This window comes from Caretta caretta, chromosome 10 (assembly GCF_965140235.1).
Source record: "Caretta caretta isolate rCarCar2 chromosome 10, rCarCar1.hap1, whole genome shotgun sequence".
In the NCBI taxonomy this organism is placed as follows: Eukaryota; Metazoa; Chordata; order Testudines; family Cheloniidae; genus Caretta; species Caretta caretta.
The window spans coordinates 9,811,405-9,864,438 of NC_134215.1; the positions used below are offsets into that span (position 1 = coordinate 9,811,405).

The 53,034-nt window shown below is 42.4% G+C and overlaps 1 protein-coding gene and 1 long non-coding RNA gene across 2 annotated transcripts; one reads left to right on the forward strand and one right to left on the reverse strand.

Moving 5' to 3' along the window:
- Nucleotides 1-5,734: 5,734 nt before the first annotated feature.
- WIPI2 (WD repeat domain, phosphoinositide interacting 2) lies at nt 5,735-41,553 on the reverse strand. Its single transcript, XM_048866320.2, has 12 exons — nt 41,313-41,553; nt 28,901-28,983; nt 22,604-22,773; nt 21,642-21,738; nt 20,831-20,928; nt 18,765-18,857; nt 17,870-17,940; nt 11,273-11,380; nt 9,969-10,133; nt 8,694-8,801; nt 7,387-7,517; nt 5,735-6,465 (listed from the first exon to the last, which is right to left on the reverse strand). Exons 1-12 carry the CDS (start codon nt 41,384-41,386, stop codon nt 6,353-6,355), a joined length of 1,311 nt encoding a protein of 436 aa, XP_048722277.1. The 5' UTR covers nt 41,387-41,553; the 3' UTR covers nt 5,735-6,352.
- LOC125643548 (uncharacterized) lies at nt 15,022-33,155 on the forward strand. Its single transcript, XR_007358747.2, has 3 exons — nt 15,022-15,773; nt 27,408-27,508; nt 32,711-33,155. It is a non-coding gene; the product is annotated as an uncharacterized LOC125643548 (long non-coding RNA).
- Nucleotides 41,554-53,034: the final 11,481 nt, after the last annotated feature.

Genomic DNA, 53,034 nt, shown 5'->3' on the forward strand with positions numbered 1-53,034 from the left:
CTGCATACTTCCACAGTATGCATCCGATGAAGGGAGCTGTAGCTCACGAAAGCTTATGCTCAAATAAATTGGCTAGCCTCTAAGGTGCCACAAGTCCTCCTTTTCTTTTTGCGGATACAGACTAACACGGCTGCTACTCTGAAACCTAAAAAGGAAGAGCGTTTGTGTATTAAAATGGACAGTATGCACACACATTACTGCAGATTGTTAAAACAAAACAGAAAGCTACTTTTCCCTGGTTTCTGTGTGTGTGTTTGGACAGCGCGCTCTATATAGTCTGTTTCCCACCCTAGACTCATGGATCAACATAGCATCAGCATTCCGAGACTCCTCCAGAAGGCCAAGGGCCCGCTTTTCTCCAGGCTCCGTCTGTTTCGTGTTTAACTGTGCAAGGGAAGCACTGCAGCTCCCGCAGTTTGGCTGGACGCCAGCATGTAACCATTTCTCATTCAGCAAAGGCAGCCAGTTAGGAATTTCTCAAGTTAAATGTGTAGGGTCCAAGGTTGGAATGGAAGAGCAGCCAGAACTGCCTCTTGCCCTTACACACACAAAGGTCCTTGTGTGAAACCAGTGAGGGGGGAGCAGAAAATTGGGTCTGAGGATGTCTCACCATCACAAGCCAGCCATGCCAGATTCTTCTTGCTGAGGGAAGCTGGGGAGAAGAAAAGTGTTCAGAAAACTGCCAGGAGGTGAAAGTTGCCAGGTGTCCTTGCACTGTTTCACAATGATCTTTGCAATGTTTTGTAAGAGGTAAAACTAACACTGACGGTGTCCCTTGACAGCAGAACATGGCACAGAGTTGGCTGTAGCTTTATCAGCTACAGCTCTACCCAAACTAGTGCTCCTCTCTTTTGTACAAAGTCATCTATAGCTAACAGACCCCAGTTTCATGTAGCAAATGAATAAGGCAGACAAAATATATATCACAACACAGGTTTAATTTCTTATGCAATTATAAAATTTGAACAGCAATGGGCTAGCAATAAGAGCTGGACACTTGATAGTGTGGAATGTTATTGGTGAACAGATTTTTCCATTTATTTATACAGACATTGAACAGAAGCATATTAGCACTGCAGGATGCAGCTTCCTCCAGGTAAGGAAGGAAATCTGAAAGGGAAAGATTTGATTGGGTGGAAAGGGTTGAGAAGACTGACTCCATTCAATTCAGGAGCTGGGGATTGGGATTTGATTCCCCACGCTAGTTACTACCAAATTCCCCACCCACCCACCAATGAATCAAATTCTGTACAAAGGAAGTAAGGACTAATGTGCAATTACTGCAACCGTATGAGCAACAGAAGAGTCAAGACACCCACAATGCACATGGAAAAGTTGCAAGCCAGAGTGAAGACCTGTTGTCCGCTATTTTACAGAGATGGATTGTGCCAGTTAAGTATCAAAGATGCATAAATGAAAATTTGCTAAGTGCCTTCAATTGTGAAATTGCAATTTGAAGTGAGTTATTCACACACCAGGAGCCAGACTCTTTTGCCTGTGAGCACTTTCCTGAGCCGCATTAGCATTTTAAGGGTCTAATCGCCTTTCAACATATGGCGTAACTCCCAGAAACATGAAGAATTATGCTTGCTCAGAGAAGACATTTTAGTCTTGACCTCTAGTGCTACTAGGTTAAATCAAAACTTTACTGCACTCCTTACAGTTGGGTTTTAACTGTAAGGGGTAAAACTTTCAAAGCAGGGCAGGGTTTTTGAGTTGTTCAAGTGCAGTGCAGTGAGGAGGACCACAGACAATGCCTTTGGGGGTGGGAGGACATGATTGTTCCCGCAGACAGCAGCAACTGGTCTGCATACGAGAGAAAGCTATGCTGAGCACCTGAGGTGACCCTCTAGGAAAGAAATTCTAAAGCCTTATTACACGTTCTCTTTTGTGCAGATGCCATTATTAGAACGCAGGAAGCAGAGTGTGAGATTCCCAGTAGAAAAAAGTTCTGCTGATCAGAATCGCAATCCTAGGTCTCTGGCTGAATTAAGTGGTGGTAGTTCTCCCATTGGTCTCCCTTTTTAAAAAATTATTAGCTGTAAACAACTTCCTTTCAGCTGGAAACTCCTGTTACTATACTTAAGGAAACAGCTTCAGGTTTGTACTCAACTGATGTTCATTTGCAATCTGAGGCAGTTAAGAAGAAGGCTATAGCTTTTTCCTACTCCTTTATGGAAATTTAGCCCTGGGATATTAGCCCTAAGAAATTCCTCAGCGAAGCCCCAATTCAGCAAGGTGCTTAAGTTTGAGCCTAACTGATTTCATTGGGACTACTCACGTGCTTCAGTGCCTGGCTGAATTGGGACTTTAGGAAAAAAGCAGCAGCTTTTACGAACCTCCTGCCATTTCCTCACATGGTTCCACAATGCTCACTTCCCCTCTCTGCCATGCCCAGTTACCTTTTAAGTGCTAGATTTACCTACTGTTCCTGCAGAAACAATGCTGTGGGGCGAGTCCAAAGCATGCAACATCTCCTGGTTCATAACTCAACAAAAAAAATAAGCAAGAGAAAAATTACAAGAACTGACCGATCTCAAGGCAGCCACAGAACAACCATACTTGCTATCTATGGACACATTAACAGAATGTATCTGAAATGCAGCCCCTCTATCTATGGTACTCAATGGGAACTAGGAACACCAGAACCTAGCAACACCTGAGTTTAGAATTCCGAGTCTACGCACATTTCTCCCCCCCCCCCCACAGCAGGCCATCTTTGGTTATACGTTTTACCCCATACTGACACTTGTCCCCCAGAAAGCTTTATTTTTAAAAATAAGCCTTTGATAAGTGCAGTATTTAAAAAAAATAATAGGTGAAGTTATGGCTAAGAATATATTGCCCACTAGAGTGATAATAGAATATGAACCCTACACACACACACACACACACACACACACTAGGAACTCAGGAAATACACAGTTAAAGGTTTTACCACCTGCACTGTGGAGCACAGGAATTCCAAGAGTACGCTCCTTAGTCATATGAGGATACATGATGGAAGAGTGGGTTGTCACTATAAGGCAGGTCCTTGTCCACCTGGGATTAAGCCCTATGCTGAAGAGAACTCCTAAATTTGTCAGCAGCCAGTTACCAATGGCCAGGTTCCCACTTCTGCTGGTGCACGGTTTAAGATCAAGGCTGAACGGGAGATGGAAGAGGAAATGCAATGAGTGTCTCTCAACACCTGAATTGTTTACATCATGACTGGTGACAGACCTAAGAGATAGGGCCAGGTGGGAGATATGGCAGTCACATCTTACCTGACAGAAAGGAGGTTGCCAAGCAGGGCCTACATGCAAGCCAGCTCCTTTCCATGGGGACAGAAACAGAGGTAAGTCATCCCCATAGTCAGGGGCATTACATATTCTAGGATCTGTGACTAGCTGGTGTGTGGAGTGGTTTGGATAAAGACAGATCTCTTGAAAGTGGCTTCTTTGACCACCAGTGGACAGGTGGGTACAGCAGTGATGGTGAGTGAGGTAGGTTGGGCTCTCTGGCCCATAGGGGTATGCTGGCCAAGAAAGGATAATCTCTGGACTGCACAGGAAAGTCAAGATACTAGAAATTATCGCCTTCAGCCTGGAGCAGAAGGGTGAATTGGGGGAGTATTGAGTCTAGTGGGCAATTCACCTGTCCATATGTAGAATATGGGTGGAGATGGTAGTCTATGGCATTTATGGGAAATATAGTTAGCATGTGTGGGGTCTCAAGCTTATAGGTAGACGACGAGGAGAGAGGCAGAGCTAAGGTTGGTGTTGGAACCATAACTATGAATGTCCTGACAGGTGTGTAGTATTTTGAGAGTGTTGTACACTAGCACTCACTTTTTTTTTTTTTTTTTTTAAAAAGGGAAACAGTCAAGAAATTCCCTTAGTTTACATTGAAACGGAGGAAAGTATTTTTTGGTGCCGTTATAACTCAAAAGTTGTAAAGCTTGTACCTTTAGCAGACCTATGTTACATCAGTGGTGCTCATGACTGTTTATTACAAGCTCTTCTGATGGAGCTTAGAATTTATGCCAAGCCTCCGAATGAGTTATCAAAACGGACGTGACCAGAACTACATTTGAAGTCTTTTGGTAGTTATACAGCTACCAACAAAACCTGCTGAGCTTGTATTTGCTGTAAGCCTTGCATTTCAGGCCTCACTAAAAGTTATAAATTGCACAGCAAAGCCTGCAGCGGTTCACAAATGGTAACAAATTTTATTCATGGGGCTTAGTTTTCTGACAGAGCTTGAAGTTCGGAGACTTAATGAGATTTCAACATGTTTCAGAACACAATACACTCAGAGGAGACCACTGAAGAGGCCCAAACTAGTTGCTCCATTCAACATATCCAGAACAGTAGAGAGCTCAGAAAGTGGGTAGAGGCAAATCTGATGCTTCCCAGATCCTTCTCATGTGGTGAGGGTTTGGGAGAGAATGGTGAAGATTCCCTTCCAGGAAATTGATTTGAACAACAGCGGTTCATTTTATAATGACAGCATGACTATCGGTAAGTTTGTACACAATATGACTCTTTGGCAGGGCCTACCACCATCCTCTGCTCCCTTAAAGGAAACAGAAGCCCAGCTACCTGCATTGAGCTCTGAGGACCAACTGCCATTGCATGCCCCTATTCAACAGCATGCATAGTAGCAAATCCTAAATCTAAGCAGCACCATAGTTTTGTGTGATTGGTAGGAAAGTTAAATTTGTGAGAGCACTCAAGGAAATCCTGGTTCTGTTTTCTCTCAAGACTTATGACTCTTTTGTTCCAATTGGTTTGGGGTTTTTTTTTTGTTTGTTTGTTTTGAAGAGGTGCCAGAATGAGAGATGGGTAATCAGTTTCACTATCTGAAAGTGAAAGGAGGCTTAGAGTCTAAGGAAAGCAACACTCACACCCAAATGCTGTGGTAATCATTTTGCTCACCTAATATATCCAAGATTTAGCAAAAGGCACAAATAGATGGCAGCATTGCCCAACCTTGTTCACTCCTAGCCAGGGTCACAGCAGTTCAAGAACAGTCATTCCAGAGCTGCCAAAAGGACAACCATCCCTTTCAAGTGCATCAGAAGTGCTCCTCAAGCTGGTGGAAATGGAGGCAACACATAGTGTAGTTTAGTTATCCAAGGAACACTTGAGAGAAGATTAATAACTCTCAAAAGCTGGAACTCAAGTGGATAGTCATTTATATTTACATCAGCATTCCATAATTCCTGAACCTTCATTATTGAGGCAGCATGCTCAGATCCAAATTGGATGGAGACAAGGAAAGGAGAGGGGAGCATTGTATCTTCCCAGTGCAAAACCTTAAGGCCATTTACGAAGTAGGGCTGAGTCTCTGAAGCTATCGCCATCCAGTCCTTAGCAGGAAGGATGCTGGCCTTGCTCCAAGGGATTAAAGCAGGTATAAAATGAGAGATTATTGCTGCTCTGCCAGGGACATAACTGATCTAACAGAGGGAGGGAGGAAGAAAGTGCTTTCCAAGTTATTAACCTGAAACACCTCTTCTAAGTCAGCATATTGGCTAACTTGGCTTGAAGACAGACAGCTCCAAAACAGCAAGGATAGATGAACATAAAAAAAACCCACAACAGTAAGTGTCTACCCCTTCCTAGCTTTCCTTCCCCTAAGATTTTTCCTGTACAGGCACTTTCTATATTACATATTCTTGGGGACAGAAGAAATTCCAGTCAGGGAACAGGCCTTCCATCCCAACAAACAGAACACTCCCACAAATAAGCAACATTCAGAAGGAATTTTAATTAACCAAATGGTTCAGGGAAGGGGAGGGGGAAACCCAAGAAACAGGATATTGCATCTTAAAGGTTGCATGTCAGTCATGAGGCATGCCTGCAAGCCAATGCACAGGAAACCATTTGGACCTTTGTCAGTGCAGAACCAGCCTCAGCATCCAGAAACACTTTTCCACTCCTTCCTTATATATGCTAAGTATTATATACATATATAAAAAAATACAAACTTTAGTTTGTTATAAAGTGGCTTCTCTCGCCAATGCTTGCTTGGCACATGAATGCATGCAAAGCTAGTAGGTTGAGGACTGCACAAAGAGCAGGTTTTGGCAACAAAACAAAAACAAAACAAACCCCGCCCAAAAACAAAAGCAAAACCACACACAGCTAAAAATCGATAAGCAAGATTAAAAGCCACTGAATTGAAACCATATATTTTTCCAATGGTATAGAATTAGGACTACAGCTACAATGTTTAAAACTGTTTTTGGAGTCTGTCATCCTCTCTCCCAATTCATGCCAAAGTTCATAGCAGCATAACACGAGATTCCTCAAGAAACATCAGGCCAGTGTTCTCAGCTTTAGGAGTGAGTTCACAGGTCAAAAGTTCAGTCAGTCCGAAGAATCATGGGAGGATGCTCACTGTCTTCGTCCAATCGCAGCGCATTGGTTTCATCTTCCAGGCAAGCTCCACCCACTGCACCCAGATCCTCTGTATAGGCTGCAGAAACAATGATAGTGATTGGGGTTCAGTAGCAAAAATTGGAGCTTGGATGCGAGAAAGCTCCCGATGCAAGTTTATAAGCTGAAGTACAAGACACTACCTGCAACAGCACCATTGCCATTCTCGATTGGCTTTGTCACAAGTCAGTGTTTTTTAAAACCACGATTTGCTGATGAGGTCATCATCAGGCTTCCAAATTTAAGCAGAGCTCACTCCCTTGTTCTGAGCAGGTGGGCTGACAATCTTGACCCCCTCCCCCGACACTGCTGTGATCATCACAGCATTCACCCTGGGACAGTGAAATGTGTCATCTCCATGGCCAAATCTTCTGCCAGTGTGCCACCAACAAAGGAACTGAGGGTACTTATACTGGTTATATTAACTATATACCTGGTCTCCACTCACTTGGGGAACCCTAACATACTCAAATTCTGGACTCCACCAAGCCAGTACAGATTTAATCTGTATGTCAGACTGGTGGGACAGTGGCAAAAGTCACCATGACAGCAACAGAAATATTGGGGTATCTTGTGCAACTCTTACAAAAGGACTGCAGTCCAAATGCTGCACAGAAGCCGATACCAAGAGTCTGTCCAAACACTACGTAAGGTTAACAAAACATCATAACCTAAGGCACATATTACTATGGTGTCCCAGTACAGTTCCATATTCAGTTCTGTCCAGACTGCCCAGAAAGTAGCAAAGACAAACGATCTGTCCCGTGAAGCTTCCAAAGTGGCTCTCAGAGTCACTTAACAGCTACCCTCTGTTTCCACTACGACTAACAGAACAAATGCTTCATAACAGGTTTACAGAGTCATAAAGATAAAGGCCAAAACTTGGAAGAGCACAAGAAGCCATCTTGGATAGAATCATCTTTAGATGAATCTTCTCCCAGTTTTCCAGCATTAGCCTTACCATGTCTTGTGGGTGATGAAGGCACATAAGTACCTTTTGTCACAGCAGCACTATAGGTTTGTGCTACTAGTGGCCGGTCATGTGACGCAGACTCTAAAATTTCATTGGCTGGCTCCATACTGCCATCTAGCCTAGTCGGCAGAGAAAGAGATTAGATGTGCAGAAGTGGTTCAAGGAACAATCACCAATACAACTGCAGTCAATACTCCTGCACACCAATTGTGCAAAACCTCCACATTAGGCATGCAAAAAAAATCATACATCTGTAATATTAATAAAATCTTTAATGCCGTTGATCACTGTAATCAGTTCCTCAATCTTCAATGTCACACATCACTTGCATTGTGACCGAGAGGTGTCAGCCTTCCAGAGAATTGTAGGGAAAGCATTTGGCGGGCTGCATTTCTCATCACAAACACTGAAGACAAATCATCTAAATTATGCCAAAGGCATAACGAGTTAAGTGGCTGGAAGCAGAGGCTAGATACATTCAGACTAGAAATGCATTTTTTTAAACAATGAGGATTACCCAGTAGAACAATTCACACAGTAATGTGGTGGATTACCCATGACTTGAAGTCTTTAAATCAAGATTTCAACTTTTTTGTAGAAGATATGCTCTTGCCCAAAAAGATATTCTAGCCCTGATGCAGGAATTATTAGGTGAAATTCTATGACCTGCATTATACAGGTGGTCAGATTAGGTAATCATAAGGGTGCCCTTCTAGCCTTAAAAACCTATGAATCCTTGCTATGCTATCAACCCTGATCTCTCCTAAACCATTCTACAGACCTGCTACTAAACAGACCATGTGTCCAGCCTACAGACAAGGTAGCTTACAAGTAAGCCTGTCCCATGACATTAGATATTAGTGCAGGAGCCAGTTTCTGTATTTGTAAAATGGGGATGATGCTTCCCCACCTTTGGAAAGTTCTCTCACCCATGGAAGAAGTGTGTTAGGTGTCATGTTTCATATTCTTGTTAAAGTAACTGAACCACCAGCTGCGTGGCAGGAGATAGGAGTATAGACTGACAGCAGATTGATTCTTGACTGCAATCAGACAGCATTAAGTTTCTGCTATGAAAGTGATGCTTAGTGTAACAGTTACTAGGAAGGAAGAAGCAAGGAGATTCTAAAGGTTACTCACCTCCTGCCACTGCTCTTAAAAATATCAATACAAAAATGAGCTCTAAGATTTGAGTTCAGCAGGAGGAAATGAGTTTTGGAACAAAGATTTGTGTCAGTCCAGTTATATTAGAAAACCAAACGTGACAAGTACACAGGTAGGACCGAGTCTGGACTTACTTGTGCTGTTTCATTAGTGTGCACTCTCCTCCTTCCTGTGGGTCCAGGTTGTACATATAGAGGTACCCATCAGAAGCTCCCACCAGTAAACGGGGAATCTTCTGGATTCTAGAAGAGATTAGGAGAGGACACAGAAAACCAAGTTTTAGGAATGGTATATAACCATTATATATATACCAGCAGAAAATTGTGGTTTCTAAGTGATCGCTTTCCCCTCACTACAGCTCATAAGAAATCTGGTTCAATGGCTACATATGCAGGGCTCCCATGACAAAAGTAACATGCAGGGGAATCTGGCACAAAACTACCACTGACATTAAAGGGAGCCATTTGTGTAGGTCTCGTGCATGTTAATTAACTCACATGTGGAGGCAGTGTTGTCTAATGGCTAAAGGAGACAAGGAGTCAAGCCTCTGGTTCGCATACGAGCTCCGCTACTCACTCACTGTGGCACTGCATGGCACTCAGTTTCACCATCTAACATGGTGATATACTTCCCTACCACACAGGCATGAGGTGAGGCTTATTTAATGTCTGCAGAGAGCTCCGAGATCAGATGAAATGTTATTAAATGTAAAATGAAACCTGTAAGTTTGAGTAGATCAGCACAAATTTATTAATTCCCCACAAAACACATTTAATACTGCACAGTTTATTGCTTTGATAGCTGTGCCAAATGCGCCACTTTTGGTTCAGACAGAATGAAGACTAAAATGTGTCTAGTCAGTTAAAAAAAAGACTCAAATACTACACTTTTACCCAAATTTAAGAGCTTGTCTTAGGAATTGCAGACCCCAGATTTGGCACCTTAAAGTCTTCTGAATTGGATAGTCACGACTGTCTAATACAACAACTTAATATCAAAATGCATTAACATTTCATTCAGCACTAATGGGGAATGAATATTCTAGGTTTGAGTCTGTTTTTAAACATTCTTCCTTCACCAGGAAGGATTTCTGGAAGCTCACAAAATCCTCTTTAAAAAGCAATTCATTCCACAATCATCCCTGAAGAAACTTTATGCCTTCTGTTTCAGTCGGGCTCTGAGTAATTAGTTTTCACACACTGTTCCTGAGCAGGACGAAGCTTTGAAATGGTTAACAAATGGCAATCCAATCCCTGATGTGTTCTATACATTAGCCATTTAGCTATAGAGGAGATGTGTGACCTGACAAGCCAGAAAACCTTGGAACATTATCTATTCTGTCAAGGCTTCCTTTGCTTGATACTGGCAGTCCACCAGGTGGTGGGAAAAAACCTCATCTCCTTACTCACGTGGCAAGAGTACAGATGTTTTTGTGTCCACAGAATGGCAGGCGAACTGTAGCAAAGGCTCTGCCCTGGTTAAACATTTCTGTGACTTGAGAGGGCAGATAGCTTGTGGAGGCCATCAGCACTTTTCCGAAGTAACCTGTCCAGGTAGTGGGCTCTTCCTGAGGTCTACAGTTCAGGAGGAAGAAAAGGGAAAGTTGAATTCAATTGTGTACTTTGACATTAAAAACAACCTGCAACAAGAGAAGGATGTCTGGTGGTCTTTTTACTTTATGTATAAAGGCTCTTTTCCTTGTTTGCCCCCTCCCCCTTAGAAATAACACTACTGATAAGTCTGGTATCCCCTATTTTTGTTGGGCTTCTCACTGCAAGTCTCATGTACTATGAGCACTCTTAGCCCTTTAGCGAATGGATAGGCTGTTAAATTGCTAACTTTTTTCCCCTATTTATAAAATTGCATGACAACGTGTTAACAAAAATTTAAGCAACCTGACTATATAAAAGAATCACTTCCATTCTCAATCAAGTTTCACTATTGTTTATCTAGTATCATAATCCAACCATTTTCCAGAGTCTCAGGGCATGTCTACACTTACTTCCGGAGCGATTGATCCAGCGAGGGTCGATTTATTGCGTCTAGCAAAGATGCGATAAATCGACCACCAAGCGCTCTCCCGTCAACTCCGGTACTCCACCAGAGCGAGACGCTAGGGCAGAGTCGACGGGGGAGCGTCAGCAGTCGTCCTACCGCAGTGTAGACCAGGCCTCAGAGACAACCGTAAACAACAACAACTGAAGTTCTAATATAAAGATCATGCAGGAAAACTGAAAAACCTTTCTAGAACACCTTTATGCATCATGAAGCAGCAAACAAGGCAAAAATCCAAATTCCCTTTGCAGGTCACCCTTGAAATGATAATCTAGAGTGTAAATATGCTCCATGCCCTCAACCCACACAAACATAAGTGTTTTTAGTTGCAGCCTTTTATGGCACTCCATGCATGTCAGTACTATGATATATGCAGGTGGGGAGCTTGACTGACTGTGTAGTAAAAGGCACATGTGATTAAAAAAAATTTAAGCGTCTCCATTTTTCTCCTAAGGATGTTCCAACTTATAGAAATAGTTTTTCTATTTACAGAGGGACATGTGTATCTCAGCAGCTGAATTCAGCCAGTTGATCCACAATTGTCTTGCTATGTCCTTAACAGTAAGGGGTTTTCAAAAGAAGGAAGTGTCCAAGCTCCTGAGAATTCATCCAGACTGCCAAACAACAAGTCTGTTTCTTGAGCACTTCTGAAACTTACTTTTCTTTCACAGTCTCAAGTTTGAAGATGTGCACTGTCTCTGTGTTACTGGATGCAGAGAGGAACATGCCATCCATGCTGAAGGCCAACGAGCAGATGCTTACACACCTAGAAGAGAGAGTAACTGCATAAATGTCTACATACTAGTGCTATGCCAAACAGGAAATGGAGAAAAGGTATCATTAAGTCATAGGGAGCTCATGAGGCTCAGTTAAAATGGGAATATTAGTCCCCCACACTAGCATACAGGAGTCTTTGTCACTGAATATTTCCAGCCTCTTCAGTTATTAATCCAGCTCCATTGTGCAGGCCAGGAAAAAATTCTGGAAATGTTGCAGAAAGGTGGAAAGAGACAGCTTTTCTTGTTCAGTCTCGTATCAGAGATTTACAGATCACTCACATTTAAACCAAGATCTCCAAAGGACTTAGAGCCTGTGTGCACTGCCCTCTGTGAATCAGAAAAGGGAAAACATTTCTAGAGAGAACATTCTGAACTGTTTTCGTTGACATTTTTTGTTTCGCTTACAGAGAGACAGAATCTCAGGCTTCTGAGTTTGGACTTCCCGTTATGCACTAGATTTCAACTGAGACACCAGCTAGGGAATCAGCAGGCATCAGAGTCCAAATTCAGCCTACCCATCTCTATACAAAGCCCAGTGCAACTACATGGGTAAGTATCACAGAAACTGTAGTACTATACCAGTGACTTATTGGAATCAAAATGGTTAAAGAGATTTGAAGAAGTGTGAAAACAAGCTATTTACACGTTATTTTTCGGTCATGAAATCTGAGCGTGCCCCAAATGCGAACTTGATGACCTTCGTGAAATGAGTTTGTTAGTCTCAAGAGAGGCCAAGGACTGAATGACTCAGAGAACACACACTTGAATCAGTTCTTTTCAACACCTATTCTCGTGTTTTATACTGTAAATTAGTGCAGCCACACATAGTGCCATAATCATACCAGATACTTTACAGGAGTTGACCTGCGTCAAACAAGTACCTGCACCAATAAATTTCTAATCTAAAAGCAAGAGCAAGTACAATACTGTATGGCAAGTTTTGGAAGAGAAGGCGGCTAGCATACATTCAATTGGAAGTCGTTACAGAAACACTGGATAGTGGGAAAGCAAGAGTGGGTGAAAGATACTGTGATGCTGGCAGACCAGGTGCCAGCTCATGCCAAGGTCCCCATGTCACAACTGAGCAATGATAAATACATAGCTGAAATCACTATGGCTCACCTGTGTGTTAGCCCTGTTAAAATAGGTATTATAAGAATGTGTGCAGCATTTGTTGCTTCTCTCCCACCCAGCCCCAGTGAGGATTCTTACTCCTGAGGGCATTCTGCGCCAAAAAATTTAAAATTCTGCAAATTTTATTTGTCAAATAAACGCGGAGGCTCCAGCATGGCATTGGGGAGCACAAGCCACTGGCTGCCACAGAGATGGGAGATCACTGTGCAGCTCCCCGCTGGGACATGGACTCAGCAGTGAGACTGCACCCAACCCTGACACAGCATAAAGACCTGGCCTGCCCCAAAAGCGCCTCAAGGCCCTGCCCCTCCATGTGGCCAGGCAGGCTTAGCAAGCCAGGATCCAAGTGTGGAGGGGCTTAATGTGGGGTGATCCAGGTGTGGGTCGAGAGAGTTCTGTGTGGGGAAATCTGGGTGTGGGCAGCTCAATGGGGGGCGGGCAATCTGGATGCACAGGGGCTTGTTGGGGGGTTCTGCGTGCAATGGTAATGAGACTCTGCGGGGGGGGGTCAAGGTGAATGTGGTTGGGGCTCAGCAGCGAGGAGGCCTGGGGGTGTGTGTGGGGGGGATAGAGCTTAGGAGGGGGTCTGGGTGTGGGGGTCTCAGTGGTGGTTCAGATGCTGGGGGACTGGGGACAGTGATTTCTCTCTCTGCCAGCTGCCCTGGGCATCTGAAACACATTGCTGGGGCAAGTCGCATGACTGCTCTTGTGACTTCCCTGCCAAAAAATGACTCTCTCACGGGGAAGCAAAAGGAAGCAAAAAAATCTGTGGGGAACACAAATTCTGTGCAATTGCAGTGGCACAGAATTCTCCCAGGAGTAGAAGATGAGTCATGCCAGTGGATTCCTCCCATGAAACTGAGTTTGCACATAGCAGGAGAGGGAGAGAAGCCCCCAAATAAAAGGAACTAGGTCTGCAGCTTGGACTCTGGGAGGCAAGGTTTTTCTTGGCATAGGCAAGAGATCTTCAGCTGCTTAGCTTGGGTTAGCCCTAAAGGACATACAGAGCTTGCTGATTATAGAAGCTTCTATTACCTTTTGAAACTTATTTGTGTGTATATTTTTACCTGCTTTAACCTTGTAAAATAACTCTGGTCTCTTTTTCCTATTTAATAAATCTTCATATAGTTTATTATAGGATTGGCTACAAGTGTTGTCTGGTGTGAGATCTAAAGTGCAACTGACCTGGGGTAAGTGAGTGGTCCTTTGGGACTAGGAGTAACCTGAATATTGAAGTGATTCTTGGTGTAAGGGACCATCTATCACAAAGGTACATTCACCTGGATGATAAGATAGGTTGTAGTACTGAAGGAGACTAGATATGACTCCACATTAAAGCTGTTTTAGTGCCTGAAGAGTTCACACTTGATAATTGGTTGGTGAAATCTCTATATAGAATTCTCAACTAATTTGGGGTTTGTGCCATGCTTCCTAGCAGTCTGCCCTGAGATTGGTACTCTCACTCTCGAGTCACTGTAGGCAGCGTTACACATAATGATGCAGAATTCAGGAGACAAGCTTGAATAGTCTGTAGGAAGGGGCTTTTGGAACAGATGAATAAAGAGATGTAGGCAGAAGTGGATTAGTTAGTGCTTTGCAGAGATGCTTCGACTTAAATGTGGAATGGGGATGTCTGTTCAGAGATCTGGGGTTGGAGAGAGATGGTAAGATCATAGAATCATAGAATATAAGGGTTGGAAGGGACCCCAGAAGGTCATCTAGTCCAACCCCCTGCTCAAAGCAGGACCAATTCCCAGTTAAATCATCCCAGCCAGGGCTTTGTCAAGCCTGACCTTAAAAACCTCTAAGGAAGGAGATTCTACCACCTCCCTAGGTAACGCATTCCAGTGTTTCACCACCCTCATAGTGAAAAAGTTTTTCCTAATATCCAATCTAAACCTCCCCCACTGCAGCTTGAGACCATTACTCCTCGTTCTGTCATCTGATACCATTGAGAACAGTCTAGAGCCATCCTCTTTGGAACCCCCTTTCAGGTAGTTGAAAACAGCTATCAAATCCCCCCTCATTCTTCTCTTCTGCAGGCTAAACAATCCCAGCTCCCTCAGCCTCTCCTCATAACTCATGTGTTCCAGACCCCTAATCATTTTTGTTGCCCTTCGCTGGACTCTCTCCAATTTATCCACATCCTTCTTGAAGTGTGGGGCCCAAAACTGGACACAGTACTCCAGATGAGGCCTCACCAATGTCGAATAGAGGGGAACGATCACGTCCCTCGATCTGCTCGCTATGCCCCTACTTATACATCCCAAAATGCCATTGGCCTTCTTGGCAACAAGGGCACACTGCTGGCTCATATCCAGCTTCTCGTCCACTGTCACCCCTAGGTCCTTTTCCGCAGAACTGCTGCCTAGCCATTCGGTCCCTAGTCTGTAGCTGTGCAAAAGATCAGAAAGAAACAAAACAATCTTCCCATTTGAATATACAGAGACAGGGAAAGAGCAGAGTATAGGAAGGTGAAGGCTAGAGGAGAAGATCACAATAGTCAACAAGGAAAGTTACCAGAGCATGGACAAGTATCTTAATACTGACAAAGGGACAAATTTTGGAAATGGTGGTCTGAAAAGCAGAGTGTGTGAAAGGGAAGGGAAGAAGAATTGAAGAGGTCACCAAGATTGAGCCTGGGTGATTGAAAGAGTGGTGTTATTTTAACTGGGTTTTTATCTGTCACCACTGTTACACAGAATTCAACTGTTATCTAGTCCCTATGAATGGTCTCAGTTTAGAAAGACAAGAAAGAAAAAACACTTACGAAAAATGCAAAAATGCTCATTAATACTATTAGAATCTAAAGAACCCTCTGACACATCTGTAGCAAACGCTTTTAATGTTTACACTCAGTTTCACAAAAAAGTAGTGTACTTCTAACGTTGAGAGGTAAGAATAATTAAAATGTATTCTGAAGGTTTTGGAAGTATATTAGAACCTTCAATGAATGCCAGTATAGCCAAAGGTTAAGTACAAGACCTTGCTTGTCATTGCTGTAAAAGACAGACAATATATACACATAACTGATAAGCTCTCTTTAGTTAGAAGCTTCTGATGACATTGGCAAACAAAAAACTGCTTGAATAGCTTTGAGCTAATGATATAGGAATATATTATTATAATGTACATTTGTTATGTAGGTGGAGAAGTCCGAGGAAAGGGATTGCTCCTTAACACTGCCTGCTTCTGATCTCCTGATGAAGCTGCACAAAGCAGACTATCACCTGTTCATAATTAACGGTAACTGGAAATTGAGTGAAATTTAAGTACAATGTAAAAGTGTCATTGCATCACAAGTGCCATTACCAATCAAAGCTATAAAATTAAGATTCTGCCATTTATGAAAACATGTATAGATCTCAAAATTAGACTTTCATAAGTGATCAATTCCCTGTCTCCCAATCCCAGTTTCTGGCAAACGGAGGCTAGGGACACCATCCCTGCTCATCCTGGCTAATAGCCATGGATGGACCAATCCTCCATGAATTTATCTAGTTTTTTGAACCCTGTTATAGTCTTGGCCATCACAACATCCTTTGGCAAAGTTCCACAGGTTGACTGTGTTGTATGAAGATATATTTCTGTTTTAAACCTGCCGCCTATTAATTTCATTTGGAAATTCATTTAATCAATTTCCCTAGTTTGTGTGTTATGAGGAGTAAATAACACTTCCTTATTTACTTTCTCCACACTCAGTCATGATTTTACAGATCTCTATCATACTCCACCCCTTAGTCATCTCCTTTTCAATTAAAGCCAGATTCCAGTAAGACTTTTATTGTTCACTTCTGTTAACCCCAGAACAGCTAGCAAGTAGATCTGAAAAGTTCATCTCGATCCTTAAAATATTCTAAAAATCATAAAAGGTACATTGCATAAAAACCACCCTCATTCTTCAAAGTAAAATAGACTCCCAAGTGGTCAATTTACCCCTCCTCTGAAAGAATGTTCAGATGACAGCAACCAGACATATGTAGTAGAAGTGAGGTATACTTAAAGTTTAGTGTGGTTACTCTCCACACCCTAAGATTTAGCTCACTTTCCTATATGATAGTATTAACACTCAGCAACGTCTCTTCATAATAGGGAGTAGTTGCATAAGCAGCTCTAGTAACAAATTATTGTGAGGTGAAAGAGTACTGTTTTTCCTAAAGGCAGTAATGCTCCACCACACTGAAAGGAGGTCACCAGGTGCATTGTATTAAGCATCCACAGAGGTTTAACTTTTTAAAAACTAGATTTTAAAAGGAAAAACTTAAAGCAGCTCTTCATCAGCTATGTATTGCACGTGTACATTGCAGAAAAGTTAGGTGAAAAACCAATACATTTTCTCTAAATGGCAAAACAGTTTTGGATGCTTTATAATGAAGTAAATAGAACAGTATGTATGCCATTTTTTCCAAAAGCGTACTTCAAGATTTGTTTTGCTCCCTTGCTCTCTATATATTGCAAGTCTGTTGCATATGTTCTCTATTGCCTCAAGCTTTTAAAATAAGCTTTTCTCCTTTAGAAGTCAGGCCTTCACTTCCTTTTCTTGTTGCAAGGCTTTTGGAGGGCTGGATATATCATATCATGAGAAACTGTAAGAGCAAGCATTTTTTGTTCCCCATTTCCTTCATTCAATAGGAGAACACCTGGCCCAATTTGAACTTCTTGTATGCTCTATTCTGATTGAGACAGACAGTGGAGAACCAGGGAAAGGGGTTGGTTAGAAATCATCCTAAAAATCAGGACAGCATTCTTCCTCCTTACAACTACAATTTTAGGCTAACTCAAGCATTTCTTGACATACTAGCCCATAATCAGCAAAAACGGTCAGTGTCTAATACGGATATAGTTTTCTAAATAATATGGTTCAGCAGTCCAATGAATGAACCCAGTTTTGGACACAAACATCAGTGTTAAATCTCTAAAGCCCCTCAGTAGTTCAGATATCAGAAACAAATCTCACAAATCTTGAGCAGGAAAGATGTATCTTTCCTAACACCCGCATCATTACCCCACCACAAGCAGTAGCGCTATAGCTAGCATGGCTTGATGTGCATCGATACAGTCCGTCAGCGTGCTGGAGCATCTTTATGGTGGAAACATATCAGAGGTCTGCAAAGTGGGCAGGCTGTTGGTCAAGTCAAAAAGAGCTGCAGAGGGCCATACGCTCTTTTGCTCTCTCACAAACCTGGTCTGTAACTTTAAGGGATTCAGGATCAATTGTAGCAAAGTATAAACTTTACTTCAGTTACTATGACTCATGGCTATACAAAAAGGTCAACGACAGAATACATTGGAAATCTACCGCAAGGAACAAGCTTCAGAGAATGAGCTTTTTTGAACTTCACCTCTTCACTCCCCTTCGGAATTCAAAGAGTTTCTGTCCCTCTGGAATGGAAAATACTCGGATCACTGTCCCCTATGAAGAAAAAAACCAAGCCTCATTCCTCAATTTAAATACCCGCTTTGTGGTTCTCACTCTAGTCAGTGTGCACAAAGATCAGAGTACCATCACAACCAGTTCATACTGTGCAATTCTTGTCACAATTGCTGCACACCAGATAAGAGTCACCCAACATAAGCCAGTTAAAACCCAAAGGCTAAATGTATTTTTAGAGGGTGGGAAAAGCAGAGAGAGGATGGGCTTAATAGCTGACCTACGAAGTTAAAGAGAAGGAGTTCTGTGTCAAGGAGAAGCCTTTTCCCTTTCTAAGTATACTTAGAACAGTATTTCTTTTCCTTGTGGAAAGGAAATGCAATTAGCACTACCTCTTAGGCATGGTACCATGTGATAAAAGTAAAGGCAATGCTATGCACTTCAGTTCAGTTCTGAGAGAGAGTGTAATATTCCAATCTAATACAGAATGAGCCAAGCCTGTGCTGATTTGTGTAATTCAGACAGAAGTGGTCAGTCTGTGCCAGATACAGGCTATCATTTCACTCTATTCCACTTTGACTTTTACCGTCTTGTTTCCGTTTTATGATTCTACCTTCCTAATAATACGCAAGATCGCTAACTTCCAATAAATATACTTTATCACTGATGTCCTAACTACATTACATCTGATTGTCTGTAGTCATTTAAAAGCCTTGTTACCACTAATACCAGTAGCTCCTAATTCAGAGAGTTTTAATTATACCAGCCAACCTCTTTTAGTACTTGTGAAACATTTAGGATACTTGGAAACACTACAAAGTAAGTTTCACTCTGATCCATATAGTCACAACCAAATCAAAACCTACCTTTTCCGATGCCGTGGCAAGTTTAGTGCCATTTGCATCGAAGGCCAATGCAGCCAAGGGACTATCATGAGCTGGGATCATGTTAGCAGCTCTCTGCAAGAATAAGCCAATAAAATATAGAACTTAGTATAGTGCAGATAAAAAAAGTAAAATCAAAACAAAAAATGCAAGGCTGGATTTTTAAGAGAACCCAAACAGATGTACATTATCTGTTTTAGACCTGGTAATATACTAGAATGTACAGCTTCACGAAAACATCACCACCATTCATAGAAACGACTGACAGCACAAAAGATCATAAGGAAAAAACGGTCATATTAAAAACGTCAGTCATGAGATTAATAAAATAGTCATGATGAATCAGTTTTAAATCGCACTGTTAAAGTGTACAGTGCTCACTTTATATTTTGATTACAAATATTTGCATTGTAAAAAAGAAAGAAATAGCATTTTTCAATTTACCCCATACCTCACACTGTAGTGCAATCTGTATGGTGAAAGTGCACCTCACAAATGCAGGGTTTTTTTAAACGTAACTGTACTTAAAAACAACACAGTGTAAAACTTTAGAGCCTACAAATTGAAGCAGGAAGAGGCATATGAATAATGAGCACATCTGGCATGTAATACCTTGCAATGCCAGCTACAAGAATGCCATTTAAACACCTGTTCTCACTTTCAGATGAGATTATAAAATAAGAAGTAGGCAGCATTTCTTCCCATAAATGAAAAACTTGTTTGCCTTAGCGACTGGCTGAACAAAAGTAGGACTGAGTGGACTTTTATGAGGTGAATAGAAAAAAATACTCTTGCTTTTTTTACAGTGCAAATATTTAATAAAAGTAGTATAAAATGAGCACTGCACACTTGATATTGTGTGTTGTAATTGAAGTCAATATATTTGAAAATGTAGAAAAACATCCAAAATCATTTATAAATAAATTTAAATTGGTATTCTATTTTTGCTTAACAGTGTGATTAATCGTGACTACCTAGTTAATTTGTTTTGTGTTAATCACATGCATTAACTGAGTTTTTCCTAGGGCTTTCAATCTATAATGCCCAACCCTAACCACTAATCCAGAGGTGGGCAAACTTTTTGGCCCGAGGGCCACATCTGGGTGGGGAAATTGCTTGCAGGGCCATGAATGTAGGGCTCAGGCAAGGGGTTGGGGTGCAGGAGGGAGTGCGGGAGGGAGTGCAGTGTGCAGGAAGGGGCTCAGGGTGCAGGAGGGGATGCACAGGAGGGGGCTCAGGGCAGTGGTGCAGGGAGGGATGCAGAGTGCGGGAGGGGACTCAGGGCAGGGGAGGTGCGGCAGCGGGCTGGGGTGCAAGCAGGGAGTTGGGGTGCAGGAGGTACAAGGGGGCTCAGAGCAGGGGGTTGGGGTGCGGGGTGTAGAAGGGGTTCAGCATCCAGCCCAGCGCTGCTTACCTGAAGCGGCTCCGGGGTGGCAGCGGTGTGCACTGGGGCCAGGGCAGGTTCCCTGCCTGCCCTGGCCCCCGCGTAGCTCTAGGAAGCGGCCAGCACTGCATCTCTGCAGCCCCGGGGGGGGGGCGCACTAAGGGAGGGAGGCAGCAGTGCAGAGAGCTCCACATACTGCCATCACCTGTGGATACCTCCCCTGAAGCTCCCATTGGCCATGGTTCCCTGTTCCCGGCCTATGGGAGCTGCGGGGGGTGGAAGCAGGGGCAGTGCATGGAGCTCTGTCCCTGTCCCCTGGGGCCGCAGGGACATGGTGCTGGGCGCTTCCCACAGCAGCGCAGGGCCTGTGGCGCCACGGGGGTGGCAATCCCAAGGGCTGGATCCAAAGCCCTGAGGTACCAGATCCAGCCCACAGGCCGAAGTTTGCCCACCCCTGCACTAATCAAATGTAGTATTACCCCTTTACTGTGTTCCGCTTTCTTATGCCCAGCTTCAGTAACAGACAAACTACAGTAGAGACCTCGTTCCACAATAATGATCTCAAGTAATTTGAGTTTCCGTTAACTCCTCTTTGAGCCTATTAAGCTAAGTCTCAAAAAAGCACATCTTTAACGGTGCCAGTAGCACTGACAAGGACTCTTACCAGATTGATGGTGTCAAAGACTTGCACCTCTCCGATGGTCGCACTTCCTGGATAGGCCAGATAGCAGTTATCATTGTTTATTGACAAGGCGCACAAGCCTATGAAGGATGAGCAAAAAAGGATTAAAGAGGCAAAGGCCAAAACTTACCCATCAGAGATTTAGTTCTATATTCAGATCAAGCTACAAAATATCAGAACTTAACTCAAAGCCAGTGTCCTCAGAAGGGTCTTAAATGGGATGGGGGCTGGACAATCTTAAGGCCAACAGCCACCAGTTTAAAAAAAGTGATCATTTTAAGACAGAAATAGTCATATGGAAGGTATAGAAACTGTGATAAAGAGTCAAGAATTTCCTGGGTTCACAGTTCGTGATACCTAAAATATTATCCCTACAGATGCATTTTGCAGTGTTGCCATGCAAATTCTGGTGACATCTTGCTCATTATGGTTTCTTCAGTGTTCAATTATGATCAAATCTGAATATCATCCCTATGAAATTTTTCACCTGACTGGGAAAATAAGGTACTAAAAAAAAATAAGTAGTTTCACATAGGATGGCAGAGATTACTTTATTTGTGATGGTATGAATGCAAAGAAATTCTCAAAATATCCACTTAGTGTCACAGGGCAATTTCAGCACCCTTTGAATCTGAATATACTTCAGGGTCTAGCAGCTAACTCCCACTGTCAAGTGGGAATAAAGATTTTATTAATGAGCGCTCTACACAATTTCCTATAAGAAACAGTCGCACACAATGAAAGACTATACATTTCATGTGTTTCTTAAATTAAATGAGCCCCAGATATTCACCAGCAGGGTTGGGGGGCGTCTCCCTGATTGTATGCAGCACCTTCATGTCTCGTATGTTATGTATGTATAGAGACTCTTCTAGGCATACTATCAGCCTCTAGAGAAAGGGGACAGGAAAATAAAGACAAAATTAAATATATTAAAAGGAATTTGTACAATTTCTTACAGATTACCACAACCTGTGTCCACCACATATTAGGCAATTTTCAAACACAAAGGCAGAAAGTCCTTGCCCAGTGCAATGCTAGTCATTTCTGAGTTGATGGGAAGTAGTAACATTAAGCTAAAGAGGGTGTAGATTGTTTCAGAAGACTGCTCTATACTGAACATTTATAGGGGCATAGGTACATCAACCAGTGGTGTAAGAACTCCACACCCCTAACTGACTTAACTATAGCAACATAACCCCTAGCACAGATGCAGCTATGTTGACAGAAGATGGCTTCCTTCTGACACATCTAACTCAGTTTGAGGAGTTGGTTGTTTCTACACAGACATAAAAACCCCTTCTGCTGGTGTAGTATGCATCTACACCATGAGCTATGTCAGTAGAGTCTCTGTAGTGTAGATATACACTCATGCTCAGCAATACCCAACAACTGGGTTACTTGCACACCCTGAGATTTAAGGTATATTGTCTAATACAGCCCTCAACCCTACCAAGATGCAACTTCCAAAGTAGTTCCCATATAGAAAGCATTAAGTTTAAGGAACTCTGATGTAGTTCTTTAATCAATTATTGAGAACAATGCCCTGGGAATGTTTCACGACAACATTCATACTCAACAGAATTTCACACAAATTATGATGTTAATTGCCTATACCCTTCCAGGGCTAGAAGCAGGAAAGTTAAAATTAGCAGTTTCCAACTATTTTTTGGCACCAGAGGGAAATAGTACTTGGCAGGGGCCAAATCCCCAGCCTGTCAAGAGACATTTCTACACCCAAACATTATTACTTACCTGTCTATTTAGTTTGACAGCCAGGATTGTATTGGAATAGCTGTAGTTGCAAATCTCTGTCCCCTTCTTAAAGTGGCAAACTTTCAGCTTGCGTGGGGCTTTAAGGCTAACTATGGCCACCAAGCTACTGGAGAACAGCCTCTCCACGATGCACACATCTTCTGTGTCGGCTAAGGAGTTACAAAAGGGAAAGGGAAGTAAGAAATTCCATATTAGAGAAAAAGTACCCTACAGACCACAAAAAGACTGAAGTCAATCCACAAGAAGTGAGAAGAGAATGTAAACTTAATGTGCGAACAGAACCATATACACTGAATTCTGATTTACAAAGCCCCTTCTTCACATGCCATAATATTTTACATGTTTGTAAAATGAGGGTATTTTAAAAATACGTTTACTTGTGTGTAAATATTATTAACAGGATACTGAATGGCTGCATCAAAATCTCATAAAAGGAAAGGATCATACATTGTGTAACGTATAGTGAAATGAAAAGGTGACTGCCTAGATAAATGCAGTACCCCTGTGTGTGTGAAAAGCTTTATGATGCCAAGTAACCTGGAATTTATGCAGACAGAAAAACTACTGTACTCAAGGTAGTTGGTAAATTGGTTGTTCTGAAACTGTAAGGGCCACCAGCTCTAGCTCAGTGGTTTGAACACTGGCCTGCTAAACCCAGGGTTGTGAGTTCAATCCTTGAGGGGGCCATTTAGGGATCTGAGGCAAAAATTGGGGATTGGTCCTGCTTTGAGCAGGGGGTTGGACTAGATGACCTCCTGAGGTCCCTTCCAACCCTGATATTCTATGATTCTTCCCATGGCACTTTCATTTTTCTGAGGTCTCACATCTGAAAACTGACCAGGCATGATCTCAAATAGCTGTAAAAACTGACATGGAGACTGAGCATCTGGATAATTCACTGAGCCAGAAAGCAGCGACTCTTTCTCCCTGCTGGATCAATAGTGGCATTTTCTAGGACAGCTGGCTGTATATATGTATTTAATATTAAAGTGGAAAGAAGAAATGAATCTGTTAAGTATCTGAACAGGAGAGTGCTTATCAGATGCCTACAGCCGTTCTAGAGCTGTAAATAAATATCTACTAAAAGCCTGATGTTCCATTATAGACTCAGTCAAGACAAGTTCCTTGAGCCTTCCTGCCTTGATCCATTACTGTAAATCTACCATTTCAAAATCAATATTTGGATTAGTGCAATGCTGATGCTTGCCAAACAGGAAAACTGCCTGAAAGAACTATTTCTGAGGGCTTCAGAGGCATCTCTTGGTACAGTCAAGCAATTGATACTCTTCTCACCAGCCAAGCCAGAAGTTGCCTGAAAGACTATATTTATCTGTCCAATCTGTCTAGCATATGAACACATCCAATACCCTACACACTTGTTCAGTATGAGTGAGTTTTTAGCTAATTCATTTTGCAAATATATTTCAGTTTTTACCTGAAATATTTAAAGAGGTCCCTGAGTAAGATGTGCATGCACTCCCTACTACAAGAAGAAAAGAAAAGAAAAAGGAGTACTTGTGGCACCTTAGAGACTAACCAATTTATTTGAGCATAAGCTTTCGTGAGCTACAGCTCACTTCATCGGATGCATACTGTGGAAAGCGTAGAAGATCTTTTTATACACACAAAGCAAACAAGAGGCTGTTCGGCAGCTCTCCAACACCACTTTCTACAAGCCATTACCCTCTGATCCCACTGAGAGTTACCAAAAGAAACTACAGCATTTGCTCAAGAAACTCCCTGAAAAAAGCACAAGATCAAATCTGCACAGACACACCCCTGGATCCCCGACCTGGGATATTCTACTACCCAAGATCCATAAACCTGGAAATCCTGGGTGCCCCATCATCTCAGGCATTGGCACCCTGACAGCAGGATTGTCTGGCTATGTAGACTCCCTCCTCAGGCCCTACACTACCAGCATTCCCAGCTACCTTCAAGACACCACTGACTTCCTGAGGAAACTACAATCCATTGGTGATCTTCCTGATAACACCATCCTGGCCACTATGGATGTAGAAGCCCTCCACACCAACATTCCACACAAAGATGGACTACAAGCTGTCAAGGACACTATCCCCGATAATGTCACGGCTAACCTGGTGGCTGAACTTTGTGACTTTGTCCTTACCCATAACTATTTTACATTTGGGGTCAATGTATACCTTCAGATCAGCGGCACTGCTATGGGTACCTGCATGGTCCCACAGTATGCCAACATTTTTATGGCTGACTTAGAACAACACTTCCTTAGCTCTCGTCCCCTAATGCCCCTACTCTACTTGTGCTATATTGATGACATCATCATCTGGACCCATGGAAAAGAAGCCCTTGAGGAATTCCACCATGATTTCAACAATTTCCATCCCACCATCAACCTCAGCCTGGTCCAGTCCACACAAGAGATCCACTTCCTGGACACAACAGTGCTAATAAACGATGGTCACATAAACACCACCCTATACCGGAAACCTACTGACCGCTATTCCTACCTACGTGCCTCCAGCTTTCACCCTGACCACACCACACGATCCATCGTCTACAGCCAAGCTCTGCGATACAACCGCATTTGCTCCAACCCCTCAGACAGAGAAACACCTACAAGATCTCTATCAAGCATTCTTACAACTACGATACCCACCTGCGGAAATGAAGAAACCGATTGATAGAGCCAGAAGAGTTCCCAGAAGTCACCTACTACAGGACAGGCCTAACAAAGAAAATAACAGAACACCACTAGCCATCACCTTCAGCCCCCAACTAAAACCCCTCCAATGCATTATTAAGGACATACAACCTATCCTGAAGGATGATCCAACACTCTCACAAACCTTGGGAGACAGGCCAGTCCTTGCCTACAGACAGCCCCCCAACCTGAAGCAAATACTCACCAGCAACCACATACCACACAACAGAACCACTAACCCAGGAACCTATCCTTGCAACAAAGCCCGTTGCCAACTGTGCCCACATATCTATTCAGGGGACACCATTACAGGGCCTAATAACATCAGCCACACTATTACTCTGAAACCTACTACAAGAAACAGTCTCAATACCAAAGTTGCTATAGGAAGAGTTTATACCAAGTTCTTTTCATTATTAAATGAAACCTTAATAGATGAAGGATCCTTCAGTTTCAATCAAAATTTCAGATTAACTAGTGCATCAGGAGTGGTATTCAACTTGTTAATTGCCTTGTAATGGTTCAGACATGTTTACACAGAAATAAGCTTGCATCCAAAGTATGAGAGAAACATCAAAATAGTTTAAAGAAGCCTTGCAAAATTCTATTCACCCTCTTTTCCAAGCCAAGTAGTGGTGTATGGGTTTTTTTTGTTTTTCTGTTTTTTTTAAAAACAGAGGGGAACGAGTGATTACTTTTTCAACATGGGAAGAATGAGCACTTAGTTTTTGTGCCTGGGCTAGTAAGTTTTCACAATCATGGTTCAAAGCAGTGGATCTCAACCTTCTTGATGCCATGGGCAACTTTTGAAAAGAAAAAAAAAAGTCAGACCAATCATTTATTTTTAATATGTCAATTTATCACAATTCCAAAAATGATTAAATCTAGAGAGGTAATGATGCATCTTGACTTTAAAATACATTAAAATGCTTAATGTGATCAGTTTGGTGCAAGTAGTAACTGACAGTACAAGTTACTCTTCAGATGTACTGCCATGTTGTTCCAGAGTGCTTCATAGCAAATATACCATTTTTACAAGAGGGAAGAGAGGAGGAACAAAGAACCTAGCTGCTCAGGGTGACTGTTCCCTCCTCCCCTCTCACGAAAAATGAATCAGCTCCTCCTTTCTGCCACCCTCCCCTGGCAACCCAAGACCTGGAACGAGGGGGTCTGAGAGGTTCCCACTGGACCTGCCACTCCCCCAGGCCTGGGACTGGGGTTGAAGAACTTCTAGAACACCAGCAGAAGTGTTGTCAGGGGCCAGGGTACATGTGGAAGTGGCATTCTGCAGAACTGATGTGGGGCTCAATGGAAAGAGTGTAAGTGATCGTGGTCAAGAAGGAAATTACTGGAACTTTGACAGACAGCAGATGCAACCACCATTAAGAGGACCAGTTCACACATTACCCCACTCTGTGTGCTCTCAAACGGTCAAAAATACCGTAAGAGCTAGGAAAAATTCCCAGTTCCCCTCCTCTAACCAGATACATACTACACCTCTTGAGTAGTGTACTTCATTTAGGCTATGTTTACAATATCTCTTTTGTTGGTCAGGAGTGTGGGAAAAAACAAAAACCACACCCCCGACTGTCACAAATTATACCAACAGAAGCACTGGTGTGGGCAGCGCTATGTTGGCAGGAGATGCTCTCCCGCCAACATAGCTACTGCTGCTCATTGGGGGTGGTTTAATTATGCTGATGGGAGAGCTCTCTCCAGTCAGCACAGCTATGCTACTGAAAGGTCTCTAGTGTAGAAATAGCCTTAGTGATCTACTTAAGAATTTGCAGAGTTTAATTCTACAGTAGAAAAATACAAGAGGTACCAATAGAGGATATGAATAGCACAGCATGTACACAACCATTTAGGACCAAAGTCAACACCAACTCTGCCCAACTTCTACACCAGAGAAACCCCAAAATGCATTTCTGCAGGGTTAAGCTACCTTGTGCATAGGGTGTCACTATGTAGAAGTAAAATTAACATTTTGTTAAATCTGTTGCCAAGTCATTAACTATTTTCCCTCCAGTTATTTAGCAAGTAATTATACATACACAATGGAAATATCTTGATTTATTCTTTACTTCTCTATTGCAGAAACTGCATGCTCCATGGGTGGAGGTCAAGTCAGGCTAGCTCAAACAGCTCACCAAGCGATCACTTTCTTTTAAAAAAGCTGCTAAAGCATGAAGTGCAAGGTAGGTCTTTATACTCATAAAGAAAGCTTTCAAAATGTGAACAGAGCATCAACTAATGTAGATGGTCTAAAACAATCCCAAAACGTGCTGGGAAGCACTGTGGTCCACGGGATAGGGCACTGTGCTAGGAGTCAGGAGATTTGGTTGCACTGGTGCCAACTGTAATTTCCCCAGGGGTGCTGGACCCCCGCTGCACCCCAGGCCCTGCACTCACTCCACCCCGCCACTTTCTGCCCACACTCCACCTCTCCCCACCCCCCGCACACCACTGAACAGCTGATCGTGGCAGGTGAACAGCAGATGAGCTGATTAGGGCCCATCAGTAGGCAGGAGGGCTGGGAAGGAGCTGATCCAGGGGGCTACCAGTGAGTGCTGAGCACCCACTTTTCCCCCCCGCAAAGGGTGCTCCAGCCCTGGAACCTATGGATCTTGGGTCTGTGGGAGTTCTGCCAGGGATCTGCTGTCTGACCTGAGGTGTATCTCTGTGCCTTGGTTTCCTGCATCCTTGGTCTCTCTTGTGTATTCAGATTGTGAGCTTTTTGGGAAAGTGACTATCTTATTATGTATTTGTACAGAGCCGACCACAGTGGGGAACCCATCTCCACTGATGTCTCTAGGTAGGACATGAATAAAAATGAATAAATATCAACTTTTTGTTTTAATGGTATGTTAACATCTAAATTAGCAATAGAGTTCAGAGTTAACAGCTGACGTCACTGTCTACAGAGCAAGAATTTTCATATTATGAAAATATGTCTATAGTCTAGCATGAGTGGCACCTCAAATGGGTCAAGCTTAGAAATGTACCCTTTTTTAAAGTATTCAATTCAGCTTCAGTCAGTTGGAATAGGATGGGGGTGAAGAGAAGGGGACTGGAAGGCTGCAGACATTTCATTGGTTTTGGTGAGGAAAGCAGAAGCTATTGAGCAGCAAGACCCTGAGGTATTCTCTTTTTACAACTTGTCCCTGTAACAAAGACACTAGGATGCAAAACAATGCCATAATTAGTTTTTTTTTTAAAATAAATTAGAGTAAAGGCTATGCTAACTGTGGACCCCATGAGATCTTTTCCACATAAGTCACATCACATTATGCAGTAACCAATTATGGTGGCCAGAAAACACCACTTCCTTTGGTGACTTACCAGAGTTCACAGTATGCCGCCTCTCTCTCTCTCTCAATATAGATATATATATAAATAAAAATAATGAAAACCTCTTAGTAGTCCAACTGTTTCTTTCATGTATGTTTCACGATAAAATTAAAGCCCCAACCACATGACTTTCAGTCAACCTTTAGAAAAAACAGTGAGACCTGGCTTAGTCTGCCAATCAGTCTAAAAAAGTCCCCCTCCCTACCCTCCCCCCAAAAAAGTTAGAAAAGGACACTTACTACATTCATAGATCTGTTCCAGTTTGTCCACAGAAGAAAGGGAGAAGAATTTGTAACCTGACTTACTGCCAACAGCTAGGGACCTGCAAAGAAACATCAGATTAGTCCATTAGGAACAGAAACTGAATAGACTGTCAGACTATAAGCAGCAAATTTCAAAACTCATTTTGTGATCAGCTCAAAAGGAATGGTAGTTGAGAAGCTTGACAGAAAAATTGACACTGAATACTCAGTTTTTCTCAACAGAGAGAAAACCAGATGGTTTCAACATTTGTCCCAAATGGGAAATTATGTTTCACATTTTTAACAGGGCACAACACAGCCTAATTTAAGTCTGAAACCTGAAGCAATCACACTAGTGATTTTTTCACCCCATTCTGTACCCCAAACAAAAAGCTTTAATTTAGAGTTAAGGTTGCTTAAGCAATGTAACCCAATGGAAAAATACATAATTACAACATCACCATTAAAGATGGGCCGCAATGGATTTTTTTTTTTTAAATAAAGCTTGTGCTCATTTTTTGCTTCTTGATGCTGTACAAGATTTTTTCCTACAAAGTTTCTGCCAGTTTTCCCACCTGAGAAGTTATGGAATGTCAATTCTGGTTTTGCTAGAGGACTCTTTGGACTTAGAGTTGTTAGCTCTCCTCATTTCAACACGGGTACCATTCTGTATCTTTAAACATTGGGTTTCTTTCTCCAAAATGCTAGCCACTGATGTTAAACAGATGTTAAGAGCAGAACAAAAAGTTTTAAACAATTTAACTTAAGACCTTCCCCCTCCCTCTGCTCAGTTTGCACTCTTAGCTCATAATGCCATTTTGTTAATTTTCCAGAGTCTTCAAGAACAGGACTTGAATTATTAATAAAGAACCCCCAGCAAAAAAACCTTTAAAAGTTCCTCTTTCATCATAAAACAGCAAAAGACAACATACATAATTTGTCTCCCTTTTCACATGACTTAATCACCTTTGAAAATAATTTTACATAAATATCCTACCTCCTTTATAGTTCATACAGTTTGTTAACAATGTGAACATGTGGAAATTCAGTTTGTACATTCCAGCAACCTGAACTCTGACCCACAAGTCATACAAACTCTTTCAACAGATTTATCGTCAGGGCTTGAAAAAGTCACTCAACTATAAGCCCAAAGACTAAAGCCTATTAGCCAAGGTGAAGAATACCTGTGTCACCATCACTCTAAGCCTGCAGGCCCTTGAAATTTAAATGAACATAGTACACTATAATTGTAAAACATTAACAATTAACTTTCTCATTAATATTATTTTAAATGCAACTTACTCGTTATACTTTCCTTTCCTGACTTCAAAAGTGAGCTGTATTTAAGTTACAAGGGTTCCAAAAAAAAGTTAGACACCAGCCCTGAAGTTTCAAAAGGTGACATTTTTAACTCCTCTGAGCTCTCAAACTATTAAACAGATTTACATCCATCTTCCGAGAAATTTAAACCTGTGTGTAAGTGATGTAATTTCAGTTAAGAAAACATGCTTTCCTACTTTAAAGGATTTTAACTCAACAAAAAAACTGCAACAACTATTGCCAAAAAACTGTCACTACCAACACCTTTAACGGTTTTGTATTTAAGATGTCTGGGAGAGGAAGCAGTAGTAAATCTCTCCAGAATCAGTAACATTCTTAAAGGTATTTCATTTAATGCAGGTATGAGGAGGGCGTAAAAAGTTTAATTTCTTTTTATTGCCATTGTTCTACGAAAACACCTACAACCACACTAAATTTACTTTTGACAACATTGAAAATATATTGGACAAAGAGCAGATTGCATCCGATAAGTTTATGGGATTTCTTTAACCTTTATAAGGATGAGTCCAGTGAATGTTTATCTGGATTCCATGAAAGTATCTAAGATTGTAAATTAGGAATGCAATGAGTTCAATTCCTCAGCTGTGTCAGACACCAAGGATTTCCCTTAAACTAGAGAGACAAGATACAATCATTTGATTTGGAATGGCATTACAAATCTCACTTCATGAAAGCACACAAACATGTAACTGGCTTCAAATAAATCGAGTCACAATGCAGAGTTGATTACTCTATTGCAATACAAGCTACAAGGATCCAGTATGATTCCCTCATGGGCAGTTTGTTGCTTCCTAGTAATAGGTTTACAGAGAAGTATCTCATATTTAGTATGCAATACCTCAGTAACCTTCTGTTTTATATTTATACATCTTAAATGGGCACTATAGCAGATGGCTGTATCACCATTGCATTGACAGGTCCACACACACCAGAAAGGGTCGTTTTACTTTTGTCATCATTTGGATCACCTGTAGTTCCTTCTCCATTAAAAAAGGCTTTAAATGCTACGGAAGCAGGGTGGATAAAAATCAATGGTTTAAAAAAAAATAATTAAAAAATCAGATAAAATGCTTTTTGAGGAAAAAACTTATCTAAAGATAGTTTTAATTAAGATATATTATAGCTCAAAGATATCTCATCATGGAAGAGGGATTATAAATTCTAATTCTATAGTATGAGTCAATATATTTATGTAATGTTTAAGAAAAGTTTTGTAAATAAGTTTCAATAGTTCATGGATTAGGGACCCAATGTTATGAGGTTCCAGGGGCTTCTGTATAGATTTAGGTTAATCTTTCTATCTACCCAATGGGACTCAGAGCCCAGTTTAAAAGATACCAGAGATGCTTAGTTTTGTAGTTCATAGACTGTGGATTTGTCTCCAGAGATAACATGCTTGTTTACAGCAAAAATGTTTTAAAATAAATAATATACAGGTGAGAAATAACAGACCTCAACCCTATTGTCCCTCTGCAAATTTGCGTACACAAAGTCAATCCCTTACCTCTCTCTAAAAGTGCAAAAGTTTCAAAAAGTTCAATGAACAGAAGATTGTTGGGGGTGGAATAGATCTGGACAAGGAGAAGTTGTCTGGAGATAAATGTGAGAAGGGAGGGACAGGCAGCAGAAACAAAAGTAAAACTGTTTGAGCAGCATATTCCAGAAGTCTTGAGGTCTCTCTCTCAGTGTATCATGGAATCATAGAATATCAGGGTTGGAAGGGACCTCAGGAGGTCATCTAGTTCAACCCCCTGCTCAAAGCAGGACCAATCTCCAACTAAATCATCCCAGCCAGGGCTTTGTAAAGACTAACCTTGAAAACCTCTAAGGAAGGAGGTTCCACCACCTCCCTAGGTAACCCATTCCAGTGCTTCACCACCCTCTTAGTGAAATAGTGTTTCCTAATATCCAACCTAGACCTCCCCCACTGCAACTTGAGACCATTGCTCCTTGTTCTGTCATCTGCCACCACTGAGAATAGCCGAGCTCCATCCTCTTTGGAACCCTCCTTGAGGTAGTTGAAGGCTGCTATCAAATCCTGCCTCACTCTTTTCTTCTGCAGACTAAACAATCCCAGTTCCCTCAGCCTCTCCTCATAAGTCATGTGCTCCAGCCCCCTATTCATGTAGCCGTCACTGATTTGAGATCTACCAGACCATTCTCTCACTAGAAGGGAAAACCTATAATGGCAGCAGGCCATAAAAGAGACCCACTTTGGGAATACGAAGCATTCAAGAAATATATGTTTGCGAATGATGTTTTAAAGAAAGTCACACCAGCAAACTGGGGGAAGTCACTTAAGCACTTGGATTCAGAGACTGTTGAAGTGAATCTCACTTTTAACAGCAGTAGCTTCTTCTGCCGGTGTCGAAAGAATATTTTCTTCTTTTGGACTAATTCATTCCAAATTGAGAAATTGTTTGCGACCTGAAAAAGCAGGAAAGCTTGTTTTTTTTTTTTTTCCAGATTATGAACAAACAGGAAAATGAAGATGAAGATGACTGAGTTAGCTACAGAAGCCAATATTTTAAGTTTCTCATGTTGACCTGGCTGAAATAGTCAATTTAATTTTTCTTTTTTAAATATTTCATTTAACTATTTTAGTTAAACAATTTTAACAAAAACAAACCTGATTTTAAAAACTTGAATACTTAACTAAATTCAAAAATTCATATGCTTGTTTTGTTAAAATATTATATGTTTGCTGTTGAAGAAAAAAATCCAGAATACATAACATTGTTGTTTTAGTTAAATAAAACAATTTAAATGTCTGTCTGGTGATGTTCCCCTCCTAATGCAGCATGGCAAGAAAATCCTCCAAATATTAATGATTAACCTGTTGAACTGGAGATAGTTCACCTCCCAATGACTTCATAAATATCTGCTTCAATTACCTTTGGTAAATGAAATAACCAAACAATCATTATTTTCTGATATAGCTGTAAAACTAATCTGAAAAGTTTTCAAAATAAATCACTTTAAAAATGTATAATGTGTACTTTTTAAAAATGAAACCTACATCTCTGAGTTGTGAAGAATATGTATTAAGGTTATAACAACCAACAAGAATGCACTTATGTAGAAATCCATGATTAAATTGAGTCTTCCTGACTAGTGATTTAAATCATGATTTAAAATCAAATCCACCCTGTAAAGAAGTAGACAAAAAACCACAATGACCCACCTTCCCAAACTGACACATTTCAGGGACACCACGGTTAAGGGAGCTCAACTGAAATTTGTGGGTAGAGAACATACTGAGTGGTAAAATCATTAGAACAAAACAAACAAAAACAAAAAGTCAGAGCCAGAAGAAGGAAACCACAGAGCTGTCCTCCCATCACCAGGTGGGGGCCTGGAGCAGATGACTTATTGTATCTTTCTGGGTCCACAGTTCGCAGGAAAAGTCACTAAGGGCTTGTCTACATGGGAAAGTTTCATGAGTAAGTCTGGTATAACTCCCTTTGTGGATGCTCTGGGTATATCTACACAGCAAAAGACCACTCAAGGCAGTGAGTCTCAAAGCCTAGGTCAAATAACTGAGGCTCAAGCTACAGGGCTAAACACAGTGTAGATGTCCGGGCTTGGGTTAGAGACTGAGCTCTAAATCCTGGTAAGGGAAGAAGGATCTCCGAACCTGGTCTCCAGCCTGAGCCTGAACTTCTGCACTGTTGTGGTAAAAGTAAGCCCAATTCAGCTGACCTCAGCTTTGAGACTCGCTGCCACAGGGGATTTCTGTTTTTTGCAGTGTAGGCATACTCTCTTATTCAGGAATAAGAGTGACTTTCATCTAAGCTTAAACCACTTCCAAAGTGACAAAAACAAGAATAAGGCTCTCTTGTATTGGAATAAGAATGTCTGCATGGGGAATTTCAGTGATAACTCTACTGGTTTAAATTCACACCCTGCCTCATACTGGTATAAATTCCCCATGTAGACAAGCCCTCAGACACCAGAAATCACTGTCTAAATGATCCCATCCCACGGTTAAGACTAATCATTTCACCAAGCAAAGAGTAGGATTCCCCCCAGTTCTGAATAAAATAATTTAACTATGCAGAAGGGTATGGGATCAATAACCCATTAAGCTGGTGCTCACATGAGCAGCAGCTGCCAAAAAGAGGCTACAGTACAGCAGAAATTTAGTTTATGGTTTAGGCATTATGTTCCTTTATTATTGCCAATATTCACAAGTTAGTATGAAATTGAGTGGTTTTTTTCCAGGCAGTTATTGATTTTAATACAAGTTAAAATTCTTACACATTATGGTACATGTTATAGGTGTTTTTCATATATCCTAACTTGGTATAAGTGTCCTCCATTAGAATTTCACATATATTCTATTTTTTTAATTTTGCACGTTAATTATTATGTACATACTGTACACTAACTAGTCCACTCCGTAATTTGCACACATACAGCAATTTCTCCTCCCTTCTCAAAGACAATTTTATAGTATTATCAAAGAGTTCATTACTTTTACAAAATGCAGATCATTTACTAGTATACTATGCATGATCATAAAAGATTACAATTACGTTTGTCAAAGGAACAGAGTACATTTTGTGATGCAACATTCTTTCCTTCCTCATTTTCTCATTAATTTCAAGATTGTCATTCACAACAGGTATCTCCATCCTCAGTGATAATTACTTTTAACTATTTCTGGGTGTATATATTTTAAAGGTGATCTGCAAAGGGCTGAGCAATTGACACATGTCCTCTCTTGCTTCTACACTACAAATAAGGAAGGCCTTAAAAAGTTTTCTTTTGGCTCTTTTTATAAATATATGTTCTGTTCCTTGTTTTTTTACATTAGATATTCAGGTCCTGTCTAGCTCAGAAGACATTACCTCAAGGTAAATTTTCCCCAAAAGTCTAACCAGTTGCAGCATAGAAAAGGTTCCAGCAGCCAGGACTATATTTTAATAACTTGTTTAGTTAAAACCGCTTTCCTAATACTACAGCCTCATCTACACTAGTGCCCCAATCAGTTTTAAAACCAGTTTGAATTTCTGGAAGAGAATTCCTTAATATAGACAAGGCTTATGATGAAAGAAGAACTAGTGAAATGACATCCAGAGGTCAAGAAATGAAAGTCTGTCAATTGAGAGATTTTTAGTCACACTGTTTTTAAAAAACAGTTTAGCTTCAGTGACCAATAGACATTTTACAGAGATATCTGATAAATAGTCAAGTCCATCACCCTTCAATTAAGATGAGAACTTATGATACACAGGCTCCAAGACATTTGATAGATCCTGCAGCAAAACCATAGAAGACCAGAATGTACATTCTTGATATTTGTTGTTGTAAAAAAATCCTTTCAAGCTCTCTTTATATATCATAAAGCAGCAAAATAAGGGCAAAGTTATCTACATTTGCAGATCACCTTTAATATGCAATGGCAAGTTTGTATACTTAAATGTGTTTGTACAGTTAAATGTGTGATTGTAACTGCAATTGATGTTTGCTTAGACAGTGAGTATAAAAGATCAAATACTTTCAGAAAGGCTGGATTTGGGTACAAATCAAATTAGTCACTTCCCTATTGTAATTCTGTACCATTATACTAAGCAGAAGAATGAAGGAAGTTGAGACAGATCAAAAATTGAATTCTGAACACAAATGAGAGGACCAGCTCTTCTAATTAGAATTTCAGACTATCAAGAATACCCCCTTCAATTGCTTACTCTCCCAGGACAGCAGAATCAGGACGTTTTTGACATGTGACTGCCTCTCCTGTCTGCTCCTGAGATACCAATGGGGTCTGAAGAAAATACCTCTACCCCAAAATTTTCCTTCTGGCCTCCAATCCTCTTTGGCTAGAAGGAAAGTTACTATAAGGTGTGAGAAAGCTCAAACAGAGGGAAATAGAGGACAAAGAGGTGAATGCACAGTGTTCCCAGCAAGTAGATAGGCAGGAATGCAAGTGTTCTGAAAGCAGAGGAAGGAGATTCCCAACAAAGTATGGAGTAGTAAGTGTATTACATCACAACTTTAGTTTACCTGGAGCATCAGCAAATTGGAGCATGCTGTCATTTCAAAAGTGTAAACTTTTGCTATGAATACAGAAACAAGGGAGGTTGTTAAGGCAAAAAGAGAGCTAACAAGACACCAGGATAGGTTAGATTTATGGGCTGATAATTGGCTCATGTGATTCAGTGTACAGTAATGAGATTAGGGATGAAAAATATTTTTGATGGTGCCTGTCAGTACTACTATAATTAAAGTTATTTCAACATTTTCATTATAAATCCTTGCTCAGGGTTTTATTTCTTACCTGGAAAAAAAAATTCAAACCTAGATAAATGTTGGCATAATTGTCTGTCCAAATGGAGGGATTTATTTTAAAAACAAGAATTACAATTAAGGTCAACCATTCTAGAGAAAAACTTGGTGTTATTATTCAACTAGGTTTTTTTTAAAAAAACCCAAAACAAATTTCACAGGCAGTCTAATGTGAAGTCTTGGCTTTCTCGTATAGATTTGAAATAGCAGAGGCCTCAAATTTTAAGGTACTGCAAAGTATCATTTCCAGACAGTTTCACCGAATTTTGTCACTGCATGTAAATTATACCTCAATTACAAGATTACACACTGTTTGTAACTAACCTTAATTTTAATTTTTACAGAAAAATGCATACCCTGTGGAAATTCATAAGAAACTTAAAACCACAAAAAACATTAATCTGTCCAAAACCAATCTTAAACAGTACCCAATTTTAGACTAGCACTCCCTTTTGAACCTACATATTTAAGGTTTATTTTATATTTTGGGATAGGTTATGTTATATAGCATTCAAATTGCCTGCAAGCTTCCATTACGTAGCAGTGCTAATGCACCTGAATCCTGATATGCAGCCCCCTCCAAGCTATCCCAGTCTTCTCTAATCAGAGAATACCAAGTCATGCTGATTTATGCAATGGTAGATCTAAAAAGGGAAATTGATTAAGTCTAAATCCAAATTAAATGTCTTGGTCTCTGAGACTTTGTCTCACTCTAATGTATTCTCCTTGAGTGAAAGAACTACCCCAAAAGGGAGCATGAACCAAGAGAATGATACTATACTGAGAAGAATTCTAAGGTGTGCACGGAATTTTTCAGGCAAAAATCCCAAATTACAGAACCAAAACAATCCCAATCCAAGACAGACTTTGGGTGGATAAAATTAAAGCCATGTGCTCATTTTCTGATAAAAAGGCAAGTAAAATCTTTGTGAATGGTGCCTAAATCTCTAGAAACTACTGTGTCACTACATAAGGCACCTATGAAAGTACATTTAAAATGTACTCAAACCTGTAATTTAAAATGCTATTTTCTAAGAAAGATGCTGAAGAGTGGGATACCTGCTTGATTACATCCTGGAACTATGTTTCCTTAAACTGAAAAACTATGTAACGCTACAGCAACTTGTGTTTTGTCAGTATTCTTTCAAGTTCCAACATTTCAACCTCAGTAAGTATGTACCAAGTGCACCTACAGTAATGTATGCTTGTATTTGCCTCCTACACAATGAAGCAATTCATTGACACCCCCAATGACAGCTCTTTCCCATCTTCTACCTGCCAGATCATGCTTTTCCATAGAAATTTGGAACTGCATTAAATTCAAAATCTTAACTTCTGGATTTTATATCCAAACAGTAAAATATAAGTTAATTGAGTGATGCAATAAAAACTTCCAATACCTTCATTCTCTCTACCTTCATTTAATTTTAAACAAATCTATTTACTTAAATATTTATAACTTTAGACTTAGAACACATCCTGGCTAGCAGGTCCCTTATGACACACTGGATCAACATTTCATAAGATGATTGCTTTTTCAACAGAAGCCTTTAAGATCTGATATTTTATATACCGAAGAAGTATATTTTTTAATATATCTGCTTCAAGTTGGGCCAGTTATCAATAAATCTGCTTCCTAATTAAAGAGAGGGATGACCTGATCCACTTTACCTTTCAATGTTTCATAATTTTAAATAAACTGCCTTTATGCCCTTTGGTTTGAGCAAAATTAAAAGAGGAAAATGTCCCTGCCCCCCAAATAGGAACCCTGAAGACTACAGAACAGGGCACCAGACACGGATTTAGGGTTGTGAACATGCGTATTATGAAGATTAGCTAAACTTAATTTCTATAACTGCAGAGAAAAGAAGATGACTGACAACATCCTTCAGCAAGTTTGGGGTTCATTTTTAAACCTACACAAAAACCAGGTATGGCAGTAAACAGCACAGACCAATTCAAGAGAAAGATGAACATTTTTGGAAAAGGAAATGCAGGGGGTGTAAAATAGTCACAATTAAGAGGCAATAATTCAGGTCAACTGTAATTCCTCGCTATGATAAACTTTCAGTAACAAGGGACCATAATTCCATTATGAGAAATAGTCTCAAAAAGCAGTCTGCAAACAAAGCTTCCTATGCTAAATAAAGTTTCTTTAGCAACCAGTTGAACATTTTAAGTACAACTACACAGGCAAAAAATATTGAAGTGTGCGGGGAGGCTACCACATTGCTATTTTCTGTTCCTTCACTTGCAAAAGCATACAAATGCTATCCTGAAGACAAAGTTATCATGAAAGAAAGATTTTTCCTCTGCATACAAAGTGATATGGTTTAAAAACAAACTCAGGGGACATTTGTAAAAAAAAAACCAAAAACACAAACTGTTAGTGTTAAGGAGGGGAAAGAGTAAAGTTTTTAGGCTTGTCAACTTCAAAAAAGTTAGATGCTAGTCCTTTAAAATAGCGATAAAAAGAGGTGAAGAAATAATTTCTAGTTTGTTATCCTTTGACTTGATTTACCTAGTGACTGGTATAAAAAGTTGTGAACTTCGTATCAAACAAAAAACGTGCATGTTCTGTATGCTCAAGTGCATGCCAAGCTGTATAAGGTATACAATATGATGTCCCAAAAGAAGCTGCAGAAACACATTTGATTTGAAAGAATATACAACAGAAAGTTTATGATTTACCTACATGCTTGAGACTATTTTTCTTTCATATTACTAGTTACCCACCCCCTAAATTCCTTGTTCCAAGTCTATTTGTAGTTTCCATGCACTATTCTCAATGTAAGTACAACAGCCAAGTTCACAGTATTTCCTATTCTTTCAGAGGATCTGGATACAGTATTTCCACTCATTTTATAGAGCCGCCTCAGAGAATCGCCACTGCATTCACTATCTCAGTGGGTTTTCTACACTTAGCAATACGTGCTGAAAAGGGATCAAGAGACTTGAGACTGCTGCAAGGAAGAGAGATTTGATTTCTTACTGTTCATTTATAGATCTACCAAAGAACAAGTCATTAAAAAATAGCTACTCATATGCTCCCAACCCCAGATAATTTCCTCTTACTTCCCAGAATGAACTCCTCCCTTCTCAATGCCAGATTTCCCTTTGGTTATTCCTCCATAAATCTAATCTCTTAACCATTTACAACAGCCCAATCCTCCTTTCCATAATTCATATCACCTCTGCTTTCTCCTGTTACCCATATATAAATGGAAGATGTAAAACTTCAGTCAGACTTTCCAGTGTTATTCTTCGATATGTATGGATTTATTTCTCCCCACCACATCAACCACCACTTTCTGTGGGTTTATATTATGCGTCCAAAACAGTATTCCACAGCTAAGGAGACAGACACATACACAAAGCTAAAACATTGAGCTACAATGGACAAATAATTTGGGAGATAAGCGTGATGTGGAGTGTATTACCAGCCTTTAGAAGCCAACGCACACAGAAATGAGAGAGACTTTTAAGGAGCACGTTGTTCTTTATGAAAAAAAGAGGGTGTTCGTGCACTTTGAGAAGAATAAGACACTGAAGGGAGCATCTGTTAATAAAGTATCTCTGAAAGTTATTGCCATTATTTCAACACCACTGAGAGAGGGTTAAGGGAAAGTTACTTGAAAATATGACCACACTGAGTTGCAAACCCAAGCCTCACTAACTCCTTGGAGTCCCATCCCTCAGTCTAACCAAAACACTATCTCCTCCTAGAAGAGAATGGGCATCAGAAAGTGAACAAGGGAGACACCCCAGGGAGACCCAAAGGGAGGAGCACGTCTCAAGGATAACAACTAAAAGAGGAGGATAACCACATCACAGACCAGTCAAACTTTGTGGTGTTAAGAGGCAGTACTTGCTAAACATCCCTACTTGTACTTCAAGATTGCATATGACAAACGGGCCTTATGCCTGCTCCTGCCACGGATTTACTGCATAACCACAAAAAAGTCATTTAGCCTCTCTGTGCCTCAGTCTCCCCAGCTGTAAAATGAAAGTGACACTGACCCAGCTCTGACAAGCACTGTGGTCTATAGACCAACAGCACTTACAGAAGCATTATCTTCCAAGTGGGGGAACTGAAAACAGAAGTGCATCCTCACAATCCGAATTGGGGGAGTGAGTGAGGGGCTCAAAAAAAAGGGCAAGTATCCTAGCCAATGGGGGAGAAGAGCTGGATGGGGAGTGAGCTGGGTGCTGGACCACTTTACATAGGGGGGGTAGGGAGAGCCATTGAACCAAACTTGCATAATGACAGGTTTTACAGTAGCAGCCGTGTGAGTCTGTATCCACAAAAAGAACAGGCGCACTTGTGGCACCTTAGAGACTAACGCATTTATTTGCGCATAAGCTTTCGTGAGCTACACCTCAACTGTAGCTCACGAAAGCTTATGCTCAAATAAACGCGTTAGTCTCTAAGGTGCCACAATGCGCCGGTTCTTTGAGCCAAACTGTAAACCCTGTAGAAGACGGAAACCACTTCCCGCCAGGGGGTGCAGCAGCCCGCCCCCCGAACTCCTAGTTCCAGCACCCATGGGAGCGAGGGCGCTGGAGGGGGCTCGCTCCAGCAATAGCCCGTGGGCTGGGCCGGGCGGGGGGCAGCGGAACACCCCCGCAGGCAGCGGGGCAAGGCGGGCTACGCCCTCACCGCCCCGGGGACGAGGAACAGGCGGCACCGCCCCTTACCCGGCCCAGACGCCCGCCGCCCCCACCTCCAGGTCACGCCCGCTGCCAGCTACACCCCCGAGCTGCCCCCCGCCCTTACGTGTTGTCCTGGTTGAAGTTGGCGAAGAGCAGCTGGCCGGAGCCGGCCTCCCCGCTCTGACTGGCCAGGTTCATGGCGCCTCCCTGGGCGGCGGGACCCCCCCGGCCGGCAGGGAGCTTGGGGGCGCGGGCTCGGCCTCAGCGGCTCCGGGCCTCGCTCGACCCCGACCGCCCCCTCATCCCTTCCAGCGCCTTGTTGACGCTCCGGCAGCCGGAGTCTGAGCGCGCCTGCGCCATCCCGCCCCCATTTAACCTCTCCATCCACACAGGCGCTGTCGGCGCCCCACTGCCGCCCGGCCACCGTACCTTGGTGCGCATGCGTCTGTGGTGGCGGCTCGCGGAGAAGTTTGAAAACTGCGCATGCGCTAGTGTGGCACGTCGCTGGAGGGCGGCTAGCAGCTGGCCCAAGCTAAGTGGGCTCTAGCAGGGCCAGTGGATGGATGGGAGACACGGGGGCTGCGGTTTGTTGTAGCGGGTTTGCTTCCCGCAGACCCTAACGAATCTGTCAGTTATGGGGGCACCCTACCCCTGTTTCTCCGTCTGCTTCCAAGGGGTGGGTGTATTAATCCCAGTTCCCTGTGCTTGGTGGTGTCCCTGATAACACCAGTTTGGGTGGGTATCATGGTGGCTGGGATCCCATGCTAATACCCCCTGGACAGGTGCTCTGGGTTCTATTCCTGGCTCTGCTACTCACCTGCTGTGCACCTTTAGGCGAGTCACTTTGCCTAGGGTCACTCTCCATCTCTTATTTGAAGGGACCTCTGTTCGTTCATTGGCCCCACTCTGGGCCTCTCTTTCCCCTCCCACTCTCTTATATAGTTTGTATCAGGGCAGGGGCTGTCTCTTCCTGTGTTTGTACTGTGCCCAGCACACTCCGGCACCAATCTCTGGGGCATGGGGAGGGGGTCTAGGCACCACCAGAATAGAAGTAATAGAAGCCCATCTGGGTTTCTAACATGCCAGTGAAGAATACCCAGCCATGTACACACTGGTTTATTGAACCGTGGGATCAGGAATTCAAGTTTACAACCCCCAACACCACTAGTTTTCTAGCTATCTCCCTAGATCTTGCTAAAATTGTGGGAGGAGCAGTTTCCCCCAGTGTTAGCTGCAGCTAGCTCACGAAAGCTCATGCTCAAATAAATTGGTTAGTCTCTAAGGTGCCACAAGTACTCCTTTTCTTTTTGCGAATACAGACTAACACGGCTGTTACTCTGAAACCTGTCTTTTATAGTCATTTTCATTTGTAGGTCTCAAAGTGCTATACAAAGCACAGTGCTATATTTGCCAGCAAGTTAAAGAAGTATGGGCTGGATGAATGGACTATAAGGTGGATAGAAAGCTGGCTAGATCGTCGGGCTCAACAGGTAGAGATCAATGGCTCCATGTCTAGTTGGCAGCCGGTATCAAGCAGAGTGCCCCGGTCTTGGGGCCGGTTTTGTTCAATATATTCATAAATGATCTGGAGGATGGCATGGACTGCACCCTCAGCAAGTTTGCAGATGACACTAAACTGGGAGGAGTGGTAAATACGCTGGAGGGTAGGGATAGGATACAGAGGGACCTAGATAAATGAGGGGATTGGGCCAAAAGAAATCTGATGAGGTTCAACAAGGACAAGTGCAGAGTCCTGCACTTAGGACGGAAGAATCCCATGCACTGCTACAAACTAGGGACCAAATGGCTAGGCAGCAGTTCTGCAGAAAAGGACCTAGGGGTTACAATGGATGAGAAGCTGGATATGAGTCAACAGTGTGCCCTTGTTACCAAGAAGGCTAACGGCATTTTGGGCTGTATAAGTAGAAGCACTGCCAGCAGATTGAGGAATGTGATCATTCCCCTCTATTCGACATTGGTGAGGCCTCATCTGGAGTACTGTGTCCAGTTTTGGGCCCCACACTACAAGAAGGATGTGGAAAAATTGGAAAGAGTCCAGCGGAGGGCAACAAAAATGATTAGGGGGCTGGAGCACATGACTTATGAGGAGAGGCTGAGGGAACTGGGATTGTTTAGTCTGGGGAAGAGAAGAATGAGGGTGGATTTGACAGCTGCTTTCAACTACCTGAAAGGGGGTTCCAAAGAGGATGGATCTAAACTGTTCTCAGTGGTAGCAAATGACAGAACAAGGAGTAATGGTCTCAAGTTGCAGTGGAGGAGGTTTAGGTTGGATATTAGGAAAACATTTTTCACTAAGAGGGTGGTGAAGCACTGGAATGGGTTACTTAGGGAGGTGGTGGAATCTCCTTCCTTAGAGGTTTTCAAGGTCAGGCTTGACAAAGCCCTGGCTAGGATGATTTAGTTGGGGATTGGTCCTGCTTTGAGCAGGGGGTTGGACTAGGTGACCTCCTGAGGTCCCTTCCAACCCTGATATTCTATGATTCTGTGAAAGGACAATAAACATTATTCCCTTTTGCAGATGGGGAAATAAAGGCACAAAAACTTGCCCAAAGTCATGTGATAGTTCAGTTGCAGAGCTAAGGATAGAACGTAGGTATCTCAACTCCCATGCTAGCATTTGGTCTACTAGACCACAGTCATGCTCCAACAGAGATCATATATCAGTAAGATGTGGCTTCATTTTCTTGCCATAATAGTATTTACCAGCTTAGCTGCAGCTCTGTAGTCTGTCATATTCCTTTGCTCTTTCATTGGTTTCTGCTATGGGCTCATTTCAGTGCCTGAACACTGGTATGTGGGCAACCTGTAAAGTTAAAAAATCATGAGTTAACCCACCAAAAGTCATGATTGAAAATAATAATAATAATAATAATAATTAATAATAATGTTTTCATTCTTTTTCTTTGTCTTCTGGTTTTTGAGCCATCAGGGTGCACTTGGATGACATTTTCAAGTTTTCTTCCACAACCATGAGATTTAGAAACTTCCTTTTTAAAAATAATTAAACCTGGGATTTTCATGCAATTACTTGTCTCTAGGAGCTGGGTTTTTAAATAAAACATCAAATGTTGTGAGACTTGCAGGTAACTCATGAGAGTTGGCAACACTGATATACTGTGGTGAATGCTACTTTATGAATAACTAGAAACTGAAGGATGTTCTCTTGCTAATTCACAGAACTGGGAGTTAGCAGATCTGAACTGTTTCCCGCTCCTGCACACACATACTTTAGAAAATCACATACACTCTCAGGGTGTCAGTTTCCCCACCTGAAAATTGACTGGTGATCATAATGCCTACCTTACAGGGGTGTTCTGAGGCTAAACTCATAAAAATTGATAATGTGCCATGAGATCCTCAAAAGGTAGGTGCTATATAAGTGCCCAGTATTATTTCACCTCTGTATAGTGTGACTGTACAGGATTCACAGTGCAGGCAAGCAACCAGAAGTGATCATTTGCATGGTGAGAGATGGGATATTTAATTCATTCAGGCAAGTTCTATCTTCATTCAGGCAAGTTCATCACAACTGAATTGAATTAGATACAGGTGAAACAGTGAGGTGAAGAAAGAACAAGCTGAAAGAAGCTAGGCTGCAAAAAACCCTCCTCCTACCCTCCAGAAGGATTTCTCTGTGGGCACATTCATCAGCGAACAAGCCCAACAGATCTGCTCACTGTGCAGCCTCTTATGATAGTAGGAGATTTTAATGGTGGATCCTGATTACAAGCTGACCTGCAGCAGCAGGAAACAGGGCTACAGAACAGAAATTGAAGGGACATTTTCCAGTTAGTTTAGACCCACATATTTACATTTTCCATAACCACACAGCACTGCTCTCACCGTCACTCTGAGGTCATAAGTGCAAATGTTATTTTTTAAAGTTTAACTTTCTTTTAATTTTTTTCAAATATGGCTTGTGCAAAGCAACCAGCCCAAATGGTCCAGAGCAGCCCAAATGCTGTTTAAAGCATGGTCTGACTCCGAAAGGAGACTATGTACAAATACTGTAGCACCTTCTGACACAACAGATCTTTGTAAATTCAGTGATTATCTACCACTTCAATGACTCTTGTTAGCCCTGCAGAGCGTGCCCAGCAACTAAGGTGGGGCAGCTGGATTCTCTTTCTTCATGAGCATCAACAGAATTGTTTGCTAAATTCCACTCAGTCGCTCCTGTACAGCCCCGGTGATGGCTCCAATTTGGTCCTTTAATTTTGGTGATGTTAGGATCATAGAAGATTAGTGTTGGAAGAGACCTCAGGAGGTCATCTAATCCAACCCTTTGTTCAAAGCAGGACCAACACCAACTAAATCATCCCAGCCAGGGCTTTGTCAAACCGGGGCTTAAAAAACCTCTAAGGATGGAGATTTTACCACCTCCCTAGGTAACCCATTCTAGTGCTTCACCATCCTCCTAGTGAAATAGTGTTTCCTAATATCCAACCTAGACCTGCCCCACTGCAACTTGAGACCATTGCTCCTTGTTCTGTCATCTGCCACCACTGACAATAGTCGAGCTCCATCCAACCCTCCTTGAGGTAGTTGAAGGCTGCTATCAAATCCCGCCTCACTCTTTTCTTCTGCAGACTAAACAATCCCAGTTCCCTCAGCCTCTCCTTGTAAGTCATGTGCCCCAGCCTCTTGATCATTTTCGTTGCCCTACACTGGACTCTCTCCAATTGGTCCACATCCTTTCTGTAGTGTGGGGCCCAAAACTGGACGCAGTACTCCAGATGTGGCCTCACCAGTGCCGAATAGAGGGGAATAATCACCTCCCTCGATCTGCTGGGAATGTTTCTATTAATGCAGCCCAATATGCCGTTAGCCTTCTTGGCAACAAGGGCACGCTGCTGACTCATATCCAGCTTCTTGTTCACTGTAATCCCCAGGTCCTTTTCTGCAGAACTGCTGCTTAGCCAGATGGTCCCCAGCCTGTAGCGGTGCATGGGATTCTTCCATCCTAAATGCAAGACTCTGCACTTGTCCTTATTGAACCTCATCAGATTTCTTTTGGCCCAATCCTCCAACTTGTCCAGGTCACTCTGGACCCTATCCCTATCTTCTAGTGTATCTACCTCTCCCCCCAGTTTAGTGTCATCTGTGAACTTGCTGAGGGTGCAATCCATCCCATCATCCAGATCATTAATAAAGATGTTGAACAAAACTGGTGCCAGGACCGACCCCTGAGGCACTCCGCTTGATACCGGCTGCCAGCTCGACATCGAGCCGTTGATCGCAACCTGTTGCATGAGAAGGAAGGAGTCCAACTCATCTCTTAAATCCTCCAGGGCAGGCACATTTTTTACTTGTAGACTGAGCAATTTGGATCTGGAATCAGTGAGAGGTAATGAACAAAGAGCCCCTGTGTGTCATTTTCCACAGTCACTTTTCTGAGTAGAACCTGCCCCACAGGTGCTTAAGGAAAGTCTTTTTAGACTAACATGTGGCATATTCTTGGGAGCTATTTATGGAAAGGCTTTTCATGTTGCATGACTTTAACATCCTCCCAGGAGAGGGAGCACTGACATCAGGTTCTCCACAAAGATCCTGCCTTTGGGGTATTGCTGTCCCCAGTTCCAAGTAGTCCACTGATGTCGGAAAGTTTTGAAAACCAAGGTGGTAAGTCTGAATTGAAATAAACTTCATTTATACCTGCAGTTCTATACACCAAGGTGTGTTAGTGATGGGTGGAAGGGATGGTGTTCATATCCAGATTCAGGGTTGAGTAGGCTGGGGTCTGGGTTCAAGGCTGAATCAGGTCTGAAAGCATACAGGATTTCATCCCCAAATGGTGGAAATCTCACAGTACCAGCTGGTCTTCCAACATCTTGAACCAAATTTAGAAAATAGCTCCAACTAGATTTAGATCCAACCCTGAATCAAAACTGTAGGGGTAGGTTCCAATTTGGAGATAACACCAAACCATGCCCTCAAAACTCAGAGGGTCTAAGGCTCTAGTTTGGATTCATTTATAAAATAAGCTATTTATCTCCTTACTGACATTGAATTCTTGTTTGTTCACAGCTGAACTTAGATCAGGGGTTCTCAGGACAAATTATTTGGTGGCCTTCAGAATGCGGCCACCAACTCTTGCTGGTGGCTGCTCTCACACTTTTCCCTAAAATACTTAATTAGTTTTAGGAAAACCAAATAAATATGCACATATACACAACCAAATCATTGTAATGTATTTATTGTTAGCAAGTCTGTTTTGAAAAGTCATATTAACAAACATACAAGTATCACTTTTCACAGCAGACTTATTCAGCCCTGGCAAGCCTGGGGACAAAGTAAGCCCTGGATGGAGGGTTGGGGGAGGCAGCAGGAGCCAGGGGCTTTGGGAGTGGATGGGGGGTCGGAGCCTGAAACCCCGTGGCCAGAGCCCGAAGGCTAGAGGATGGGGCCCAGGGATAGATCCCAAAGCTATGTGGCTGGAACCTGGGGCTGAAGCTCAAAGCCTGAGCCCCACTGCCGCTGGGAAGGTGGGGAACTCACCTGCTGCTTACTTCTCCAGCATTGTGCCCCAGGTGTCTCTAGAGGGGGCAGGGCCCAACCCCTGCTGTCAGCCCCAGCAACCAACACCAAGGCGGTGCATCCAGGAACACCAGGGAGCAGGAGGGGATGCTACTTTGCCACCTGACACCCTTCCCCCCCGCCCCATCACAGCCCAGGAGGCTGTGGCGGCAAGAAAAGCCCTTGGCGGCTGCATTTGAGAAACGCTGGCTTAGATGAACTTCTGAGTTTCCACGGAGGTGCTTGCTTTTGACCCAGTGTTTTCAGCTGGGTTAACTAGAGCACAAGGAGGTTGTATGACTTGTCTGAGATCACCAAGTGAGTGAATCACCCAGCTGGGCTTAGAAAATAGCGCTGGCATGTTCAGAAGAAGGGGTCCACAATTGGGGCCAGGTTTTCAAAAGAGTGCAGCACGTCAGATGCATGTTGGTTACCGAGCCCTTTCAAAAATATGTCGATTAGTGTCAGAGTATTTGGTCACAGGAAAAAGGTTACAGGCATCAGGAAAAAGTAGCCATAGGATGGTTTTGAAGAGGCAAGCTTTAATTTGATGGCCAGGCCTACTTGGTTACATTCCCCTCCCCAACATTCTGTATCTCTGCTGTTCAGATCCTTTCCCAGGGTGCAAGGCTTTAGACTGGTAAGGGAACTCCCCACTTTTTCACTGCTGGCCTGGTTGCTTTTCTCTCTCCAGATCACTTTGCAGTTGGTGCAGTACATCTGTGTGTTTGGTTTTCCCCTTCCTGTTTTGGTGCCATTGTCAAACTTGAATTAACACCTGAAGAAGCTGTGCACAGGACTTGCTTCTCTGAGGGCAGGTGGTCAGTGGAGTCTCTGGAAACACCAAGAGAGTCCTGGACTGGGCCAGTATTGGCAGGTGTAAGGCCCAGTGTGTCTCAAACCTAGGCACGGTTGCCAGGCAGCAAACACCGCCCCCCAGCAGTAGCTGTAACCACCTTGCACTCCCCTATTCACACTCCATAGCAAACCCAGGCCACAAGAAGTCCTGCCTCAAAGTGTCTGACAGACTGCAGCCTCATGATGCCTGATTGGCTCCCCGCCCTATATAAACCCAAGGGGTGCTCCAGGGAGTGTCCAGGTAATGGTGTGGATTGCTAGCTAGCTATCTGCCACGTCCACACAAACTCCCAAAGCTGACTTGGCTCTGACTTGGACCTTGATTCCTGCTTGAACCCTGGAATACCCATATGGACTCCGAAACCCGGTATTGACCCTTGGCATGATCTTTGACCTGTCTCCGGCTCTGCTCCTTGGCCTAATTGTTGACTCTGCTACTGACTCTGAACCCTGGTGATTGTTTCTGCCCACTGAGCTCCCACCACTAGTCCTGCCTACCTTCATCCATGAGCCTGACAACAGGAGGTATCAGTGCTTGAAAAGTATAGGAGGCTCCAATATCCTGGCTAGCTCCATGGACCACCTGGAATTGTGGTGTGGAATACTAGGGGGCCCACTGTTTGAGAACCGTTGCTCCATTATTAGCAATGATCATTATTTATATTACAGTCGTACCGGTTGGTTCCAACCAAGGACAAGGACCCCACTGTGCGAGGCACTGAGGGACTGCATAACAAAAAGACACTCCCTGCCCCAAAGAGCTTACAGTCCAAGGAATTACTCTACCAGTGTAAGGATCCATGTGGCACCTTTCATTAAACCAGCTTGAGCTGGGCAAACTTAAAGCAGTATTAAAGACCTTACAGCTCACCGGTTTATTGCTCACCGACCTGCTTTCTGCTCTCCGAAGATGGTTTCCTTCCTGCCCCTGCTCATGTGACTGATTTTATGCTGCAAGTCCCCACCACCCCTCTGTCATTCATTCTGCTCCACTAAATTCTGCATGCAAGTGCTGGCAGTGTGTTTCAGTGTGCCGATAACCTGCAGAGCTCTCTTTCTCTATGGCAGCGTCATGTCCTGGCTTGCTTCTGTAGTATGTATTATTTATCAGCAACAGCTCTTCGAGATCTCTCAGCTGATCACACCTGTCACCTTGCTTTTTCTTAGGCTATGAGAGCAGGGAAACAAAGTGGAGCAGCTCTGGCCTCCTGGGACGTGCAACATAACACTCCTGACAAACAAGCCATGTGGCAGGGAAACCGCTGAGCTATTGTCTTTTTCAGTTAGGACTAGTGAGCCAGAGGCAAGGAAGTGTCTCCTTTTAAACATAGCCTCAGGACAATGAGTGTCATTTGAATGGGATGGTTTTAAAATATTTATGACTTGTATTTTAATACTCTGCCCTTCTATCCCACCTTCCATCCAAGGGTTTTGAGTCACTTCACAAGCACTAATTAGATTCGCCTCACAGCACCCATATGTGGTGGGTAAGTAGCATTATCCCCATTTTACGGATAGGGAAAATTGAGGCACATATTGGTTAAATGACTAGCTTGAGGTCACAGAGTGAGCCAGTGGCAGAGAGACAGTCTCCTAACACCTAGCCTTGTGCTGTATGCACTATTATTATTGTGTATATTACTGTAGCACCTAGAGACCGCAGCTAAGATCAGGACCTGATTGTCCATAGGGCACTGAATACATAGTAAGAAGCAGTCCCTGCAAGGCTGACAATCTAAATAGATAAGACAGACAAAGGGTTGGAGGGAAACAGAGATACAGAGAAGTGCAGTGATTTTCCTCAAGCTCACACAGCAGTCTGCATCAGATAAAGGAATAGAACCCATGTCTCCTGACGCACCATCTACTATCCTAGTCACCAGGCCTCTTATGCAGCAGACCATCTTGCCTACATATGGCTTTCAAAGCCATGAATGTGCATAGGGAGGGTGATCTGTGTTTTGTTGGAGGGAAAAAAGTTTCATGAAAGGGTTAATTTCCCCACATGTAGTTTTTCTTTATTATATGGCTCAGACATACTGAAGAACTGAGATAAATAGGCATGTTTGTATGGATGTACAGAGCTCAGTGGTTTGAGCATTGGCCTGCTAAACCCAGGGTTGTCAGTTCAGTCCTTGAGGGGGCCATTTAGGGATCTGGGGCAAAAATTGGGGATTGGTCCTGCTTTGAGCAGGGGGTTGGACTAGATGACCTCCTGAGGTCCCTTCCAACCCTGATATTCTATGATTCTGTATGTGTGATTGATTTGAAAGTTTATATACAGCAGGTGTCTTTGCAGTTCTGCTTTATACCACAGGAGGTCACTCAGTCATAGCAGATTGGACAGCAAGTGAGAAGGCAGGTGAGGTAATATCTTTTATTGGACCGACTTCTGTTGGTGAGAGAGAGACGCTTTCAAGCAAGTTTCAGAGTAGCAGCTGTGTTAGTCTGTATTCGCAAAAAGAACAGGAGTCCTTGTGGCACCTTAGAGACTAACAAAATAGTCTCTAAGGTGCCACAAGGACTCCTTTTCTTTTTTCAAGCGAGTGGCAGTCTGCAACATGCGGTGCTTTGAATCCTCACAATTCATGATTCGCGGTGTTCAAACGCATGATCAGATCGCTGCGGGGTGTAGGCAGGCATATGCTATGTATGCCAGATAGTATAATAATTTCTCAAGGTCAGAGTTACTCATGACAACTGACAGATTTTTTTCTAGCTGGGCTTCTGTTAACATTACTACAGATCTGTGTCTAACTGTGTATGCATTGTTATTATCATTATTTAGTGTATGTGTTACACTAGCACCCAGGGGCTCCAGTCATGGCTGGAACTCTGTTGTGCTGGGTGCTGTACAAACATAAAAGGCAGTACCTGCCCCATCTAAATATAGTTACCGGTGGTCCTATTGTGAGTAATGGCATGCCTGCCTGGGGAATTATGGGTATGCTACAGGTGAGATAATGGCCATGGATGGTCAGTGAGGACACAGATTTCAATTTACTAGCAATCACCCTAACTACAAGCAAGAATTACAGCCTAGAAGAGTCAGGCACAAGCTTTTTCAATTCTCAAATTTAAAAAAAAGTCTGGTGGAGCAGGCTGGAAAAATCACAATTGAAAACAAAGAGTGAGATTTACACTTCAGTGATAGTTGTCAGGAAAGCAAATGTCCGGGACCACACATTTTCAGGTGCACCAATACTAGGGCCAGAAATAGCCACAGACATGCAGATGACCCAGGACCATAAACACTCAAGAGCGCAGATGCACAGGACCACAAATAGCTTGTTTTCAGGTTCATCAATGCCCAAGATCACAGATACCCATCTCCCCCTTTGCACTGGCAGAGTGGCTGAGAGCAGTGGAGATGGATTTGCTCACATTCCATAGCTGGTCACAATTTAGGACTAAGGAGCCAGGGGGATGGGATGGGGTTCAGGGGACTGTTCCTCACTGTAGCTCACATTCCCTCTCGTGGTCCAAGTTTGTTAGCATTCCGAACACTTCTGGACATGCACCTTTTTTCCAAACCTGTGATGGATGGTTCTAAACTGCAGCACAGTCTCTTCCTCCTTGCTTTGCTGATTTATAAATTGATGGTGATTCTCTGCAACATCCAGAAGCCAGCAGTTATTGAAATTAGATGCCATCATGATAGGCACATGTTCGAAACAAGGAAAGGTTAAAAAAACTGGACATGTTCTTCTTGAGAGAAGATGAATGAGAGGGGGAAGATAGTCTTCAAATATGTTAAGGGCTCTTAGAAAGAGGATGGGGATCAATTGTACCCCATGTCTACTGAAGGTAGGACAAGAAGTAATGGGCTTACATTTCTTTGATTAGATGATTCTATGAAATAAAAGAGAGAGACCACCTTGTTCCTTCCGCTTGTGTGTTATACCCCTTCCCCCACCCTGTATCTGTCTTGTCTGCTTCTAATCTAAACAGGGCATGGACCTTTTCTTTGTTCTGTACCTGTAGAGGGCTAGCACAATGAGGCCTGGTCCAGGACTAGGGCTCTTAGGCACTACGGTAATACAAATAATAATAGATGTAACTAAATAAACACCTAGGGGCACAATTCTCCTGTCCCAGGATATTAGTAACTTTCCATAACTTTTAGTGGAAGTTACTCATATCTCAGGGGAAGTGAGACCCAGGCCCTAGAGCACAAATACTCTGGGGAAGGTATCTGAACATGGGACGGGGGAAGGTGGGTCCATGTGGGCTGGTCTGCCCAGCTCATTTGATTGCTTGGCTGGGATGTGGGGGAATTTCTCCATTTCCAGCCCTTGAGATGATATTCAGTTCAATGCAATTATCTATCCACCAAGAGTCAGATGAAGCTGTAGCTCTGGAGTTATTCTGCAACATGATTTGTGAGATTTTAGTTGCTATAACAACTGAATTAATGCCTCAAAAATAGGAACTTATTTTTCCTTCAATTT

What these genes read in the sequence shown, in the direction of transcription:
- WIPI2 (XM_048866320.2), bottom strand. Translation starts at nt 41,386, where the DNA reads ATGAACCTGGCCAGTCAGAGCGGGGAGGCCGGCTCCGGCCAGCTGCTC. An exon ending in GGAACAGATCTATGAATGTA is followed by an intron (nt 22,774 to 28,900) that starts GTAAGTGTCCTT and finishes GTAACTCCTTAG; the next exon opens with CCGACACAGAAGATGTGTGC. An exon ending in CTTGAGACTGTGAAAGAAAA is followed by an intron (nt 10,134 to 11,272) that starts GTAAGTTTCAGA and finishes CCTGAACTGTAG; the next exon opens with ACCTCAGGAAGAGCCCACTA.